This window comes from Xiphophorus maculatus, chromosome 20 (assembly GCF_002775205.1).
Source record: "Xiphophorus maculatus strain JP 163 A chromosome 20, X_maculatus-5.0-male, whole genome shotgun sequence".
Classification (NCBI taxonomy): Eukaryota; Metazoa; Chordata; class Actinopteri; order Cyprinodontiformes; family Poeciliidae; genus Xiphophorus; species Xiphophorus maculatus.
Window position 1 is genome coordinate 11,154,870 of NC_036462.1, and position 72,089 is coordinate 11,226,958.

At 36.8% G+C, this 72,089-nt stretch overlaps 3 protein-coding genes across 10 annotated transcripts; 2 read left to right on the forward strand and 1 right to left on the reverse strand.

Annotated features, from left to right (window-relative positions):
* The first annotated feature begins 5,575 nt into the window (after positions 1–5,575).
* On the forward strand, positions 5,576–28,071 carry rtfdc1 (replication termination factor 2 domain containing 1). Of its 2 annotated transcripts, XM_023324568.1 has the most exons (10): positions 5,576–5,755; positions 6,017–6,111; positions 6,264–6,357; positions 6,460–6,599; positions 7,863–7,941; positions 21,384–21,494; positions 22,009–22,063; positions 23,792–23,794; positions 25,837–25,911; positions 26,368–28,071. In XM_023324568.1, the coding sequence occupies exons 1-10, from the start codon at positions 5,687–5,689 to the stop codon at positions 26,562–26,564; spliced, it is 918 nt and encodes a 305-aa protein (XP_023180336.1). In that variant the 5' UTR covers positions 5,576–5,686; the 3' UTR covers positions 26,565–28,071. The 2 variants fall into 2 exon arrangements, with proteins under 2 accessions (XP_023180336.1, XP_023180337.1); XM_023324569.1 differs by lacking the exon at positions 23,792–23,794.
* Positions 9,889–30,610, reverse strand: LOC102223538 (beta-1,3-galactosyl-O-glycosyl-glycoprotein beta-1,6-N-acetylglucosaminyltransferase 7-like). 2 transcript variants are annotated; one of them, XM_023324567.1, is made up of 6 exons: positions 30,588–30,610; positions 14,471–14,697; positions 14,185–14,223; positions 13,348–14,089; positions 11,811–11,906; positions 9,889–11,700 (listed from the first exon to the last, which is right to left on the reverse strand). In XM_023324567.1, the coding sequence occupies exons 2-6, from the start codon at positions 14,648–14,650 to the stop codon at positions 11,483–11,485; spliced, it is 1,275 nt and encodes a 424-aa protein (XP_023180335.1). In that variant the 5' UTR covers positions 14,651–14,697; positions 30,588–30,610; the 3' UTR covers positions 9,889–11,482. The 2 variants fall into 2 exon arrangements, with proteins under 2 accessions (XP_023180335.1, XP_023180333.1); XM_023324565.1 differs by lacking the exon at positions 30,588–30,610 and adding an exon at positions 17,717–18,931.
* A 2,591-nt stretch (positions 30,611–33,201) lies between these two features.
* On the forward strand, positions 33,202–48,675 carry LOC102234024 (transcription factor AP-2 gamma-like). 6 transcript variants are annotated; one of them, XM_023325406.1, is made up of 9 exons: positions 35,208–35,688; positions 36,096–36,174; positions 36,270–36,719; positions 37,054–37,105; positions 38,211–38,282; positions 38,820–39,042; positions 40,106–40,224; positions 42,567–42,708; positions 42,941–48,675. In XM_023325406.1, exons 2-9 carry the CDS (start codon positions 36,124–36,126, stop codon positions 43,233–43,235), a joined length of 1,404 nt encoding a protein of 467 aa, XP_023181174.1. In that variant the 5' UTR covers positions 35,208–35,688; positions 36,096–36,123; the 3' UTR covers positions 43,236–48,675. The 6 variants fall into 6 exon arrangements, with proteins under 6 accessions (XP_023181176.1, XP_005805304.1, XP_023181174.1 ...); XM_023325408.1 differs by lacking the exons at positions 35,208–35,688; positions 36,096–36,174 and adding an exon at positions 33,202–33,258; XM_023325409.1 differs by lacking the exon at positions 38,211–38,282 and having other exon boundaries at positions 35,209–35,688.
* The last annotated feature ends 23,414 nt before the right edge of the window (positions 48,676–72,089 follow it).

Here is a 72,089-nt window from a genome sequence, read left to right on the forward strand (position 1 = left end):
ATAAACCTCAAGTCTTAGAGCTTTTTCTAACTTCTATGCCATTTACTTTGGTTCAAATTAGTTGGTGTTATGTTAGGATTATTATTCAGAGCTTGTTTTATATGACACAGAGCATTTTGAATGTAGCCAAGAGCTTTATTTTTAGTTTTCTTCTGACCAGAAGATTTTCCATATGCTTGCTTTGCTCACTACTTGATTTTTAAACAGATTTGTGAAATGTACCAGTGAAAGTTATTCTGTTGATAGATCCTCCCATCTGAGCTGTGGCTCTTTGTAGCTCTTTCCAAGTTGGACATCCATCTAACTTTGATGTCTTTGCTGATTCTCAGATAAATGGTTTCCTTGCCTGGAGTGTCAGTTTAGGTTGAAAAAAAATGTTTGAAAATGCTGTACCATTTTGTCTCCATTTCACATTTTTAAACCAAAGCCAATTTGTTTAAAATTGGCTTTTGTTTTAAACGCCAATTTTAAAACAAAACGGAAATTGTGATTGTGATTATAATGTCACAAAATGTGCTACATTTTAGATAGATAGATAGCATTTATTGTCATTGAACAGAATTCAACGAAATTTCCATTGCAGCTCCCGTGCAAAAGGTCAAATATATACAGTATAAATAAGCAAACACACAATAATAATAATAACAATATATACAACTAAATTAACTAAAGGCACTCAACCACACCAAAGAAGTAGCAGCAGGTCCAATTATGGCAAAGTACAGATAATGTGACAGTGCAAAGTGCAGAACAATATGGCTGTGTGGGGGTGGGGGATATGTATGTGTGACTGCGAGGTTATGATATGTGTGGGAGGGGGGGGCGGCAGGGAGTAATGGCTCTGACGGCTGTGGGGAAGAAACTGTTTCTCAGTCTATTTGTTGTAGTCCGTATATTCCTGTACCGCTTGCCTGATGGCAGCGGCACAAACAGTCTGTGGCCCGGGTGGCTGGAATCCATGGCTATGGATCCAGCTCTCTTCTTGACCCGGTCTGTGTAAATGGAGTCCAGGTCTGGGAGGGGGCATCCCACAATGCCTTGTGCTGTTCTCACCACCCGTGTCAGTTGTTTCCTCTCCAATGCTGTGCAGCTACCATACCACACAGTCATGTTGAGGCAAAGGATGCTCTCGATCATCGCCCTGTAAAAGTTCACGAGCAGCCGTGAGGAAAGTCCAGCCCGTCTGAGTTTCCTGAGGAAGAAGAGCCTTTGTTGTGCTTTCTTCACCAGGTGGGAGGTGTTTGTGTTCCAGGAGAGGTCAGAAGTGATGTGGAGGCCCAGGAACTTGATGTCGTCCACACGTTCCACCACTTCTCCATCTATGAGAAGGGGAGTGTGAGCCGTCCTCCTGGACCTTCTGTAATCCACAATGACCTCCTTGGTCTTCCCTGTGTTCAGCACCAAGTTGTTGGCTGAACACCACTGAGTGAGCTGCAGAATCTCCTCTCTGTAGTGGGTCTCGTTGTTGTCTGAAATGAGACCCACTACTGTTGTGTCGTCCGCGAACTTCACGACTGTGTTGGTGGGGTGGATGGCCACGCAGTCGTGTGTAAACAGGGTGAAGAGAGCTGGGCTGAGCACACAGCCCTGCAGCGTGCCTGTGTTGAGGACCAGTGGGGACGATGTTGAGCCACTTATTCTCACCACCTGAGGCCTGTTGGTGAGGAAGTCTCTGATCCAGTGGCACAGTGAAGCGGGCAACCCCACCTCGAGTAGCTTCAGCACCAGCTTGTCTGGGATGACGGTGTTAAATGCTGAGCTGAAGTCTACAAATAGCATCCTGACGTAGGTGTTGGGATGCTGCAGATGGGTCAGGGCTGTGTGCAGAGTGATGGAGACAGCATCCTCTGTTGACCGGTTCGCTCTGTAGGCGAACTGAAGGCTGTCCAGGTTTGCGGGGATGAAGTCTCTGATGTACCTCAGAAGAATCCTCTCAAAGCACTTCATGATCACCGGGGTCAGAGCGACGGGCCGGTAATCGTTCAGGCTGGTGATGGACCTCTTCTTCGGTACAGGGATGATGGTGGAAGACTTGAGACACTCAGGAACCGTGGCGAGCTGCAGGGACAGATTGAAAATGTCCAGAAACACTCCTGCCAGCTGGTCGGCGCAGGTTTTCAGCGTCTGGCCTGACACCTTGTCCGGTCCTGGAGCTTTGTGGGTGTTGATCCTCCTCAGGGTGGACGTCACCTGATGCTTATGTAAGACGAGGGGCTGGTGCTGCTCTTCCAGTTGGGGTAGATGTACGGCTTCTCTGCTGCCCGCCGTGTCAAAGCGGGCAAAGACACTGTTTAAGGTGTCAGGCAGGGTGGGGTCGCGGCTGGTCAGCTGAGTGTATTTGTACGTTTGAGAGATATTCCTCTAAGTATTCTGTTGTAGTTATATTTTTACTCTGCTTGTTTTAGAGTTGCCACCTTAATCAGCTGCAAATTGGAATTCAACTCAGAAATTTTGGAGAACAGGAGTGATAGCGGTGCTGCTCATCAGAGTCATCTCTCATTATGGAAAGATGATGGTCTTCAGTCAATGGCAGAAATAAAGAAATACAATAGATGCCATCAGCAACAGTGTTCACCAGAAAACCGTAACTGACTGCAAAGTACGGTAGCTTGCAAGCTGTTCCTTTTTCCAAGTGGTTGGAGTCCAGGGTTGAACAATTTTATTAATATCACAGTAATCAACATATTTTAATCTCAGTATTTTTGACCCAATTAACAGTGACACACACACATGCATGCCTACACGCATACACACACACACATACATATATATATATGTATATATATATACTATAGAAAAATAAAATATTGCAATAATAATAATAATAATAAACTTCCCTTTCTGTCTGCTTTGTTTACAAAGTTTACCTCAAGAAAGCTTCAAGAAAGAAAGGTTCAGAGAGCTTGTGCTCAGTTAGCTACAGGGCGAGAGGATCTAGCTCTATTAACTTGTGCCAATGTAAACACAGCAATTCCTTCCCAATTAGAAACGCTAAATGCATTAGACTCGGTGCAATACCAAGGCCTTTTCATGCAATTAATGTGGCCTTAGTCTCCAGTTGCTGCTTGGAATGGCTGAGATGGTTAAGATGGATACAGTTTCAGTTGAAGGCCAGTCACTGGAAGTCTGATTGGGCTGGCTGGAGTCATCATGGAAGTATAAACATGAGGTCGGATGGGCGTTTGGTGGTTGGGGTTTTCTTTGGGTCAGCCATGGAACAAATCGTCCTATCGACTGACCTAACTTACTTACTGGGGAGCACTGGAATTTCTAAGAGAAGGGGGTAGCTCTGAGGAAACGGAAGCAGCATTTCAGCTGTGTAAATTAGATACAAAGGGGATATAATGAGGATAAGTCAATTCAACTTTGAACTGCAGTCACTATAAATCTGAAATGACACACCTATTTTGCAGTTAAACACTGAATTACATCAAATGTTGCCTTATTGCAAGATGTGTAAATATTCTAATGAATTACAACAAAATTTTAAATTGGGAAATGTTTTGTAACAGAATTTTAAGGCAAATATTTATTATATTGTGGAATTTTAATCATAATGGTATTTAAAGGCGCAACATTGGGGAACATATTCAAGGGGATAACAAGATGGCAGCCACTAATCCTTTTGAGATGGCACATTAAAACCAAAAACCATAACAGAATTTTAATTTGTGTCATATACAGGGAGGAAGGGTGAATTAGTGGTCGAGTGATTAGTGCACAGTGACATTAAATTATTATTCAATAATTAGGTAAATAATGAGTGCAGGATGGTGTAAAGGTAAAACAAATGCAAATAAATAACAGATTAATTGATCAAATGAATATATGTAACAAAAAATAGGCTTGGAGGATTAAGTTAGGTTAGGTAATGCTTTATTAATCCACAGCAAATTATAATATTTGTGGGGCCTCGATGCTGTCTTATTTGCACCACTGACCGGATATGTATCAATTGGGCTCCTATTTAATTGTAAAATCTTTTTTAACATTAATATAAAGTAAGTGTAGATGACATTATGCATATTTTGGCACTAACATGTAAAATAAAATGTTCAAAATGCCCATTTTAGCTTAAAGAAAAACTGCAACATAACAGTTGCAGGTGAAATAAATATCTATTTATATCTATTTATTTCACCAAGGTGAATGTCATGTCCAAATTATGACACAAGTGTGACCTTCTTCAGGAAAAGACAGCAAGAGAAAACTGGGATTAACTGGTAACAACACAAAGGAAACAGAATACCATTGTTCCAAGCCTCCTTTGTCCAGCAGGCATTGTTCAGTGTGTGTTCCTGGTGTTGTTGATTTGCACATCAGCCTGGGGTGCTGTACTCTCTCAAAGATAGTTTGCTAACAGAGCTTTCACTCCATTGCCTCTAATGAAAATCCATACTAAACATTTAGCTCTGTGTGAGAAAGGGGGGAAATTCAATAAGACACATAACATAATTTATAAATTACAGGAAGAAGCAATCGAACCGACAGGCAAAATGCAGAGATGTTTCTTTGATTCTGCTTGCTAATTTTGGCACATTTTGAGGACAGAATCTAAACGCCCGAGTGAGAAGTGTGTGTGCGTGTGTGTGAGATGAGACCAAAACCTCATTTTCCCTTACAAAATGAAATCCAGCTTTGTTTTTCATTCAGTCTGTTCTTCCACACAAATTATTAGTCATGCCGCCAGCAATGTCTCCACTGAGGTATTCCCCAAACTAATGGTCGCTCTTGGACAGCACCGTCGATAGTAAACTAATCTGCAGCCTGCGAGGCACAGGAAACAGATCTCATTAGCACTCATTGAACTATCTTCTAAGGAAACTTTCATCTTTAGACCACTCTGACAACAGGCCTGAAAGCCAGACTAATGTCACTTACTAGTTCTGAGTTTAATGGGTGCCTGAAAACGTCTCATAGATGGATGAGCAGTAAATGAGTGTAGTAACCTGAGTTATTTTTTTTCCTTATGCATTCTTGCAGCAGTCAACACAGCTTAAGCAATAGTTTGAAGTGCTGTATATGGCTATATATAAAGTTTTCTTACTGTTTTAACTTATACAACATTTTAAGCACCTGAAATCAATTCTTTATGCATTTTGATTTTGTGCATGCCATACTTTATTCAAACACATTTTCTTTTCAGTGTAAAACGCAAAATAAATATGTCTATAATATTCATTAATACCCTCAATAATAGCCGTAGTATATGTACACTTATTTCGCACTTTGGAAATATAAAGCATCTGAAAATACATAAAGACCGCTCCATTATAATAGCTTTTTAAATGAACTCATAGTTGAAAAAAGAGCGCCGCACTGTGGCCAAAGAACAAACAAGCATCTGTAGAACTTAAAATTAGATGCCCACTTCATAGCGTCGTGTTCTCCACAGTGAACAGCTACAATGCCATTTTTGTGTCCATTTTTAGTGGGTGGGTGCTGTGTCTTTTGTATGCAAGCCAGTTCTTTCGTACAATTTGCAACAAAGACAAAAAATCCGGGTAGATTGTGACGATTTATGCATTTAGTACCGCTAAGGGGCGATATTAAATAAATCTCACCTATCGCGAGATTTGAAGTTCTCTCCTCGTTTGTTTACAACCCGAGAACTTCCTGTTAGCTTTACTTCAGCTTTGTCCGTGTTTGCTAACAGCTTCAGTTTAGCTAAACGTCCGTTTTAAAGATGGGATGTGATGGTGGGACGATTCCAAAAAGACATGAGTTGGTGAAAGGACCAAAAAAAGTTGAAAAGGTTTGTGAGTGTTTCTTTATATTTCGTTTAAAATAGGGTGGCAGTCAGTGGCTCGCTAATGCTAACGGCTAAACTTGTTATACGCATGTAGTTATTTGTTGTTTTACCTAATTTAGAGACATTTTTTCTTATAGACATATTTATACTTGCAGAGTTAGTAGAAATTATATAAAGCTTACCTCTGGTGACACGTATTTGTGTTATTAACGAACTAAAGACAAGACTAGTTACTTAACGTAGTAGCCTTTCTGATAACCCCAGGTTGACAAGAATGCTGAACTCGCTGCCAAGTGGAAGTACTGCGCCTTGAGCCAAGAAAAACTCAGGCGACCCATCGTTTCATGTGAACTGGGCAGGTAAGATGTTTTAATCAACACAAAATAATAATAATGATAAATTATATGTTATCGTAATGATACCCATGAGATTGGGCTCATTCAGTTTTACTTTGCATTCTTAAATTAATCTATTTAAATGACCTGAAATATTTGACGATGTTGTTTTCCAGACTTTATAACAAAGATGCTATCATTGAATACCTCCTGGATAAATCTGCTGAAAGACCAAACGCCGAGGCTGTTACGCACATCCGTGGGATTAAGGTATATTTATTGTAAAGTGGAAAAAATGCATTTTGATGTTTAAGCTCAAGTGACTTCGTCTGTTTATTTTATAACCTTTTGGGAATCATTCTGTCCTTGCAGGATATAAAGGAGCTCAACTTGACTGATAACCCTGAATGGGAGGGAGAGAGGAGAAATGCAAAAGGAGACAGATATGAGGACATCCACTGTGGCATGTTCATCTGTCCTGTTGTTGGCCTAGAGATGAATGGAAAGCACAGGTAATAAATAGTATTTTCTTTCCTTATACCTAAAATTGCATAATAAAGACCTGAAAAAAATGCCACACAATGTTTTCATGTAGGTTCAAAGTATATAATCTGGGGCAGGGCTGCATAATTTTATTGATTCTACCATACTCATCAATATTTTGTTTCCTCAGAAAGTAAAGATTTTTAATCCTCGAGTATTGACACATTAAATCCTACTTTGAGTTTTATGTCAAATCCACATATATTAAATGACATCTATCACACATGGCATTTTTTTACCCAGTTGCTCATGTACGTTAAAAATGACATGTAATGTAACAACCAGTTCCAATTATTTAAATAATGAAGTAGATAAATTACATTATCTAATACAATTGAATAAGACAAAAAAATGTTCCATTTTTGCATAATCAAATACACAAAGCCACAGAATTAATATTTAAACAAAGTAAATGTATAACAAAAACAGCATTTTTTTACACCAGTATTACATCATCAGTTCAATTAAGTCAATCCAAGTCTGTGGAACAGTCACAAAATGTCATTAAAATCACTCTGTCCCTCTAAAATTTTTCAGAAAATCTTAAAAATGTATTGAATCTTATCAAGTCATATTGTTTGCTGAATATCATGATATATATTGTTTTGTGAGCAGAATATCACATATCGTATTGTATCGTGAGATTAGTGTAATCTAATCTCACGGACAAAGTCATCTAATCGCTAGATTAGATTACGATATCTAATCTATCACATATAGATTAGATATCGTATCACATATCGTATTGTATCGTGAGATTAGTGTATCGCTACATCCCTAATCTCGGGTATGTTCCTGTTGCAGATGGTATGCTAAAGATTTGTGTCCTTTAGAAATTCTGTTGCAACTCTTTGTTTTATATGTACTCATTATTCTTCCCAGACAGGTGCTGTTTTCTGGTATCTTAGGAATTCTGACATGTCGTGTAATTTTCAGTACTCCCATTACCGCATTTTTAAAAATACTGGCAAAGCTGTAAAGTTTTTAAAGTTAAAAAAAACTGTACAATTATAACTTTACCATCACTAAAGTGAGGAATAATTTTAATATGTTGAAAGTCAATTACAATTGTATCCTTGATTATTAAAATGTTTTTTATCTGCTATGAGATGCAGTGATTGGTCAACAAAAACAAAATACAAGTTTACTTTGTTCATGAAAAAATCCTTAGATACTTGAGAAACTAGGAAAAAACTGAGAAAGCACTTATGCTCTATTTGTTTTCCTTTTAGGTTCTGCTACTTGCAGACATGTGGTTGTGTGTTTTCAGACAGGGCCCTTAAGGAGATAAAGACTGAGATCTGCCATAAGGTAAGCATTTTAATATATATATATATATATATATATATATATATATATATATATTTACTATTCTTATTCTCCCTTTTTTGCTACTTACAAGTATTTTTCATGTCTTTGTGTGATTTCACATAACTGTTTAGTCAGTGAAATGTCAATGGCCCTTGGCTCACTGTTGATCGTATGTGGCTCATTATCTGGTGCCATCCTGGGTTCGACATAGCCTGGGTAGTTGATGGGAAGAGCACTGGTAATGACTTTTTGAAAAACTCAGACCTTAATCTGACAAAAAAAAAATTGTCTGTCCTCCTTTTTATTTTCTCTTCTCGTTTGTACTATGCAATGCACAAATTAAACACAGCACAAACACCCAATACCAACTACCAGGCATAGTGTTGGAGGGGGGATGATTTGGGCTTCCTTTACATGACCTATGTATGTGGAAGTCATTGGTGACAGTAAACCTATCTGTTTACAAAAGTACTCTACAGTAGAGAGAGAGACTATTAATGTGACATGTAACAGTTATGGGCTAAGCAGCTAACTGCAGCTACATAAGCAGCATCAGAAGAGTGGCCTTTAAGGAGCCTGAGGTGTGAAAAAAACAGGAGGCAGTGCTTTTTAGTTTTGGTGAATATATATTAAGTGATTTGAATAAAAAAAACATACAACTTAGCCACAATCAGCACTAACAGAATCCCGGTGACTGTCCAGGTAAACAATGCCAGTGATTCCAGCAATCAAATCAATAGGTTCAAAGATTTTTGGAGGAATTCTTGAGGAAGATGCCAACAGCAAGCCACAATCAGTGGAACAGGTGAGGATCTTTTACTGTGCACTGGAGGCGGGGCTTTAAATAAGTTAGCAGAGTTTGGGCAACACAGGAAGTGGGCCCGCAAAAATAAAAGTCCTTTACTAATTGTGGGTTACAGACAGCATGATATGGGCTCTTTGCACCTCAGCTTCCTCGTTCGGGGAAAAGTGGCTCAATCTTTTCCGATCTATTGCAAAAGGCTCTTTACACTCGGTATTTGCAGGGCTTGTCCAAGGTAACAATTAATGATATACATCGATCCGAAGCCCTGACAAGTAAGCTGGAGAAAGGTTTTAAGATGTACGCCTCATTATACACAGATACGAAGGTGAGTTTTACTTTCTTTAAACTTTGTGGCTAACATTAGCTTTAGCTTATTCTACACATTTTTCTTGTAAAAATGTGCTATTTAAGTATCTAAACATTTTTCATCATTCATTAACGGACAATGTTTTTACCTTGTTTTCAAGTATATTACGTGCGTTTATTGTCGTTAGTGTCAGAGACCAAGTAATGGGGGATTTTACGGTTCAGGCTTTTTGCTTCTGAAGCCTGAGGAACAACAAGCCCATAGCTTAACAGTAGAGCAGCTCTGGTGTCAGAGTTCTAGTTCAGCTGACTGTTCAGGTTCAGAGTTGTTGCTTTTAGAAAAATATGACCGTGTTCCTTAAGGTCTCTGTGTTATTTCGTTTTATTAGTTTTGCATGTTTCGTGTGAAGCAGGACGGTGTTTACAGCGGTGTTTACAGTGGTGTGTACAGACGGATCAGTTGCTCGACTGTCTGGCTCTGGTCTGCTCTCTCGTTCCCATAAACGCTCTTTCAGGCTGAATACAGAAGTGATTTCATGGAAATAACACAGGAGGCTCCTTTACCTTCTTCTTTAGGCTGAAGAAGCTCATCCGGAGTGAAGTAAAGGCTGTAAACTTTGCTGTGCGGCGTTAGCTTTAACTGGTAGCGACGAATATTTACAAACCATCGTCTTCTTAATTCAGGACCGCTTGGAAATCCATGAAACCTTAAAAGCCCATTATATTAGGAAGACAGCAATGTTCATAGTATTGTTTTATTTGCATCTGAAATAAGACTTTGTCTTTTCTAGCATGTTCTGTCTTTGTCTTTTCAAAGCGGAAAAAAGAGAGCCGCATTTGCGCATGCAGTTGTGACGTCAGCGCGGCAGGTGCAAAGAGCCCATTGGCTGAAACAGGTTCATCAGCAGATAAATGACCTGAAACAACAGCAAATCCACGACAGAATTACTGAAAATAACATAAATCAAGGTGTTATAATGGTCGAGTCAAAGACCAGACTTCTTGTAGTATGATCTGCAGATAGGTTTTCTTAAAAAGATTAAACCACATCTGATGTTGTGTAGAAAATGACAATTGTTGCTTTTGCTGGTAAAAGTGGCCCAATGAGCCAGCAAATAATTGGAGATGTACCAGCTGTTTCCCATGGTTGTAGTCGTTTCGTAGTTGCATTGTTCACATTTCCGCTTGACTTTTCTGACCCAATTGTAGCCACATGGGAATCTCTCAGCAATGGAATTAGAAGTTATTTTAGTTATTGACCTTTTAGTTTGACATAACTTCAAGGTTGTGGTTACAATTTCTCTAGGTTAGGCTACTTTTAGAAATAAGGCAGTAGATAAAAGCTGACCTCTTTTGGTGCCTCTGTTGAAGTAAAAGTATGTTGAAGACAGTCATGGTCTAGCTGTTTTGAGTTAGTCAAAAATAAGGCTAAGCTACCAAAAATAACTGTCTTTCTCATGAGAAACTGACCCTGATACAAGCTGGGACTTCAGCTCGTATGGGCTTGTGACACATTATCTTTTGGGGCTATCATGCTGGCTGACTGTAAAGGGTTTATTTTCAGATGTGCTTTTGCGTTCCATGGAGGAACATACTGTAGGAACATGTTAAAATGCTTGCTGGGAAATTTGGAGAATGGGAGAAAATGTTGAATGGTTAGCTAAAAATGTTTGACACGCATTTCTGTTCATTTTCAGTTTGTAGTTGTGTTGAAGAGTTTTTCTATTTGGACTTTAGGAGTAGAATATTAGAATTTTAGGCCTGAACATATAAGAAAAATAGCCCCGTTTCTCAGATTTATGTCCGATTTTTAGTTATTTCATACAATTTAATGACTAATAACTGTAGATCTTGCTTGGTATCTCAGTATTTGTATCTTGGAGCAGGACCACACCTAAACAATTCTTTGTGATATGAAGGTAGAATTGACCTCAGTACATTTCTACAGCTGTGTTTGATCTTTTAATTTCATGGTAAGACTTTCAGAGCTTTCACTTTTTAATAATAATCTAGCGCTTACCTTACATCACAGAAACAAATGTAGCGATAGTCAATGAACAGAATTAACAGAAAAAAACAATTTGTTCTAGAAGTTGAACGTTTCTTTTCACATTGTCTTTATTTTTTTTACATATATTTAATATTAAAACAATAAATTACTTTATAAAAAATTTCCCTTTTAAGCTGTACATAATGTGAAATTATGGTTTTAAATAAATAACTAACTGTTTTTCAAACACTTTGTGTGACAAATATGTCAAAACAGTGTAGACAATGAATAATCGCAGGAAAATAAGAGTTTAATAAATAGTGCAGTTATGCTGCTCTCACAACTTAGGGCACTGGATTCACGTTTTGACATAGACAGGTAGGGAGACTCCATAGATTTATCAGCAAAATGATGTCAGCAGCGATTTCAACACTTCGGTTTCAGAAGTTAATTGAGTTATTGTGGGAGCATAGCAGCCATGATGGATTTATAGGAACAGTTGCCTGGTTCAGGACTTTGTTTCTGTGCCATTGCTCCAAACAGTCTAGTGCCTCTGGAAATGTATTAATCTCAAACTTATTGGCGAACATGCCCTTCTTCTCGATGATCCATGGAATGTCTTCTATCCCATAGACACAGATGTCCCGTGCATAATGCCCTGGAAAAAAAAGAAGAAAAAAAAACATTTAAAGAAAAATCTGAACTGCACATATTTTTCTAAGTTTCACACCCAGTACTGTAAACCAGCATAATTTTACAGTCTTATACCTTTGCAACCATCATGTGTCTTTCCTTCTTGGTCCCTCCACTTGATTGCCCGGATAGCTCCTTCCCAACCTCCATCAATACGACTGCCTGGAGCTTCTGCATGCAACATGACAATGTGAACATGAACAGCTGTACCAAAATTACAGAAGTGTTTTTTACAAACATGAGAAAAACATGAACCTTTACGTTAAAGCTTTAATTTATATTCATACATCATCTCAGAAAAAATGTCACATTCTATTCCACAGAAAAACTTAAAGAAAAATGTAGCATATTTGTTATCACTCTTAAGAAAGTAAGGAAATTTAAATATAATTTACTTTTAAGTAAGATCAAAGCAATCTGTAATTTTGTATCCAAATACGTTTTTAATCTAACTCAAAATGAATTGTAGTGTAATAAATTATTGATCATTAACTGACAATTTTTAGATTTAAAAGTTTTATCTGACAGTAGAAAATATTTTTTTCATTTGTAAGTTTAAAAACTAAAACATTTATAATACTATTTAACCAAAAAAAAAAGATTTCAATAAGACATCCTATGAGGATTTGATTTGTTTTTTTCACTGCTTATGTCATGCAGTCACAGTTCTGATTGCACAAGTATTTCCAAAACATTTGAATTTCTCTGCACTCTTAGAGACTTGTGGATGAGTCCACTTATGTAGTACTCAGTGATGTGATGCATGTATGACTAAAGGGAAGTCTGATTTCTCAAAGATATTCCTTTTCCTGACAAGTAATGGAATGAATTAACTGTTTTCTGTCAACAGCAACAGTCACAGCATCACAATGTCCAGCATAAACCTTTTTTAAAGTCCCTCCCAAAGTCTTTTGTGCAGAAATTGTGTCATACATCCTGGTAAAAATATTGAAAAGCAAGCGCACACCCTAGTTTTATGAGTTCTCTGTTTGTGTAGCCTGTTGGAACAGCAGCTTATCTACAGCAGAGAGGAAATGGATGAGCTCGTCAGGAAAGCCAGCTCTGTCCCCATGTGCCCCCTGGACCCAATGCAGGTGGCGGGAGACAAAAGGACTCTGGCTACAATTAAATAACATCACTGATGGCCAGTGACAGACTGTTGCATTCTAAGGCTGCATTCACACTGCAGCCTGAAGTGACCCTTTTGTAAAATCGAATGTTTTTGCCAGGTACGTTCACATTTTCACACATATGCGACCTGTATGTATTCTGCAGTCTGAACGGACAAACGACCTGAAAGTGTCCCGCATGCGCAGCAAAGGGCCCAATAGCTTCAGCGTTCTCAGTGCCAGGGTGAAATATTCTTTTGCTTGTCTCATCAGTTACTTGGTTGATGTGACATTCCAAATTTTACAAAGTGCTAACAATAAATGATGTAATGCTGTCTCACATTATGTGAACAAAAGCTGTTTGATCCTGTTGAAATGTTTGGCACTTCTTGAGTTTCCTGTGTGGGTCATCCCTCTCAGCATTTTAAACTCATGTCAGTTAAACTCCTTAGATTTGTCCAATTGGATTAGATTGTGTGTGTCTGTTTGCACAAGCAGATTACCTTTTATGTGGTTGAGTGTCACAAAGTAGTGCTCATCTGGACTAAATGTGTCTTTGGACCACTCCAGGAAGTCATGGGCTATTTGGTTTTTCAGAACAAAGTCCACAAAATCTCTTGTGAGAGCATAGTATGCTGTTCCAAAATAAATTTTCAAATTGTGAGGAGGAGGAGGTTTTGTGTGTCTTGGCAGCCTTGGGACAACATGTGACCCTACAATCTCATGATGCTGGAATCGTGTTCTGTGCTTCATGGTGGCTGGCTGTTTGACTCCAGGTGTCATGTTTTTGTCCCTCCATTCATTGCTTTGCATATACTGCACCAGTTCCAGGTTGCTCATGGTTGGGAAATCTTGCCCACATAAATTTATTACTTTCCTCCAAGCTATCGGAGAGGCAGAGAGATCCTTCATGCAGTTCAAGTCAGCTTGCAAGCGTGAAAATCCTGCATATGTCACTTTTTCACTACGACTGGAGAGGAACACGTTATCAAAGCAACTGACGAGCTTTTGTACGGTTTCCTGGTACTCATTTGGAGCCTTGGCATCCACATGTATGCAGTAAACATTTTGTGGCATGTAGATAGCTCGAAGCATGCGAACAAAAATATCCAGCTCTTTGTGAATAGTGACAATGAAAGCCAGAGGATAGTTCTCTTCTTCATGACTCAGAGTTGCGTTGATAAAGTGTAGTTCCTTAGTCAAATTTGAACATTGTAGGTTGGTACTGTGTATATAACTTCCCACCTGTGGAAAGAAGACATACATATTCAGTTTCTTTACAGAGTTGGCATTGTATTTAATTGTTTTTAACAGTTCAGTTATTTAGAATGTACACTCACATTTTTGGGAAGTGCCAACCTGTTGTTCTGTTTCTCGTTCTGTGGATCAGGATTTATTATTTTACTTGTGTTCATTGTATTGCCCATTTTTTAATCATTTCTTTCTTTTATCGCCCTTATCAGACATGCTATTGTTGTATATACTGGTGCCAAGACGGGGCAAATCAATAAGCAAAGTACTGCTGAAATGTTATCAGTTGTCTGTAAATTTTTAACTGCTACCTTGACAAAATTAAGTTGAATGTAAAAGCTGTTGTGAACTTTATCAGTTAAAGAAAATACATACCTGACAGAAATTTTCTCTTTTCTCAATGCCAGCCAGGGTGGGCTTACTTTCAGTGAGGAAAGGTCTGCTGCTTGTAGGTGTTCCCACTAGTTTAGTTCTACTCAGCCAATAAATGATTGAACACGCCACAACCCCCAGGCAGAACAGGAAGCTACATTTTCTGCCTCCAAGCTGGTGCATAATAGCCTTGTTTCACTCTTGTATTTCAGCACCACCACAGCTTATTCCTACGAAGAAACCCAGATTGGTTAGTTTCAGACAAATCTCTCTTTTGGGAATATCAAATAAGGTTAAACATGTAGGTCACATCTTATTGATGAAGCCACTTTTTAGTAGTCAAGTGTACAAAGTCTAGGGGCTAAAAGTGGATATCTGACATGCAACATATAAACTTTTTATTGGCCTTTTTCAGTTCCTTTTTCAGACTGTGAAAGAGTCTGGTCAACAGTACAGTATTATACATTTTGTATCCCATAATGTTAATTAAACTAATAACTACACAAACAAATAAATATTGTAAGTTGTGCTTAACTGTGAAACAGAAGCAAAAAATAATGAAGCAGCTACTTTTCTGTTATAAAACACATTTTTATGTGTCCACACTTTCTTTTGTAAGTCTGGGCCACAAAAATGTCTTCCTGTATTGCAAGGCTTAACATTGATTCCTTAAACCTTGAAAAACATTAATTTTAATGGAGAAGAACTACTTTCTTAAATAAAGTCTCTGGTCAGATGATGGGTGCATTCCCTTAAATAATAATACATTGTAAATAACTAATTTAATAATTTATATAGGACTTTTCTAATCATATCAACCATGGAAAGCATTTTTACCCTATATCAACATTTACACAGCAGCACTAACAAGCACACACAATCATGTACCTACATACAGATCAGTAGACAACTTTGGGTTTAGTACCATGCCCAGCAGCACATCAATATGTGGCATGGGAAGTTAGAATCAAACCTAAAATATTCTTGTTACAGAACTCTTCACCCAGAGCCACAGTTGCATCTGTGGCTTACTTACAACTAAGCCATTGTCAGAGGGGGATTATATGGTTTGGAAATATGTAGATTTTAACACTCATGTCTGTAGTTTTGGTATGCTCAACTGTTGGTAACACATGAATTGGTAGTTTTATTACATCATACAGCTAGCTTTTATTTCTTTTTCTAATTGCATGTGAATGCATAGTGGCTATGATATATACTTTTGTACGCTTAAATGATAAACATTTCATTACTTTCAATATTTGAGCAAACTCTAAATGACTATTACTTCCGTGCCCTTACTTTTTTGTGGATCTGTCAGAGTTTTTTTTAGTTATTGTGGAAAAACGGTATGAATTTAAATGAAAACTTTACTTCTGTGTACACTTCAATGTTTTTGCATTGGTTATCTTGTAATCATTAGAAATGTATATAGAAGCTGTTGTCAGTCATTGTGAAATATTGTGCTATCCTTAAGGTTGGAGCTATGAGGGTCCAGTAGTGCAAATAATTCTTCGCACTGATCATTCAAAGAAAGAGCAAAAAAAGTTCCACAAATGTATTTTATGCAACTATTATTCAGTAAGCTGTTGTGACATATATTGGAAAATGTTCTATCTTTCTTGTCTCTTTTACAGACTTGCCTAAATAAAGCTTAGAGGAAAAAAACTTCACATAAATGGGCAATGGGTAAACATGGATGCTCCAGCTGATTGACAGAGTTGTTTTTACATATCTCATGTTCAAAGTGGCATAAAACCTCTGCCTGAACAAGCAAAGAGATTTTTTCACTCTTCTAAAATCATTCATGATGTACTAGAAAAAAAATAAAAATAAAAATGGCATGCTTTGTTGACTCCCATGCAGCACAAAAAAGGCACAATTCCCAGAGGGAAGTGATATGCTGAGGAAATATGTAGATTTATAGTGTTCTGTTGAAATACTTTTCCCCAGTGGCCGTGTTGGTCTGTGGATTTGATAAGAGAAACAGCAGCTACTTGTATAGGAAATGCCTTACAGCTTTTCTTCCCGCCCTCAGATTGGGTGCTTTGAAAAAAAAAATGTTTGCCTCACTGTTTTTTTGTTTTTGCTTTGTCACAGTTAAAAAAGTTTCAAGTCATGTAAAAAGACAAAAAAACATCCAAGCCAAGCAACGCTAATGTAAAAATGTAATTGCCTTCCTCAATCATGAACATCTGAGCCCTAATGTGCCTCAGAGGAAATCAGCGGTCATGTTTCAAAAATAAAAATATAACTGGACTAAAATGGCTTTAATGGGAAAAAATAAGACTGAAAAAAAAAGAAAACACTGCTGATCAAAAAGAAGAAAAAGTCCCTTGTCCCGTTTCCCTAAATAAACATGTTCTAATCGCTACAATCGTAAGCAGATATTTTGTGGACTGAGACAAAAGGGACATTTTTCGGGAAGGTATGTGGTGACGTTTGAGAAAAAGAGCATCACACTGAAGGTCAAACACAGGGCTGAAATTGTGGTCGGGGTCTGCTTTGATGCTTCAGGAAAGCAGAGGAATTGCTGTAAATGAAAGCACGGTGAGTTCTGGTGAGTTCTGTTCACTACCAGAAAACCCTGAGGGACACTATCCAGTCCTCAGTTCATGACTTTAAGCTCATGCGTACTTGAGTCATATAGCAGTACAGTGATCCACCATTTTCACTTCTGAAGTCCTTAAGAATAAACAAACAATTTTGAAGTTTATAGAGTGGCCCAGTCAAAGTCCAGGCTTAAATCCAATTAAGATTCTGTGCCATTACTCTATTTTATTATCAAAACCATTCCAATTTGTGTGCAATGAAACAATTCTGCAAAGAAGAGTGGGACAAAAATAAAACACTATTTGACACATATTCAAAACACTTGAGGACAGCTGTCACTACAAGCAGTTAATAGGTTGAGGGTTTCTTCTCTTCTTTTTTTTCTATGCTATGTCGGGTTTTAATAGCTTTTTATTCTTGGCGAATTTAAAAATTTGAAATCCACGTTTTGTATTTACATAGGTTGTCCTTGTCTTGGTGTAAAATTTGTTTGATATTCTTAAATATCAGAAACATCAACATGAAACAGCAGAAAACATTAAGGGACAAATACATCTGAACAGTGTAGTCTTTAGTTGTACAAGACAACTGTTCCACTTCCCTCACACTTTTATCTCAATTATTTCTATTCTGTGTACATCAAACTCTTAAATCATCATTTGTGTCAAAAACAAATTCAAAAACATGCTAATTTACCTCCAGTCGGCAGTTCAGTCTGTTGTCTCTATGAAGAAATAACGCTTTAAATCTTCAATCCTCTCAGGCTTCAATGCTCTTCAGAGCTGTCAGACTACAACCCGCACAGAGAAGTCCTCTCCACTAGCTCCATCAAGAAGAACAGCAGCAGAAATATGTACACTACTTCAGAGCTATATTTGGTTGTAAAGATTGCTTTGTTGTGCTCTGGTGCGGGGCTGAGTCCTCTGAGCTCCAGTGTCCAGTATGTTATGCTCGAGTTGTACTCATTGCTGATTAGGTGGCTCCTCCTCATATCCCTGTGAGAAAAGGTTCATCCTTCCCTGGTTACCAGCAGTAACACAAAATTACACACGTGACATACAGGAACAGACTCACTCATTGCACTCTAAGGTTTTTTTCCACTCTCCTCCCACATATGGCTTCCTACTTGCTTGTACTTGTGTTTCTCTTCCTCCTTTCATTTTCCTCTGTTTTACCTCAACCCGTTTTGTCTGTCTCTTTGCTCTTTGCCCCTCCATGTGTAATTAGGTCGTATGTAATGAATCATCCACACAGCTCTTCCTGGTAAATACCAACCCTCTTGTTCGCCTTCCTGCAGATGATCAACTCTAACAAGTTCCTACTTGCCCTATTTGTTGATCTGATTTTAAAGTGCTTCGCTTTCCAGCGGTCTGCCTTCTGTGGTAATGGCAGCATGAGAGTTAATGACTTCAGAGCAACACGCACAGAGGTTGTTTGCTGCTTGGTCAGCTTCTGCGTTTATCCCTCTTCTGTTGGATAGAGCACATGGCCAGAGTCCACACCCACAGTGGGGTATGATCGCACAATAGATCTCTTGCTGGTTGTTCCCCCTTTTAATATTTGTGGGTGTAATTTCCTTTTTATTACAAGGAAGTCATTTTTCTTGTTCTGTTCTTGTGGTACAGACATGTACACATGAAGGATTTTTGATCTCTGAAAATACTTTTGAGTGTAGCATGTTTTGTTTGTCATGTGAAAATGGGTACAAATTTGTTGCCAAAAAGGGTCTAAGCAGAAATTACATTTGCTAGCCATTGTAATGGCAGCAAAGCTTGAGAACTATGTAACTAAAGCTTCATTATTGTTGTGCCACTAGATTATGCAAAGCGTGTACAGTATTGTTTATAGTGTTTTTTTTAATATTTTATGGTAACACTTTATTGAAGGGGTGTGCATAAGACTGACATTTCAGTGTCATAAATATGACTTAACATCTGTCATGAACATGAGTAAGTCCTCATGAATGTTTGACTTTTGTCATGAAGTGTCGTTCTGTAAATAATGACACTTTTAATGCAAAGTTGACACTTTTAATGGACTTTTAATGCAAATTTTAGTAGAACTTTGCATTAAAATTCTATTAAAACTTTAATGCAAATTAAAACTGCATCATTCGGTCATTATTGACCGAATGATGCAAAGTTTACACTATTTTAATGGAATTTTAATGACTTTTAGTGCAACTTTCCATTAAAAGTGGCATTATTTACCAAGTGACATTTCATGACAACAGTTGTAAACATTCATGGACTCATTCATGTTCATGACAGGTGTTGTGTCATGTTTATGACAGTGTCATGTCAGTCTAATGCACACCCCTTCAAATAAAGTGTTACAGATGTTATTACATGTGTGGACAACTACGGTAATTGAATTTTCCTACATTCATTTCATTGTCTCATTACGTAAACTGAATACATCCTGAAAACATGTAAAAAGCTTCCCATATTTTGCTATTTGCCTCTTTTGTCTATCTAATCAGTGCCACATACCCCTCACACATTTTGTTGTAGATTTCCATTAATCATCCTAAACAAACAATTCATTTGCAAGACAAAGCAGGACCACATCTACTTGTTGGATGTGCTTCTCGAACTCATTTAACCCTTGCAGACCTACCTATTGGACCAGTATATGAATCAAACGTGCCCGTGTGAATTTTGTGAAAAATATTAAAATATTAAGACACTCGTAGTTTTTTGCTAAAGCAAATGCAGGTTATTCAATAGACAAACTTATTTTTTGGTTTCTGTTAAATTCAGCATAATTGCTCTTTGATGAAATCACATGTATTTTCAGTTGCATTCTTATAGAAAATTAAATACAGTCACTTAAACGCAAGTACGGTTCAGCCTAAAATTATTCTGCCCCTTGATAGATTTAGGTTTTTTGATGGAGATTTAGGTTTTGCTGATTGAAAGTAATATTAGTTTTATTTTAAGGTCGCTCAGCCACCTAGCTTGTGGCTAATTAATAATTAGCCACAAGCATGACTTCAGTCTGACAGCAAGTTTATGAAAGTAGCTAAAGATTAGGGTGGAAACAAGGAGGAGGCCTTCGTGACTCAAATGCTTTAAAAAGCTCATTACCAAAGAGAAATCATCAAAATACCATTGCAAAAGCCTGCAATAATCATAAAATTGGATTGTTTGATGCATACTGTTATGCCAATTACTTTTTTTTGTGCTGTCATTACGATATTTTTTCAGATCAATCACACTCCGATAAGTAATGTAGTATCCCAGTACTCAATGGAAAATAAGGGAAACATACTCCAGTACAAAATGGATACAAGTAGTAACAAACTTGTTCAGGAGACAACTGACAAATGAGATATATTTTATTTTCTAGCTACTGGGTGCCCCACCCCTTTTTTACTCCACCCTGGGCAACTGCCCATATCAAAAACCACCACTATACTGTATGAATGTTTTCAAAAAATGTTTAAGAAATTAGTTTATTATTTAAGAATTTTAAAATAAGTATTTATCAATATTCTTTATGTATATATATAAAATAAAATTCCCTTCTCACCCACTGCGGGTGGTTCTTATCCTCTGAGCTCGGGTCCTCTACCAGAGGCCTGGGAGCTTGAGGGTTCTGCGCAGTATCTTGGCTGTGCCAAGGACTGCACATTTCTGGACTGAGATGTCTGATGTTGTTCCTGGGATCTGTTGTAGCCATTGGTCCAGTTTGGGGGTGACTGCCCCGAGGTCCCCGATGACCACAGGCACCACTGTGGTCTTCACCTTCCAGGCCCCCTCCAGTTCCTCCCTGAGGCCCTGGTATTTCTCTAGTTTCTTGTGCTCCTTTTTCCTGATGTTGCAGTCGCTTGGTATTGCTACATCTACCACAACGGCTTTCCTCTGTTGTTTATCCACTACGACAATGTCTGGTTGGTTCGCCATTACCATTTTGTCTGTCTGGATCTGGAAGTCCCACAGGATCTTAGCTCTGGCGTTCTCCGCCACCTTTGGGGGTGTTTCCCACTTTGATCTCGGGGTTTCCAGTCCATATTCTGCCATATTAAATCCGTTTTCCATATTCATATATATATATATATATATATATATATATATATATATATATATATATACTGACGTATAATTGTTTCAGTTCCTTTTAATAGAAAAAGTTTTTGTTGAATGATAATCACTTAAAATTTTAGCGGTATGAATAATTTTGAGCTCACCTGCTCATTACAACAGTTTTAGGTTCTTGATTGGGACTATTTTAATCCTTTATATTAGTCAAAGATTTCAGTATTTTATCCAATTAGATTATCCATCTTTTGATTTTCTGTTGTCTTTTTTTTTCTTTGTATGTTAATTGTGTTACTTTAAATTGTTTTTTTGCATTTCAGTGTGGGGATCCTTTTAAAGATGAAGACATAGTTGTGCTTAATGGCACAAAGGAGGAGGTCCAGAAGCTGAAGGAGAAGATGGAGGAGAAACGTGTCAAAGCAAAAACCAAGGTGAATTCTATTATAAAAATTTATGAAGATGCATTGGAGTTTTTCTGACCATATTGGTAGGCTTGCCATGATAACACATTTTACTGTATTATAAATTGTTCCATAAAGTATTGAGATAAATTACACCATTGTTGTTTTGAGACCATTTTCTACTAACATAATGATAACTACATAATAATGCAACTATACACCTAGGCCTGTCACAGTAATAGATATTATTGGACGATACATTTTCCAAGAAATTATTGCGATATACAATAATATTGTTTTGAGATCGTTTTCAAGTGATATGTTAGTAATGGCATAATAATTCAAGTTTGCCTTCTCAAAGACTAATAAAATAGATAAAACACAACGAAGGCCATTAATTAAATGGTTAATATGATGTCTCAAAATGGAAATTATGGAGCTAATTTTAATTTATTATGTGATTGATTGATTATTGCAACAGGCTTATAGAGTATAGGGATAATTAATTTATTTTGTAATCATAATCTTCTTATCTTCTTTACAGAAATCAAAGAAGAGCAAGGCAGTTGAAACTGTCTCTGCACCACCAGAATCCAAAGGTCTGTTTAAAGCCCAATGGAGGAATTATGTTATTCAAAAATTGATTTGCTTAAACAAAATTATACAGCTTATAAAAGCTGTTCCCCATGATTTGGATATCACTTTGAATGGTGCAACCTGTCTATCACCAAGTTGTCTTTGAGCCTAATGACATTTATAGCTTATCGTGACCCCACAACTTGACTGAATATAACACAATTTGTTTATTCTAGAATGTTCTATCCTGGTCCTCAGCAGCCCTGAGTCTGAAGAATTACTTAATGAGCCATAAAGACTCACCATTAGGCCTACAAAACCTGTTCATCGCCTGTTTATTTAAATCAGGTGTGTTAGAGCAGGGGCATATGTAAAACTCTGACTGTATGTTCCAATAGTCAGGATTAGAAAACTCTGGTTTACTCCATGCAATAGATTCATTACTGTTCAATCCAAATTCACATCCAAAATACTTTATTGATTCTAAATAACTTCCTGTTACTTGAAGTAGACCTATCAAGTAATAGGTCTACTTGAAATTAAGTGTCAAGTAGACCTATTAATATTTCCAGTACTAAAAATTCTTTTGGGTTACTTTTTTTTCAGCTAAGAACTTGATATATCATTACTGCATTGCAACATACTTTATGTATTAATTTAGCCTTAATACATAACGTAGGATTAGAATGAATAAATGCAAAAATAATAATAATGCTATTTTTAGTATAAAGAAACATTTATCATTTCTATACTAGAACGCCTCTCAGTAGTTGGTGGCTTCCTGTTTACAAAACACAATAGTTACTCAATGAGGATGCTTGTGTAACAAGGTATGCTTTAGAGGAGAGCCAACTACAGTGCCTTACAAAAGTATTCACCTCCCTTTGTCATTTTACTACCTCACAATCTGGAATTAAAATTGATTATTTCAGGGTTTGCATCATTTCGTTTGCAGAACAAGCACAATTAGAAACTCTGCTGACTTTTCTGTATACTACTACATCTGCTTTACTCATGGATCTGCACAGCTGTAGTGGTTAAGGTTTGTAATAGGGCTGGAGAATAAAAAAAAAAAGAAAGGTCACACCATCAGTATGGCAGTATGTCAGATAACAAAAAGACTAATGAATAGTTATTGATATCGACTGATATGAAACACTAAAATTGTGATAGGATTATTGTCCAGCCCTAGTTTCTAATCAGACCTTATTCTGTACTCCACACACTTGGGTTTTGCAGTTTCTAAGGGACACAGTCAATGTTGTCATTTCCTAAAGATGCTTTATTGATTCTCTTGTCCCTTATTTGGATGACAGTACCAATTATTTTCTCGATAATCAGCCTTGTACTGTACAACTAACCTGGATCAGATTTTTTGATTTTTTTATTTATTTATTTGATTTTCAAAACATACATTATATTTTAATTTTATTCATTTAATTCCATCTGTTCCTCTGAAAATAAATGATAATCTTAAGAGACTCATTGGTTAAATAATAACCTGTCTGTCTTTTAATTAATGACATTGTTTGGGAGTCATCTAATACAGTTCTTCCTATGGTAGTGAAGGGAGTATCTTAAGAATTATCTTAAATTATTCTCAAAAAATTATCTTAATTTTTTTCTTTTTGATGTTGTTGACTGCATGTAGTTTAGACTCTATTTACATTTTGTTCTTTTTTTTTCTTTAAACCTTATCTCCCTCTTTAATGCTACATTTTTGATTGGAAAAACACTAACTGATCCAACAGAAGGTAACCCTCTGTCTTACTTTGATCGAGTTGCATTATTTTACATTTAAAATATGTTTTCAGCTTATTTTTCTGTGGTTTGTCTTTGTAGTTACATTATCTGCTTGTGCTTGTGAAATAGCAGTTTTTTCAACAACTTAACCACATTGGGAAAATAAACTGTTCAGCCAATTCAGTTAGGAATTCTTTTTTTGTTTTACAAACAGTGTTACCTAGCAGACTGATTCAGACATGTTGTTTATCTGTCTCCCCTTCTCTCTATGTCTCTGTTTCTTTCTGTACTCCTGGAGGTACAACACTGCAAGCTTTAATTTAATAAGAAGTCATTTGCTGTGCAGTGAAGCTCAGAAATTACATTGGTTGAACCTCAGAACTCTGCGTCCATGATAAAGAGATAGAGGAAAACACAGAATTATTTATTTCCAACATCACATATGATGAATCATATTTTAAAAACAGTAGTTATAATTAAGGCTTAAACTAATAATTAGTTTAGTAATTAATTAATCTATTGATTATTTTGATGATCAACCAGATAAAAATTGACCCATTCTGCAGATTTTTCATTTGACCACTTCAGCTTCTTTTTTATACAATATTGGAAGTACATTAAAAGATGCAAATGAACAAACTATTAAGTCTATTTTTTTAAATAAGAAAATAAACATTTATTGTGTAAAATGAAATAAAAACATTCCTTTAGCGTATGCCTGATTATTTGGAGCTAAGGAGGCATTTACAGCTAAAAAGTACTTCTAACATCAATATGTGAAAAGCTCTGCCTTTTCTGCCTTTTTGTTGATTATTACTTGACTGACCGATTAATAATTGGAGTCTCTATACTGTTTTGAGTCTCTGTACTCCAGTTAACGATTAATCAGTTACTAAATTAGTTGACAATTATTTCATTTTATTAATCTTTTCAGTCCTAGTTTAAATAAAATTAAGGAGTCTCAGAAACACCTGGAAGTAGCAAATAGTTTTGGGGTTTTTTGCATCAAAACAGTGGGTAATACACTTAACCACAAAAGCCTTTGTGCACACTTTATGTGCAAGACTCAACTGCTGAAGAAAAACCAAGTTGATGTGTATTTAAAGATTACTGCCAAAGATTTAGACAAACTACTGAAATACTGGGAATACATGTTGACATTCTGATCATTGTCAAACTGGATATTTTTGGACCATACTTTCTAAAACTGTGAGATTGTTGTCCATGAAAACAATTGCAGTTCAACAGTTTGTGAAATATTCAAATCAGCCTGTCTGGTGATGTTAAAAGCCACTTTTTCCTCCATGCTGATGCTTGGTTTGAACTTTCACAGATGAATGACAGCTGAATGTCAAAATGCATTGACCTGTTGGTATATAATTGGCTACAGTAGACAAAAAAATTGATGTACCCAGTAAAGTAACCAAGGAGAACAAGTCTAACTACATGTATGGCTATTTTATTTTCTTCTTTTAGCTGGTACAGCTTAAATTTTCTGCACAGTTATGTATTTGGGAAAAAAAGCTTTGGACTTTTCTGTCCAAACAATTTACATTCAAAATTATTTTGAGTGTGATTTTCTTGATTATGAAAGAAATGTTAAACGGCCCAAATAAAGGAGGAACTTCTCATGAGTCAGGTCATACTCTGCATTCTGAATCTTGGTGTGGTTTCCTGTTGATCTCTTATCTGACTAGAGAACAAGTAGCTAGCTGCAAAACAACAATTGCAGCCAGCAATTGTGTCTTAATTAACTTCTCCATCAACTTAAAAATCTAGGTCTTTGTTCTGCATGTATGAAAGTTATTGATCATTACAGCACAAGGAGTACACAGTTTTCAGTCTTTGTTCATTATAAATCAGATTGCAGCTCTTCTCTTTTTATGGATTTATTTGGTTTTCCCAGAGGTCTTCTATCTTCCTCCACTTATCAGAATCCCTATCTCCCTTTAAAACATGTGTTAAACAACACTAGTGTCTGAATACAACAGTGCTTTTATGATATTGGACACAATGTGTTTCTGTGTCTTAATTATTTTTTTCCCACCCACAGAGGATGCCCAGTCTCCACCAGTAGATGTAGCTGGGAGGAAATCACAACAAAATGGAAACGAGAGCAGCCAATCAGGTGGATAAACGCAATTAGCTGAAGGGCTTGGAGACAGAGCTTATGTTTAGACTGAATCAATGCTTACAAATGAAGTATTCTTTCAGTATTACTGCAAAAATCTCCCTACCTTGAAATGACAGGTAGACAAAACAAAACAAGTGGTTTTGTCTGATTATACTTCTTCTGGTATCAGAAGTTTAAAGTCTTCATGATGACTTTAAAATTTTACTAAAATTTGTTTGTGTAGAAAACCTAACAAAACTTTATTTTTCAGATTTTCTTTTTTATAAATTTGTACTTTTGAGATATGAGTAAATGGAATTTTAGACTTATTTTGTAATAAATATTGCTGTTTAGATTATGCTAAATTTTCATGAGTCCCATCCTTTTTGAATATCATTTTGTCTACAACTGTACGTATATCTCTTTTATTTGCCATGCCTCACCCTGCTGCTGTGTCTTTCTCCCTCCCAGCTGTGGCCGGACCTTCTGGTGCCTCCAGCTCCACAAAATGCTCCAAATCTTTGGCAGCTTCTGCCACCAAGAGGTCTATCCAAGACATGGAGGAAAAGTCTGAGGCTTTCAAATCCCTCTTCACCACCCACAGCTCTGCTAAACGCTCTAAAGACCAGACATCCAACTGGGTCACTCACACACCTTATCACTTTTAACAGCTATTTCTCAGTGCAGAAAACATGTTATTTTGTTGTTTCTTTTCTTTTTTTTTCCCTTTTTTTGTAAATTCATTAATTCAAATCCCTCATTATGTAAACACCACACACGCATCATTCAGCTGACCTTTAATAAAGTCACCAGTGTGCAAACTCATTCCCCATTTACCTGTTCAGTTCCCAGTAGCACCTTGTTTACATGCTGTGAACATTTTGCGAACCCCTCCCTAAGCACTTTGACGTTGTTTTGTAACCTGATGTCCTAATGCAATTCCCTCATGTATTCCTCCATACCTCTGTATTTTCAGGCTGCTAGTTTGTCTCTGTCACCTCTTATCTCCTTTGTTTGTGCTCCGTACTACTGTGCCCTCATATCTAGGGTTTATCTCTTTAAATCCATATCTATATGGCTAAAGATTTAAAATCCTGATAGAAAACAATGTTGCGTTCAACTTCACTCTAACCGGAAAATAGTCTTTCATGTGACTTTGGAAAGTGGCTCATGCTGCCTTATGCTTTACTGCAAAAACTGACTTTATTGAAATACATTAGACTGCGCTGTTTGTCTTCAAAAGATTTGTAATTTGTAATTGCTCTTCAATTTGTTTAATTGTTCATTAAAAATAAGTTAAGAACATTATGGTACTTCAAAAATGATTTAAGCATATTAAAACATCTGATGCATAAATGTACAGAAATTGAGAGCTGTGACATGATATGATAACTGGAAATTTATTTTGTCTAAGTCCTGATTTTTACTTTCAGGCATCAACAGGTTTAGCAATTAGTTTCTTCTTCAAATGACAACCTTCTTTATGTTCAGCCTTTGGACAGGAACTTTGCTCTGAAAAGTGAAAATCTGTTACATCTTTAACCCTCATCTCTGGGCAGTCTTTTCTTTTTTCCCTAATTTTCTTCTACCTTTTTGCAAATTAGCTATTTTATTGCATGAAGGCAACAGATGTCTCACTAATTATTTTTGTTTAATCAGATTCTGTTTTTTTTCTGCAATGATTTCCCTGTGCTCTGTGCTGTGCAGATTGGGAAATAAAATGCTTAATTTGTGTTTATTACATATGTTGCATGTTTGGATTAAGGTTGTTTGCACCAGGCTAAAGCAACACCAAATTATAGTCTTGCACTTGAGAAAAAGTAGATAAAGCTTCTGTTCAATGACTTGCAAATTATATACTTTGGTTTATAGAAGTTTATAGAAAATACATTATTTTTCTAAACATTTATTTACCAAGTATTTTTTTCTATGTGGCAGATGATTTCACAAAGTCAGAACAGAAAGACTGTGTGTTCTGGAAAATTGTCTTGAATTTACCATTCATAAAATATGAGGCAAGTTTCACAACGTAAGCTTCCATACCTACGGGTACAAAGACATCTCTAATAGGGAGAGTGATTCTGGTCAAAGAGTCAAGAAGTTTATACAGTTAAAACAAAATGTCTTTGGTCTTTGGTGCATCAAATAAAAAGACTCCTTTTCTTCTGTGTCTCAAGTTAAATCAGAAAAAATTCTCTTTTTTAGCTCATTTGCTAAATGCTGCAATGAAATAGTAAGAAACTGTCAGATTTATATAGACAATCAGAAGTTGACATGCAGATTGATTACTATCTTGGTAAGCAAAGAGAGGAATCCCAAATAATTGTGTCATGGCTTTTGAAACCTCTGATAGGTTAAGTGATACCTTTGAGTTAACTGGATGCACACCTGAAGCACACTGCTTCTTTGACACAATGAGAAAGTCAAGAGAAATCAGCCAAGATATCAGGGAGAGAATTATGGAGCTTCACAAGTTTGGGTCATCCTTGGGACCAATTTCCAAAATCTTGAAGGTGCTGTATTCATTTGTTATACACAAGTGATGGGGAAATCCAACCATTATACTGATCAAGACAGGCTTTGTGTCTCAACGATGAACATGTTTTGCTCTGAAATGTGCAAATCAACCCGAGAACAAAAGCCAAAGACCTTGTGAAGATGTTGGTTAAAGCTAGTATAAGACTGTCACTTTCCACACTAAAATGTGTCCATGGGCTGAAAGAACACTGAATGAAGAGGAAGTCTTTACTGGGGAAATATATCTATGTATGTACAATTTTGATTCTTGAAGACATGAATAAGTAACTATTTGACATTTGTTTTCTTTCTCATTGTGACATTTTCACATATTCAACAAGTTTGTACAATTGACTCATTCTCTTACTTGCTCTTTATTATTTCCACTGTTTCATCCGTCTGCCAGCCTTTATGTCTGGGGTGCCCTCTACACCCTGTTTCCAAAATAAAGCAGAATTTATGCTCTCGTGGTTGGATATTAATAATGCCACAAAAACATGGCATTATAAATCAGTTTATTTTTAATACGGATTTGAAATAATTACACCTGGGTAAATTAATCAATTTTTAATATAAAGTAGCCTGAATGTCAACAGTAACAAAGCTTAGGCTATTTGTTATATAGATTATTATAGTTCTTGCTTATATTAAATGACTTCCAAGTATTCTATACTGAGACACACAAAGACAGAATACACTAAAAAGAAAGTAAAACCATGGGGCTAAGGAATCGTCAACTACAATATGCAGCCTGTCCCATCCGGACTTTTAAAAATTATTGTTAATCTTTTTTTACAAATATTTTGCAGCACCTGTATGGAAATAATAGCTTAAAATAAAAGAAGGGTTTAACTTACATTAGAACTTTAAGCTTTCACGGATGAACAGGAACTAAACAATGAAAACTTTAAAAAATGTAAAGTCAAAATGACGTAGATAATTTGTGTAATCTACTTTAATTTTATTAAAATGTTATCTGACCTAAGAAATATGTCTTATTACTGATATTTTCCTGTGATTACACAAGACAAATTATTAATCGCCTCGTTTTGTCTTTTACTGCCTATGTGGGGAGGGGGTGTTTAACTGATTTGAAATGATAAATGTTGGAATTATACTGCAAAAAATATATATAGATGTATATAATTTAAATGTTCTGTCTTTTCTATCTAAATATCCATGTGACTGTATAATTCATAAATTCGTAACCAATTAATACTTGCAGTTCATATCAAACACCCCTAAATTGGACCATACCATTAGTGAAGTAAACTGTTACAGTAGGAGGTGTCACATGACCGCTTTCCTGTAGCTGCCAAGAATTACAGTTGTTCACTAAACTCAAGTGTAAGATGACGGATTACATGAATTTACTGACATGATTTTTTTATGAACTTTTTTGATAACAAACATTGACAAATGACTCCAGAGGCAAGCCCCTCTGTTGTTTCCTTTACGTCTGCTGCGACTATTTCTTACCAATCTTGTCATTCCGCACCCCGCAGCCTTCCGACTATATTTTATAAGAAATGAAAAGCTAAGTTCTTTTCAAGGTGGGTGTCTGCCCTCCCCCCTCCCTCACTGGGTTTTCTCACTCTGAGCGCTGGAGCAAAGCGCGCTCTGCAGGAAGTGAGAAAATCTGTTGCTTAACCTGCCTCCGTTTCTGAGACACATGTTCACTCAGATCAAACTCAGAAGAATTGGCTCTTCCGCACGCCACGAAAACGAGCTATTTCTTGAAGAATAACGGAGCGTACAGTCGTGTTTCCATTTAAGTTGGCTTATATAGCTATTTATGGTGGTTTTGTGCAGTCCTAAAACACAATACAAAGAAATTGTGTAAAAAGATATAAATGCCCAGCTTACATTTGCAGTTATTAACCCACTAAGCAAAAAGGAAAAAAATAAATAAATAAAATACTTTAACTTTAAGAGTGGAAGAGTACACAGACCTACAAACATTAATTAGTTGAGTTAATTTACAACTTGTGAGCTGCCCCTGTGACTCAAAAATTGGCCAATTAACAGGAAACAAATGTTTAGAACAGATTATTTGCCATTGTATTCATTAATCTGCAATGCTAATGATAAACACATGGTAGTATAGCCTAAATATTTCCTCACACCTATAAAAAAACAAGAAGAGCACGAGATACAATCTAGGAACTACTTACATTGGTCATGAACGCGCATCTCAAAACTAGTCTGAAGCAGCCATACTGTCAACACCTTGGTATTTGCATTCTTTTTTCACCAAAAGGTGGCGCCTCAGAACCATGTGACACTACGGAAATGGAACCTGGGTATTCCTACAGTCTTAAATCAAATGCCGATAAACTTAATATCACATATATACTTTACAGTAATATGTGAACAAACAGCATTGTGGAGTCAAAAAATCACGCAAGATAAAATGGAGGAAAAATTTACAGCAAAGTTCAGTTGAAAAATAACATTTAAACACATCATCCAAGAAAGTGTAAATATCATCAAACCTACCAAGACGTAGCTGTCTACCTAAACTAACAGGACATTCAATGAAAGGAGAGAAGAATGTTGCATGTTATTTTGGACAGGTTATACTAAGATGTGAATTTCCCTCTGGAATCAATAAAGTATATTCATTCATTAATCAGAGAAACAGCCAAGAGACCAATGATAATACTGGAGGATTACAAAGATCCACGAATCTGGTGACTTGGCAGTTATCACAACTTGTGACTAAATTTTGTGACTCAGATTTGTCACAAGCCATTGGACATATTTGAACTTTCTGCCCTCCTTCACAAGATGTTACATGTATTGGAAAACTAACCCAGTGGGCCATGGTGAAGGCAGAGTCATGCTGTGGTAGAGCCTTTTCTCAGAAGGGATGGGGAAGCTGTTAAGAGGTCATGGGGATATGGATGGAGAATAGAAAAATAATACTGATAGAAAGTCTGATGGAAGCTGTAAAAAGGCAGTTGGTCCTAACATTTAGCCAGAGCTGCTATGGTATGCATATATGTATGTATGTATACCTCTAAACCATATATCTATGCAAACATATATGGTTTAAAAGATGGAAGCATATCCATATGTTGTCCCAGTCAAACCTGAAATCTGAGGGAATCTATGGCATGACTTGGACATTGACGTTCACAAAGGTTTCCTAACAAACTCTGCAACAAAAGGTGATTCCACAATGTTATGTGGCACACATTTCAGATTTTAGATGTGTTTGTTTCCTGTCTCCTCACAGCAATACATGATTTATATTGGTCAGTAAAAACGTACGAGTTAAATACATACTAGTCTACATTGTAGTCTACAGTAGGATACATTGAACAAACCCTCAATATTGTAATGAGAAGATTGAACCACAAGATGGCAGCAGATGCATAGTCATGGCGCACAGTGGCGCTTGTGATTTAAGTCGGGCAACGTATGTATTAAAATCACGTTATTCGTGAATTTTTATAATTCATTTGTATACAAAGAGGTTTCGGTTTCTAAGCACAAAGTTGCACTATAAATGTTCTCCTTTTTATTTGCCTTTATTGAGATTTATTATATGCCTAAGTGGTACAAGTGCTGATCTAATGCCAGTTTAAGAATCATCACGGCTGAAAAAATAATGGGAAAAATAAAACACTTGATTTATTATACAAGATTTGTTTTATTTCAAACCATTTTGGCCTACTGTGGTCTTTCAAATGTCGAAGAAGCTTTGACTGGCGGGTTTGCCTTTCTAAAAAATAAATAAAAAAATACAAAATTCAACCAAAAATTGTGCTATATTTTTCAGTTTGTAGAGCCCGGATGTTTTTATTCATAAAGGTAGCACAACTATATTTGAATGGAAAAACAACATCCAATTAAAAAAAAAAAAAAAAGCAAATTGGTTAATCCATCTTAGTTCCAATAAATACTTGAGTTATAATTAATCTTTTCAATCTAATAAAGTAGGTACTTTATTGCAAGCAGTTTTCATCCTACCTGCTTTCTGTGTGATCTGTATGGTGCTGATTACATGTTGAGACCTTTTCTTTGTTGGTTTTGTAATTGTCTGCATGGTGCCTTTATAAAGAGACGCTCTCTAAATGAACCCAAATGAAATTTCAGTGAAAGTCAGATTTGTTGATGAGGCCGCAGCGTCATGGCAGGTCAGAACGCGGATCAGAGAGGTGCGCTCTTCTTCTCCTTTAACCAGATTTATCAATCACATTTTGAGCAACATTTTGAGAAACTTTGATGTATTCACTGGTTTTACTTGGAAAAAAAAAAACAAAAAACAAACAAAACATTTAGGTGGAGATCAGATAACAGCAGCCATTCTTGCCCTTTAAAAAGCTTCAGTTGCCTTTGAAAGGAGATTCTTCTGGTCAGCCCGGGGCGATGTCATTTACGGGGGGAGGAATTACCTCATCCCAAAATTCCTCTCTTTTTCTCTCGTTTTCTTTTAATCCTCAACCTGTAAAACTTTGTTTTTACCTTTTTTTTAATATGTTGAGACTGGTTTAAAAATCCGCTTTACATTTTTATAATCCCATTAGATCCGCACATTATACTTTAGCATGTATCTTCAAAATTATCATTTTATTTTAGTCTTAGACTTCGTTTCCCACTTTCAAAAAATATTTTATTCCATAAGCCAAGAAAAAAAAAAAAAAAACACCTGCAGATTCCGTGGATGAGTGACATTTGATTTGTCCCACTCAGGTGTATCGGTTACACCGGCGCATGCGCACTGCACGATAATCAGGTGAAGTAAAACTCCATGGTTTCAGTCAGTCGCTGGGTCTCAGAGGGATTGCCGCAACTGAAGCCTTGCAGATGTCTGTGCTGGAGAGGATAGACTGGAGGGTGAGTTGATTCCTCCCCCTGTGTGCTTGTGTTTAGTTGGGTTTCTCTTACGACCGATTCCATTAAAAACAAAACTTGTTTTATGTTTATTGCCCTTTATCTGTTCAGACTGGATTCCTATTATTTTGTATTTTCCCCTTAATCACTGATTTGTAATCTTGTAGCGCTGTATGAGTTTCGGAAACACTTGTGGTTTAATAATAGTCAGAATCATGCAGAATCTGATTCGCTTGTATTAAAATGTTGATTTTAAAGCCTATCCGTTTTCAGCTACTACGTTTTCAAAATGTGTTTTTCATTTTGTTGCTAAGAGTTAAATTAAACCAATCACCTGACAGGACAGGCTCACTGGCATGTGTGGTATTTTTTTAATGTACCCGGGAACAGATCCAGTTCATCTTTACACCTGACATCAAATGAGTCAGATATCACTGTCATCATTATGCCAAGCTGCACTTTTCAGATTGTTCAAAGCATTATACAGTCCAGCCAAGCGTGACTAACTTCCCTCAGCAGGCCTGCTAAAGAGGATGATATTTAATCAACGTGCATTTTGTTTCTGCTTGGCATCACAACAAGCCAAGAAGCAACACGCTGGAAAAAAAAAAGAATAAAAGAAGAGGATAATCCTCTGTCGCTCACGTCCTGTGGTTCCCATACTCACTGGAGAATCACAGCTTGGGTGGATAGACGCCACAGACTTTTTCACTACAGGACAAAAGGCTGTCCATTGTAGGCTTAGACGTCAAATTGTAGTAATTTCAGTAATAAATCGCTCCCGACTAAAGGACAGTGACGGGACCTAATGTCAAACTGTCAAAAATAAAACTCAAGTCAATCATGCAAATTACTGTTAAATTTAAAAATGAGGTTTCCTCTAAGATGTAAATGAATCTGTGAAAGAGTTGTTAGTTGAGATTCTTTGAGTTTCGAAAGCTTTTCGTTCTTTTTTTTTTTTTTTTTGGTTAAACATAAATAATCTGCTAAACTTTGGGGTTTGTTGTGGTTTGAAACGAGCACTTAACGACCACTGAGAAAAACCATAACATTAAAACCTCATTGACCTGTTTATAGAGTCGCCAGGCGTTCAAGCTGCTTTAGAGCTGACTTAGAAAAAAATCAAATAAAACAGCATTTTCTGCGAGACAATAATAATAATAAAAAGGATATATTGGATTTTTCTCGGAATATAGTATTATAGTAGTATAGTATAGTAGTAAGTTGTTAATAATTATCAAAATGATCTACATAACAGTAATAATAATAATTTTGGAAGACTATACGAAATCAAATAATTCAAAAATATTGTTGGAAATAATATATCTCATATAACGCGGGGAATTTTTGGCTTGAAAATAGCAATTTTAACGGGAGAGGGGGGGGGGGGAAACTAACTCCCAAAAACCAAACAGAGCGGCGTTTTTTAATTCCCATTTTGTCGGTTCCGGCCAGTAATCACCCTAGACATTAAACTAAATACGCCATTTTTAAGTTTTATCGATAGGAAACATGTTCAGCTACGGGTAAAATAAGCTGTTTTCTTTTAATGATAAGGGGATTTATTTCACAACGATTTACACCGGACCCAGTTGGTTTACAAGGACTGTAATCCAGAACATCTGGTTGTCTTTTCAAAAACACAAGACCTTCGGTTCAGGAACCCATTGCGTTTGAAGAGAAAACCAAAATCACAGGAAACCTAATTAGTTTTGTGGTAAGAAGCTGTATCCATCGCTGCACACAAAAAGTGATTTAGAAGTTTGGAGGGAGGGTTTCAATTTTTGACACCGACACAAGACGGCTGCACAGACGGACATGCTTCTGATTGGGCCATCTTCCCGCCAATCAGAGGTTGTTTTGTTCCACCCTGTCATCGGCATCCCTGTACAGGGTAACGCCCTCCCACAGTCGCTGTGCAGATATATCACAGAGTTAATTTTTTTCCCCGGCCCAATAGGATTGAACGTCTCTGTTTCGTCCAAAAGAGGGAGTCAAGTTTCTTATGCAGCAGTTTTGCCCACTTTCACAACACAACTCCAGAGCGCACTGACCGGAGAGAGAAAGGGGGGTGAGAAATATTGTTTGACGACTGTTTTCTCTCACAGTGGGTACGGAGACTCATAGGCTCATAGCCTGTCTGCTGTGGGAGCGTCAGTCCGTGGGTCAGTTTGCCCTTGAGCCCTCACCTCACAACTTTGCTGTCTGTTTGCTGCAGCAGAAGAGCAATCGGGTTCATGATCTCAAGGGAGCTCTCATTTTTTCCACACCTGGATTAACCCAAGGCGACGTTTTCTTTTCCTTCCTCTTCTTCTTGTTTTCTCGTTTTTTTTTTAATTTATTTATTTTTTATTTTTTTTTTTGCAACGGAGAAACTCGGACAGAATGTTGTGGAAACTAGCTGACAACGTAAAATATGAAGAAGACTGTGAGGTGAGTTTAGATAATATACCGTCGTTCAAAACGAACTCGGAGTGAAGAAAAGGAAAAGTTGGGTTTTCAACAGCACGAATTGTTGCGCGGGTTGATGTTTATTTCTATGTGCGAATAAAAAAAAAAGAGGAAAGCATGAAAAGGTCTGTAACATTAACAAAGCAGGACGCATGTTTGGACAGGAATGCTGGGCAAAACGTATCGAAAGAATTTACAACTTTGAAACTTTGTTGCAGTTATTGAAAATAAAATGTAATAAAGCTTTAAGAATATAATAATAATAATAATAATAATAATAATAATAATAATAATAATAATAATAATAATAATAATAATAATATGAAATAAAATATTTTGTTTTATAGTTATTATGGCAAGTGATTTAAAATACACCTTTATTTAAATAGGTAAAGAAAAATCCTATTACCAGTCCTAATGCGCACCCAACTGGTAATTATTTTTATTGGAAATCTTTCAAGAGATAAGGTATATGACACCTATAATTTCCTTAAGACATATATATCACCGTTTGCCCTGCAGTTGCCATCTCGCTCAGCTGTCTTGTCTCTTCCCTCTCAAAGGAAAGGCATGACGGCAACAGCAATGGGAACTCCCGGCTGCCTCACCTGCCAGCGGTCAGTCAGCACCTCTATAGCCCGTCTCCTTCCCTCTCACACTCGGCTGGTTCAGACTTCCAGCCCCCGTACTTTCCACCTCCGTACCAGCCCATCTCCTACCCCCAGTCCACCGACCCATACTCTCATCTCAGCGACCCGTTCAACATTAACTCCATACACCAGTCGCCTTCGTCGAACCAGCAGCAGCCGTCCTGGCCCGGCCGGCAAGGCCAGGACGGACTCGGGAGGAGCGGACTGGCGAGCCAAATCTTGGGCCTCGAGGGAGGCTCGTCCGGGGTGAGAAGAGAGGGGTTCCGGCGGCCGGAGCTGCTGCCCCCGCACAGCCTGGACTCTTCTGTTATTGGTGATAATATGGGAATTCATGACATGGGCCCTGGACTGGAAGACGTTCAGGTAAGAGAATTGCAACATGTAGCTACTTGACGGTATATTTTGGAGTTACTGAACATGAGCGAAGCAGGTTCTTAAGCCCATTTGCATTTTTAAAAACCTTGTGGATTATTCTAAGAAATTAAAAAGTCACTGATTGATCATTTCTAAAATTTCAATTTTAGGTAATTTTCCATACTTTCTAAATTTACAATAATCCAGATTAAATATCATCTTCTTCACATTTTTCACTCAAATTTTGACTATAACGTTAAACCCTGTAAAATGAATTAAGTTTACTCATTTATGTTGCATCAACAAAATATCCTTATCTATTTCTTTCTGTGTTTTTAATCAGCATGTAGATGACCACAGTATTATTATGCCAGATCAGACAGTCATCAAAAAAGGTAAGTTTTCCCAAGTTCTTTAAAGTTAGAATAACGAAAAGAGAGAAAGAATGAAAGTGAAAAAGAAAAAGAGTGCTCTTGTTTGAATTTCCTGCCTGGGGTACATTTGCCTTTGTAGTCTTTGTGCAGCCAATGCAGTAATTACTAACAGGAATGGGAAATTATACAACAAGAACTGTGTTTTTTCACTCTATATTCCAAAAAAATACCATGCTTCTGATGGCATGTCAGGGCACTCAGTGCACAGGAGGCAGCTTTTTGTCTTTTATTTGTACTACTGCTCTGCACGATGATAATCCGCATGTAGCCACGAGATGCACTCATCTAAGCTTGACATGATCCTCCACCTATTCTGTTAGTGAAGGTGCTTGAATGGATTCATCAGTGGGAAAGGAGCTGATCCCTGCTTTCAAATTCGGAAGGCTGTAGCTGACATGATGGGAAAATTGAGCAATCTGGCAGCTGGGCAGTGTTGAGTAAGGAGCAGAGGAGGAAGGCGTTGAATCATCTTTCAAGCTCTTTATAGCAAATCTTTTCTGATCACGTTTTCAGGAATTTAGGAGTTGGTCTTGAATCTTGAATTGTGTTTGGCTGTTTGAAGGACCAGCTTCTGGTTGGGTGTGGTGTTTGGGTTGCACAGGAAGGGCAGTTTGGTAATCCATTGGGGCACGAATCATGTTTTGAAACTTTTGCTGCTTTGACAACAGGGTCCAATAAAACTTCAGACAGACAGACAGACAGACAGACAGACAGACAGACAGACAGACAGACAGACAGACAGACAGACAGACAGACAGACAGACAGACAGACAGACAGACAGACAGACAGACAGACAGACAGACAGACAGACAGACAGACAGACAGACAGACAGATAGATAGATACCACGATTACAAGCAGAAAGCTATTTATGCAGCAGAATAAAGCAGCCCATCTCCATGATGTTATGGAAATCAGTGATGGGTCATTATGTTGTTCCCATGCTGAAGGCCACGCTATAGGCAATCTAGGTTTTCCCACTTGTAAACAATGGCATGTCATTCCCAGGCATGTGCCCCAGAGGAAGAAGTGAAACACCCATGTGACTCTGTGATTTCTGTCTCAGTATTAGGACTACGAGGTGGCAGGAACCTTGATCGCATACAGAGGACTTATTATCAGGGGGGCTTTCTTGCTGGTGAGGATGAAGATAGCTGTATTTTGTATTGTAGTGTGCTGTACTGTTTTTTGTTTGTCTGCAGACTGTCAGTCCTTTTGTGTTTGATTAAAATAAATCTTTATTGAATGTGATCAAAAACAAAGTTGTAAATATGTTTAGAAGAGAGCAGGTCTTTTACAAAGTAAGGGTTTAAATGAGGTTCAGCTTGTTTGTGGATACCTGTTTGTGGATGGTGTTTAAAATGAGGGCTAACCTTCAGGCATCCAGTGTTTCATGAACCATACAATATTTCGAAAGGTTCAAAAAAAATGTTTCTTGTAAACACTCATTCACCAAAGACTGGTTTCCTCGGAGCTGCTTAATCATACATACAGTACATACACACAGTCACACACGCACAGCTTCTTGTGATTACATGCAAAAAAACAGACATTCAAGGAAGGATTTAGAGCTTATGTACGTACACTGGAAAAGGGCATATGCAAACAATCACTGTTGCCCAACCACAATTCTCTTTTTTGTGTTCATAATGTAGGTTTTTCCCTTTCTCTCCAGGCCCTGTCACATTACCGAAAGGCAACACGCTGGGCCTTCCCTTCCAGAAAGAGTCACTGCTGGGCATGGTATCAAACCCCACAGAGGTGTTCTGCTCCGTACCGGGTCGCCTTTCCTTGTTGAGCTCCACATCCAAGTACAAGGTTACTGTGGCTGAAGTCCAGAGGCGTTTGTCACCCCCGGAGTGCCTGAACGCATCACTCCTGGGAGGAGTTTTACGCAGGTCGAGGCTTAAATTCATTTATCATGACAGCTTGACTGGATTGAATATACATTTTTTTTTCCCTTCTTGACCTGATTTTACTTTCAACCTTAAATGTTATATGTCTTCTATCTGTAAGTCATTATAAAAACCTTAGATATAAATCATAATAGCACAATAGAATATTAGCCATAGCTCAAAGCTCAGTGGCTCATGGAAAATACTTTGTTTTTTAAAGTTCAGCTTGGCTTGTGCTCTTTTTATGTATTTTACAAGGCATTCCGTGTTCTAACAGTCTGAAAAGTGTGTGATTGTGTTTGCTGATGTTTGCATGATGTATAGTTTTATCTGCGCTATAGCAGTTGCTCTTTTGTCACAGATGTTACAGTGACAGTCTGTTGAAGAGGTGGGGTGGGGGTTACCATTTGTGCTTAACACCCCTGATCGGAGCAATTATTTTTGTCAAAGTGCATGTTTGCCACTTCCCATGTGCCTTTGTTAATGTTGACATACACAGCGCTTTTTATGTAGGTCAAATACTTAAGGGAGGGGGCTTGTAAGTACAGAAACCGGGCTGGAGGGGAGTGCGTTGAGATGATGGGGGGGTCGGGAGGATTTAGTCACACATGCCTCTCTAAAGATCTCTCACCCACAATATAGAGGGAGAGATGTCGGCCTGACCATGCAGAAAACTGACTCTGCCATGACAAGTTAAGAGTATGAGAGCCTCTACAAATGCATGTTTGAGTGATGGATCTGTTTCATTTTTGAATCATTCGAATTTTTTTTTGTTTTTCTTTTAGATTAGGAGAAGCACTTTATATTTTAGAATATTAAACCTGGAGTGAGACCTTCTTTTCCATAATATTCCTGCACTACTAAAATTTCACACACTAATTATTTTTCTTTTAATGCACATGTTCAATTTTCTTAAATAATTATCACCAAAACTCATAAAATAATAGAAAATACTATCAAATAGTATTGGTGAGATTTTTTGTTCTTAAAATGAAATAATGTCCATCTAAAATCTATTGCTGCTTTCAAGGATTTGGACTCAATTTGTTTTTATGTCGTCCTGCAGAGCCAAGTCAAAAAATGGAGGTCGTTCTCTGCGAGAGAAGCTGGATAAAATTGGGCTTAATTTGCCTGCTGGAAGAAGGAAGGCGGCCAATGTCACTCTACTTACCTCACTTGTAGAAGGTATGACGCATCACTCGGTAGCATATCGTACCTTTCTGACTTTTACTGCATCTTACACCGGCTGGAATGCTGCTCAGATAGCGTGGGAATGTACGAGTGTCATTCTCCTCAGCATAGTGTGTTTTTATTAGAGCGCAATCATAAAACAATTCAAGCCGCCTGTCAATCAGCTTTGTTCTTGAGAGAGGTGTTTAAGTAGCTAGCAGTATGTATGAATTAGGTGATCTTTTGCATGGATGAGTAGCCTCTCCAGTTGGTCAAAATAAGAATAGAAGAAACGATTTGCCAATGGCAATTTTTTACTTTTGTCTTGAGCTGATAAAAACATGTCCATGAGGCATTCAGGCTTTATTCTCTAAGCTGTTCTTCTGTAAACAGCTATCTGAATCCACCAAAAAGAAATGGACTGACAGACAACTTCTAACTAGCAAACTTCTCTCAGAAATAAGTCCTTCTCTGTTTAGTGTTGGAAGAGTAAAATCTATTTTTATATTTTGTTGTTACTGCTTAGTAAAAAATACTTATTTTGTTTTCAAAATCCCAAACAAGACAACACCAGTTTTTAATTACATATTCTGATTATTATTATTATTTTGTATTTTTTTAATGCAAACCAGCCAAGATCCCCTCATACCAAGTTTTATTGGTGTAGTACTCTTTATGGCATGAGCTATAGGCAAGATAAAAATTTGTCACCTTGTATAAGGCAGATGCATCTTGATAGGGTTAGACTTTCATATGATCACAGTATCACTTTCAAACCGCCTACCTGCCGCTGGCTGAAGCCGGATATTTTTTTTTCCCTCTCTAGATTCCCATTCATTTTTATAAATAGGCTAATGATTCTATGCAGGAGAATGACTGGAGGCCTGTTTTATTTCAAGACCTTCAAAGCTGAATTAAGCCTTGTTATGTTGTGTTCAGCTCCCCAGGAGGGCCAGCTGACCTTAAAGCTTGTGCTTCTGAACATCTGCCTGAATCCTGTTAGTTATGTGCAAGACTATCAAAAAAGCATAGCTTGAGGTGCTTTATGCCCTCAGTATTACCATTTATCCACATAAGCCCATTATGACAGTGCAAATCAAAGCAACCTCAAGATGGAAATAAACTTCTTCCACTGGCTTTGTTTTCCACAGGCAAGAGGTCTTAACACTAGTAATCATCCTCCAGGTTAACAGATTCTGTTTAGATGGCTTTCTTCCCAACAGGTTGAAATGTAGGGTTGGCAATACTATTGCGTGAATAGATAAATTATAGATCTTGATACATTTACAAGTCACATTTGAAAATTTGATATTATCATATTGTGTGAGATAGTAAAATAAGAACAACACCAATTTAGTCGTAAAGAAATCATCAAAAATCCACATTTAGATGTCATGGCCATTGGACAACAGAATCGGAAACCAGTCATGAAAGAATGAAAGTGCTTATTTGATTTTTATTTCACATTTGAAGTCTAGTTTCATTTATTTTTCAAGAAGTAAATAAAAGCAGACAAATGATAATGTCAAAAATAAGCACTGCTCTAACATTTGGATTAGTTTGGGCAAAGTGTTTAAGGAAAAAATATTTTTTACAAATTATTTTTCATTCTTAGTTCAGTGTGGAAAACACTCATCTTTACAATATGTTTGTAAACATATTACAGGGTGGCACATATTCACTGTTCACTGGGACAGGGGGTACAAATATGAAATAAACATATTTCCATGTCTCTTTGCCAGTAATTGTATGTTTGTTATTTAAAATAAGGAAAATAAAAACAAAAGTCTGTTTAAACTGTTTAAACATTTAAACTGTTGCTCATACATTTTGATCAAAGATGAGAAAATTTAATTAAATTTAATATTTCACATCTTCATTACTTGTGTCTTAAGAGTAAAGCCTTTCAACTTAGCATTCACAGACTAAGGAAAAGGTGCAATTCAGAACCATTGGAGGTAATATTTGGAAGTCTGCCGTTTTTGCTTATAGACTCTGTCCTCGTTGAGCATAGCTTCTAAAGGAACTTAAATAGGTGTAAGAAAACATGACTCATGCCACCAAAGTGCATGTTAATCATGTTGAGCTCAGACCAGAAGAGCCACTGTTGTCACTTCTACCCGGTTTAGAATTCGACACCCTAATTACTGCAGTTGTTTTGGAAGGAATGAGAGTAGCAGTCAGAGGGAATTGTTTTCTTTTCATCCAACTCTTTAAACAACGGTATGAACTTTTCCCTTCGTGCGCAAGAATATGGTGTGATTTTAGAGTAGGTTTTGGGGAGTTGTCTGGAAGAAGAAATGTCTTGTGTCTGGTTTGAGCTAACAACAACTGATTTTTGATTTTTGTTTCCACAGGTGAAGCTGTTCATTTAGCAAGAGACTTTGGTTATGTATGCGAGACTGAGTTTCCTGCAAAGGCAATAGCTGAATACTTGGGCAGGCCCCATGTGGAGCGCAACGAGGTCAACTCTCGCAAGAACATGCTCCTCGCTGCTAAGTCAGTATTTCTAATTTGTGGTTTGCATCTTATTTGCACGCATTTATTCACTTGTAACAGAGTCAAGTTGCAACTTGCCTTTTTTTTTTTAGTTTTTCAAAGCCTGTTTTTGCTCTGTTATTTTGGCAGTAGAGCAGCTACCTTATTGAAACACCCACTGTGTTATCTATTGGGTTGGCTTTCAGGCCAAGTATATTATTGCATCTATCCTGACTGGTTTCTCTACCCTCAGGCAAATCTGCAAAGAATTTACTGACCTGCTCACACAGGACCGGTCACCGTTAGGAAACTCAAGGCCGGCGCCCATCTTGGAGCCTGGAATCCAGGGCTGCCTGACTCATTTCAGCCTCATCACTCATGGATTTGGTTCTCCAGCCATATGCGCTGCAATGACCTCCCTCCAGAACTACCTAAATGAGGCGCTCAAACAAGTGGACAAGATGTACTTGAGTTCTGGCAGTGAAACCCAGGGATCCTCAGAGAGTGGGAGCAAGTCCACTGACAAGATGGACAAGCACAGGAAATGAGAGCTCAAAAGGAGAAAACCTGAATTTCCCAATCACAGAATACACTCATTCTTGCTGCCCTCTCCCTGTTTTGGACTTTTTGAAACTTATCTTTAGTATTACCATTTTGAGAGCTTATTTTGTATGTGGGTGTGTATGTGTGCTTCCAATGTAAATGTATATTTCTACAAAACTTTGGATTTGTCACAGATGGCTACACGTCGGTAAGTGCTGACTCCAAATAGGGAATTCTGTGGACTCGGCTTTTTGGGAGCTGCTTCTGTGATGGTTAAACATACCATCAAACAATAGCGATCCAGTTCCATAAAATTCCAACTCAACTACAGTTTTTTTAAAGGGGGATGGGAACAAGTGCATTCAGTTTTTTTTTTGTAGTGGACATCATCTTAAGATGAGTTGCAATGGCTGTGAATTCCACTCAGCACCCCTCTCCTTACCCTCCCCCTTCAGTCTGGAGGCAAATCCAGACTGATTTGCATTGTGTCTCAATGGACCTGCAAAGGACAATTTTTAAGTGTGTGTGTGTGTGTGTGTGTGTGTGTTTATGTGTGAGAGAGAGACAGAAAGGAAGAGACATAGCGAAAGAGTGAGATGCAAAAATACACTCTGCTGTCTTTGTTTTTGTATTATTATTATTATTTTGTACACCCCATTCTGACTCCAGTGTTATCATGCTTTGCTTAATGGGAGACATTTGAGTCTGGCAATAATTTTTCAGTCAGTGCTCATTCACAAATCAGAGACTTTAAAGATGCTACAAAAGACGCCTTGTAAGTGTTTGTGTGGATGACAGGCATTCACACAATTCTGTTCTCCAACATTAGTGTTTGAAAGCATGAGGTAACATCAGCCAAATATCAATCTTACTATGAATGCGTGTCGTAAGAATGTGTGTACTTGTACATATTTCTTTCTTTTAAAATGTTTTTAACTAGACATTAAATTCAAAATGTCAAAACGTAGAATTTTATTCAATTTGTTGTCCTGGAATATAAATATATATTTTTTAATTTATGTTGTAATTTAATGGGTTTGTGTAAATAATAGCATCATTGAGGTATATGGTCTAACTTTTTACAGGATGTGTTAGAAACTTTTTTAAATGGGTTAGATTTTTTTCTCAAGTAGAGTTTAGGAAATGGGCATGATTTGCCTTTTTTGTTAAAGATGTAAAAAAAAAACATGTTTCAAAGTTCCAGGATCAAATACAAATAAAAAATGAAAGCCTGAAGCCAGATCCGGTGTGCAAGTGATGTTGCCCAGATCACAGAAACACACATTTCCTTTTTTATGGCCTAGTTTCTCAGCAATAGTTCACAGAAAATGGTTAAGTCATGTGTTGGAAGATTTCCCTGTAGATAAACAGCCAAAGAAAATTCCCCCTACCAAACTAATGCGAACAGTAGTCATCATTATTTGCTCTTCACAAATAGGCTGTGTAGCTCATTGAAGGCGTAGACCTCAACAGCGCATCATGTGAGGGACAAAGATGTGTTGTGGAGAGCAGTCAAACGACTTGTTTATTTTTGAACTAAGAAAATGGTTGATGGTGATTTTATCTAAAATTTTCTTGGCTTCTTGTTGCTCAGGTAGTTCGGCTCCCATGTTAATCTGGATTTCAAAAGTTACTTTTAAAGAAAGGCCCTCATTCTTAACAACTTTAATTTATCTCAGTAAATTAAAGTATATTGGCATGAATTTTTATAAATTGTGTTATATAAGACAAAAGGCATAGACAATGATGTACAGGTTCATCTCAATACATTAGAATGTCGTTGACAAGTTTTTTTTTATTATTTCAGTAATTCAGGTCAAAAACAGAATTTAGTATATTCTGTAGATTCAATACACATAGACTAAACTGAATAAACCGAAACTGAAAACAGACTAAAATACTCAAAGTGTGTATTTTATGTTATTTTTTATAATTACAAAACACACCAAATGAAACCTCAAATTCTCCTTCTGAAAATTATTTTTTACACAGCATTCTGTTTAAAAACAGAATGCGAGTCTAGTGAAAAATATGTCCATGTAACGTGCCTGGTCAAGGCTCCTTCTCCAAGAGTCAAAGCAAATTTGTCTTTAGCAGTGCTTATGCCTATTGCTTGTCTACCTTTTTTTTCTCCTTTCACTAAACTACCTAAACTGCTACCTATGGATGCATAACATATTAATGGATTATGACATAATATTTGTGCAATAAAAATAATTATTTAATTGGTATTATTCAAAGGCAAATATTCAAATGTCTGAAACAAAAATTTGTGCCAAGTTGGAGGCCGCAATTATCCAAATTAACAGAATAGAAGGCTTGAAATAAAACTCACTCAACGCAATAAATCTTTATAACGTCCTTTAACTTTTTGAATTGAGTTACTGAAAAAAACAACTCATTGCGATGACATTCTAATTATTGAGACGCACAGTCTCTAAAATCACATCAGCTGCAACTTTACTGATTACATTGCATAAGTTCATTCTTTGTGTCAGAAAGTCATCTATGTTACACGTTGGTTTTTAAGCAAAAATTTAAACTAAAGCAACATAAAAATATTTGATACTTCAGCCACATGTTGCAAAAAGGTTTGCAATGTTGAAGGTTTTCCTGAGTTACAGTTCTAAGATACAGCAAACATGTATTGTCAAGCTAATGTGGCGCCTCTCCTTTTCTACTCTGTTGTTGTTTCAGTGTACTGCTACAAGTTTCCCCATACTGTTGAGAGCACCTTTGATGTCTGTGAGAGACTGATGAAAAACTGTTGACAAGCTAGCATAGGAAACAAGGTTGCTTAATCATCACTTGCCCAGCCAGTCCACATTGAATCATATTGTCTGTCTCTATGTGTATCAGGAGCAGTTTGATAAATGTCAGTGACAGACGCAAAGTGGACAAACTTCTAAAATTGACTTTAGTAGGTGCTGCACCAAAGAAAAGTTGAAAACTTAAGACAGAATGCATGTGATCTGTTAATGTATTTATTTCTACTCTATTAATGATACCAATGCAGTATTGACAGAAGAAAAGCATTTTGTACTTAACTTAGAGAGCTATTTTCAAATTATATTACTTTTATTTTTGCAATGTTATCATTTTTATTTACTTTTCTCAGAAGTACGGCCATGGAGGTCAGTAGGAGAAACCAATTTTTGACAAAAAAACAAAAAACATGTCACACAGTAAAGAAGCAGCAGCAGTTGCACTTAGCTGTAGATCCCTTGCAGTAAGACAAGTATCAGCCTCTCCCCTCAGAAACCAGTCTAACCAGACCTGTCAACCTGAACCCAGTGGCTCAAAGCCCTCACAGCAGTTGACCTTAACTGCCTTCAGTTATTCATGTTATGCCGTATGCATGGGCCTGAAAGAGTAGATAATTGCAGGGAGAGCAGATGATGGTGCAAGCTATAGGCGGAGGAAGAAAAAAGCAGGACTGTTTGAACACAAGTTGAGTTAACACTTCCCTAAGTCAAAATGTCTTTTTGAACAGACAGAACTTATTGTTCGCCTTCTTATTAGTTGTCTTTCAGGCTGTCACTCAGTCACATAAGAGAGGTTTTGTTTTGGAAGACACACAAATTCCATTCACTTTCATCGTCTATCGTCTGCAAAGACAATCTTCCATCGGCAAGTTTGAAGGGCTAAAGCTGGCTAGAGCTGCCAAAGGAGCAGCCAATGTATACAGTTAAAACCTGTGATCATTGCCACCAAGTGAAAAAAGTTTTAGCTGCACGCTGCAAGCTGCAAGTGCACCTGTTTTCCATGTGTCATCCTTTTTCGTGTGATTTCTAAAACTTTGGCAACATGAAAACTGGTCAAACACTCTAAACTGTGAGCAAGGGTGAGCAATTCCCATATGACACACCTAAGGTAGCTGGGAACTGGAGACAAGCGTGAGCTTGTTGATCTCATTCACCACTTCTAAGAACAAAGAGAAGGACTCAGAAACCTCCTTAATTGGAGATATAACTGACATGCTAATGTAATCTTTACATTTCATTATGAAGGCCTTGGGCCTTCTTGTCAACTCCAGCTTCACTGAACTGTAGCTGTAGTTCAAGTTAGCTCTGACTGCATGACCTTTTAATGTAGGTCGTGGCAAGTCACATGATGAAGCTCAAAGGACAAAGGAAAAATGTGCCAAAATGGGAATAACTTGATGTCATGTCTAATTTTTTTTTCAATTTTACCACATGATCTTGTGTTTCGTTAAACATTTTTCATTGTGATTTCAATCACCTCCAAACAAAACAATTCTGTGTCAATGCTTTTCCTCTTTCTTTTTGTAATAAATTTCAAAAGATTTACCCCAAATATTCCCAGATACTTTGCTGTTAACTTTTACCCTTCTCCGTTTAGTCAACCACTTCCTCTCAAGAAATGTGTTTGAAATCTGTTGTGCATTAAGGCTCGTTTGCAGTCAGACTAATCGCTCGCTTGCAGTTCCCAACCACCGAAACCACTTTATGAGTTAAACTATAGTCCTAACATCCCAAGTCATAAACGACAAGTCAGAAAGATGACGGTAGTAGATTCTTATCTGTAAATCACCATTGGCTTTAAGCTTGCTCCTGGTTCTGTGAAGATAGAAAGCGTTTGTATCTCTTTGTAGATCTATAAACAATAGATTTCTTTTACTTGCATCACAAAATATGATTAAAGAGGTCTTAACAAATTTACCAGTGTAGACAGGGTTTGGAATTTAATGCATTTTGGTCAGTAATGGAAAGAGTTGTAATTGCCAAGTTAAAAATATTTGAGCTGTTAAAAATAATAATTTATGTCCAAATTCAAATTTGTGCAATTAGGGGAAACATCATTATGTTTATAATTTATATAATGAACTTTAGGTAAAAACATCCATCTGTGCATCCTTCTATTGCCTATGCCTCCTTTTCTTTTTAGGGTCGCTGGATGGGTTGTGAGTCCATCAAGGGTCAGCACACACTCACTCATAGCTAAAAACAACATAGAAAAACCAATTGCCAGAAATGTTTTTGGATTGTAGGAGGAAGTCAGAGTATCTGGAGAGAACCCACACATGGAGAACATGCAAATACATAGAGGAAAACAGAATATTTTTGCTGCAAGGCAAAGATGTTACCAACTGTGTCAATGTTCAGGCAAAATGACATTTTTTCTGTTGTTAATTTAATTTAGCAGTTTTTTTAATCACAATTGAAAATTGTTGTTGATTTCTGTGGGAAGCTCTGGAATTGTAATTTGCCAGGTATGTTTTTTATGAAGTACAATAGACATTTTTCATGCTGGACTTGAGCCATTCATTGTTATAAAGCAGGTTGGAGAATTTGTGGTTTTGTACAGGAACTGAGTGTAAATAAACTTGGGTATGTGTTAAAAATAGGATATTCAGGAGTGTGTGTTATAAAGAGTAACAAAGTTTGCATTATGCTATCTGTGTGTGGTGGTGAAGAGAAATAAACAATATGACTTCCACCCAGTAGTCTGGCTCATGTGCCCCATGTGACAGCTTTCTTCTTCAAAGCAGTGCTTTTAGGATTATTTTTTAACAATGTTACAATTTAGGTCAGTTAAATTGAGGAAGTTGTGAAATGTGCAGTATAATTTAAACTTCACCTTAAGTCTTAAAAAAGGGTATTATTTAGATATCAAAACCCAGCATAAAGCAACAAAAATATACAATGCATTGTCTGGAAATTATAGTGCTGTTGTTTTATGCCTCTTTGCCAGTTTTGGTTTTATGCTTTTTCTGGTCTGAAAAAAGGCCCTTCTTTCTAAGGCAAATCGCTTGTCTCAGAAAAACAAGAGATTTTCCTTTTGAAAAGTTTTACACTGACCATGTGTCAATTCATTCCCATTTTGAGGATATTTTAAACCCGGTTGACAACCAAGTAAATAGTAATGACATTCTCAATTTTGAAAGTATTGCTGATATGTATTCACTGTGTATACTTTATTGATGCTGTTTTGACAAAGTTTTTCAAATGTTTCCTGCTGCTACTAAACAGCTGCAGGTAGAAGCTAGAGAACTAAAAAACATACCTTGCAGTGAAAATATTTTTCAAATCCGTCCATTATTATAACTTTTTTTAAATCAAATATGATAAACTCTTCAGTTAGTTAGCTTTAACTTAACTATCAATAGTTTCACACCCATAATTTCAGAACTAATATATTAAAGACCTGTGAACTTGTATTGTTTAAAGCGTATTTTTTTGATACTGGCGAAACAGCAAGCTTTGACATGTTTGCAAAGTTGTTGCATCACACTGTAAGCAGCATAAATATCACTGTGCATGCAAGCCAGAGTTACTAAAACAAATTAACTTTTCAAATATATTTAAATGTATTGAATGGGTCTGTAAATGCTTGCATTGTGATAATCCCTCCAAATGTCTTTGCTTTACTGTATTGGTTAACTTGTTGCTGTAAATAGGCTTGTTTGTATTTCTTTAGAGTGGTTTACTGACAATAAACCCCCTCTTCAGTTATAGTAAATAGTTGGTATTAACACAATGTGCGGTATCCCACAATATTTAAAGAATATGATCAGTTTTATTTGTGTCCCGATAATACTATTCTTTTTAGTAAGTTCATTCAAAAGTAATTGCTGCATCCAAGTTTTAGCACCCCTATTCATTGCCAAGCTAGTGGATCTAAAAACTTTTATAGTTAATAAAACTGAAGTAACTGTGGTCAAACAACTTAAACTTTCAATTGTCACATAACACACTACTTAGAATAATAATTATCCCCTTTCTAATTGGACTATGTTTTATTTAAACAGTAGAAGTTGAGTTAACTTTAATGTCAACAGCAAATCCCCATGGATGCCAAAAAAGACATTAGCAGTGGAGTGATTTATTGACTTTCCTCAACTAAACTTATTATTTTTGTTTTTTACATTTCTGGGGTGATTTGTATGAAAGTCAAGACTGGGTGGGGCTAGACATAAAGGGAATGTAGTCTAATTATGAGAGTATTAAGAAGCTGTAGCAGGGGGTGAGCTGTGCATGTTTATATGTGTGCCGTGCTTTGGGTAGAAGGGCAGGGGGTGGGGTTGAGAGGTACAGCCTAATCCCTGAGGAAAATGTGGAAGAAATTAATCTAAATTACAAGGATGAAGCTAGTCTGGAGTCTAGGTCTGGAAAGGATACAGAGGGAAAGGGAGGAGGGTGAGTGGGGTCGGGGTGAAGATCATTGCTCCTATTCTGCTCTGTATTCATGTTATTTTTTTCCTTTCTCTGGGAATGAGGTGGCCTGTTTTCTTTCCTTTCTGACTTGACACGCCTTCCTTCAACATCATATGTGTCGATTCTTTACCAATTACTCAGCACTGTAGTCACTATGAGTACCAAGAGGACTCCTTAGCAGAGACCTCCTCTCCTGGTGCTCTCTTCTCACAGACAACAGATGTCTTGGTTTCTCAGGGAACAATTGTACATTTGCTGGGCTCCTGCAAAAGACCCCCTTCCACCCTAAACCCACGCCTCAAAAAAAAAAAAAGTATTTTCTCATAAAATGGACCCTACCACCTTAGGCAAACTGTAGAAAGCATGGCAGTGAACGAGGCTCTAATTTCCAACTACCAAATCAAACATGACTAGAATCAAAACACTGTCTTCCTCTTCATTCACCCTGAAACAAAGGCAGAAAAATGGCAACATATTGTTGTTGATGCTCATCCTATCTAATGAAAGGCATCTGACTTCTCCAACTCTAAAACACCATACAAGCAGTTCTTGTTCACTTTGGTTTTCAGTGCAGTAATTAGAACAAGCTGTTTGGGAAACGAACAGGCCTGTAAACACAAAATATACTGTATTTTACTCTCGGTGATGTTTACTGGTTTACCAAGGGCTAAATCATGAGCATAAGGGTTGGATAAAAAGACCCTGTACATGTGGTCTTATTGGTCACTCTGAAGTTTGCCTCCCCAAAATGTTTCCGTGGATCAAAAGACAATAGACAAGTCATGAGGAGAAAACAGTTACGGTACTCCTCTTAGTTGTTTTTGCTGTAAATGGGATTATGGCTTAGTCGAGGTTATTGATCTGTCTTTGTGTCCAGAATTCCACAGTTGGGATTTAATCATCTGTGGTCTACATATGGCTGATTCCCAAGGACAGAAAATTGAGGCTGTGTATGTGTGGCCTAAAAAACAGATAGAGTGACAGGAGGAACTGAATCCAGTTGGTGGGTGGTGAAAGACAGAAACTTAGAAACCTGTGGCCATTATTGTGTAGTATCCTTCTTAAATAATGTGCATTGTGTGTACAGTGCTGCTGGTCTATACCTTAAAAGTCATTAGACCCTTTTGAAAAGTATGTATGTCATCAAAGTTCATATTTATCTGTATAAAAGAGAAGAGATTTCCTTTTGAAAAATTGCGTAATATCTGAACAAACCAAATGTGGTCTCTTTATTTGTTTAAATATCGGAGAATATTGTATCTTGTTTTAAATTTTAATATTAATATCAATATGGTTACTATTATATTCCTATATTGTCAAATAAATGTGGTGGGCGACGGTTTTTGATCCAAAGCAAATTATTTTGCATGTTACTTCTAAAACTTTCTGAATAAACGGTACTTATTAGGCAAAATCAATGAATTTTCAATATTTATCTACAAGATAATTTGTACATCTTCTACTAACCAGACCCTCCCCATCCACCTCTTCACCCCTCAAACTAATATTCAGATACACATTTTAGGTTCATTTTAATTCTACTTAGCTCTGTTTCACTCATTTCAATTTTACAAATAGACAGCATCATTCTGTTGGCTCATAATTAAATTATTATATTTCTTTATCCCTGTGAGAGATTACATATTTTTAATTCAGTATCCAAATTATTCTGTAATGTTACATAGAAACATTTTTTCTCTTCTATTTTGATCATCATTAGTTATTAAATGCAAAATTATATGATGATTTCCATTTAGGTTTGTCAAATTAGTATTAAAGCTCAATTCCAAAGGTTTCTTTTTTTTTTTTTGGTACCATAAATCATAAGATTAACTGGAGATTATAAACTGTGTTAAGTATTAGTGTGTGTTTGAAGAGTTGTTCATCTTGTGTGTCTCTATGTTGCTGTATGACGTACTGGAGACCTGCCAAGACGAGACCCGTCCTCTCACTTACTGACAGCTGCAGACGGGAACCTGCACCTGCACAACCCTGCACCCGATTAAACAGATATTAAAAATAAAGTAAATAAAAAACAGAAAACTGATCGCAGAACAAGAATGATCAAGGCTGAAAATATGGGAAAAAATTTAACTGTTCTAACACATATCTCATTTCCTTGATTTCACATTTGGCCATAACTGCATTTCACAAAGCATCTATTAAAATATAGTAGATAAGAATGGAGAATGTGACTTTTTAGGTGCTTTTGATATTAATATATACTAATAACAAAAAACATAATTATCTAACATAATTTAGTTGGATAATTGTTTTGTTAAAAGCAATTCACAATGCAAGTCCAAAACTGAATAACATCCACTGTTTAAACCTTTCCAAACTATGTTACAGTGGCCATAAAATCTGGGGTGCAGAAGTCTTTGCATAGCAGTTTTCTTGACAATAGAAAACTGCTATTAAAACCACAATCCTTTCCATCTAAAAAAGAAGACAAAATTAAAACATTCAGCTGGAGGTCTGTTAACGAGACATTTTTGGTTACCTACTAAATCAGGGGTGGGCACTCCTGGTCCTCGAGGGCCGGTGTCCTGCAACTTTTAGATGCATCTCTACTTCAACACACCTGAGTCAAATAATGAGGTCGTTAACAGGACTCTGGAGAACTTGACTGCACTTAGGAGGAGATTCAGCTGTTGGATTCAGGTGTGTTGGACCAGGGAGACATCTAAGAGTTGCAGGACACCGGCCCTCGAGGACCAGGAGTGCCCACCCCTGTACTAAATGAATGTTCACCAACTGCTTGCATTTCACAGTGAAAACATTTGTGGCCAGAATCAAGAATGGTGACAGCTTTTACAGAGTTGGTAAGTGCATATGTGAAAGATGTAATAGAAAAATAGTTTGATGTGAAAGATCCCTAAACAGTCACCAGTGGTGAGTAACTCTGGTGACCGGATTACTTGGATTACAAGTTTCTCAAACTTAATTTCATTAAATTTTAGTTAATACTAGTATTTCCATTTGGTACAGTTTTATTTTATAATAAGATATATATAAAAAGATTTAGATAGAGAACAACAACAAAACAAAAGCTGTTAACCTTTTTTTATTACAGATACTCTCTCATACACACCACATCTTTATGGTTCAGCTAAAGGTAAAACTCATTACTCTGGCCGACAGTCCCTAACCAGCTGTACTTAGTGGTTTAAGCTTTGGCCTCGGGCACTTCGACTTTTGACTAATAAAGATAGTGAAGCTTAAAAGGAGACATGAAGATATATGGGATCCTGGGGAAAGCAGAAAGGGGAGAGAATAGCAAAATAGACACAGTGTGAGAACAAGTCAAGACACAAAAATACAATTCAGGAAGCTGACATATTTTTCACAAGAAAAATATATATAATACACTAAAACTACCATACTACATGAATGTCATAACCACAGCGACTTAAGCATAGAAAACAGCCAACTGAAAAGATACATATCTACTGAAACAGGAGAAAATAGTAAACATGTGAAGCCAAGGCTGCACTGAATGGATTTCTTTGACAGCAAATGCTTCCAGTATGGAGTGAATCATTGTAAAACCGCATTCATTTCCTGCCTGTGTTTATCCGCAGAGGGATGAGATACAAAGCTGTCCAGACTTGTTTGCAGTGTGCAGGATAGGCTAAAGAGCGAGGAATATATGCTCTTCTCTGACAAAGAAAAGCCCACATTTAAGTAATGTCACACTTAACTGAAAAGAAGTTTGACAGGCCGCTTAATCCTACAAATTATAGCCAAAAATGAGTTGCAGTAGCAGTATCAACTGATAGTAAAAAGAAATCTTTAAACTGCTCTGTTTGTCTTGCAAAATTTGAAAGAATTACTCCTGAATGATTTAATCACAGAACAACAGTTTTCTACTTTACTCTTTCCTCCCTCGAAAGCAATTTATCTCGGCCGTGTTTGGCATATGGCAGCCACAAACTTGCATGCCTCAATTACGTTGGATGCTATTGTGTTAGAGAGAGGGGGAGAAAGGCAACGATGTTTACAGTACCTACCCATGGCATCCGGCCACAATGCAGTTGTTGCATAAAGAGGGAAGGGGGTGATGAAAGGTGTCAGTGTCCCTTGTCAGATCGGTGTACTTCTCCTTTAAACAACAGAAAGTGGGAAACAGTGGGAGGAGGAAAGTGACACAGCAAAGCTATTTTCTCCTCTGTTGTTAGACTTTTACAAGTGTTGGCGATTGAGCCAGAATTTAATGTAGCTTCTTGGATCTCTCAAATCATAACATTCAACTGACTAGTTTTAAATACCGGAAAAAGGGAAGAATGGTTAAAATTCTGTGAAGAATGCTGTAGTCCATACTCAGTGGCTTGTCTTTATACAGATACTTGTCCATGAGACAGAAAAAAAGAAAAAGTGAGCGAGCAGATGACGGAGGGGTGTTTGTATATACACATGCACCTGCCCAACTGGGAAACAAAAAAGAGGGGAAGCAAAAGCGGTTTGACTGCTGTGGACAACGGTTCTGCTGATGCAACCACTGCTGAAAAGAGAGATCCCAGATGTCAGATATATGAGGGCGATAAAGCTCATATCTCAGCATGTTTATACTCAGAGAACTGCTGCTGTATACTATCTGATTGTTTGGTGAGAAACAGAGGTGTCTCTTGTAGAAAATCTTCCTGTTAATGGACACAGTGCTCTTTATTCAAAAATAACTGAAAGGCTTCACCTACTGTATGGCGGTCATAGTTGATGAAATGCATGATATCAAACTGAAATGATGGCCTTTTAGTTGTTTTACATGGACAGATAAGAACTGTAACCCTTGAAATCAAAGAAAGAAAAACTAAACAAGATATACGATCTGAGAAGAATCACAATCGAAGCGTTTACCAGAGCACTTATGTTCAGTTCAGTGTATTTTTAAATGAGAGCACAACCACATTTCACGAGGCAAGACAAGAAAAAAAAAAAATCCCTGCCATTATTCCAGTAATACTCCCACACATTTGCCTTACAGCTTTAGGTATCTTACATTTCAGCATCAGTTTTCTAAGAATCTAATACTGCAGCACATGCAATGTGATCTCAAGCTAAGCCAAGCCTCAACTTATTATGAACACATTTTTGGACACAGCGCGATATCAATCGACATTGCTACTTGAAGAATAGTACAGTCTAAGACAAATTTAGAATTAGCATTATTATACTAGTAATTGTTATAATATTATTCATAATAATGTGTGTTTAAATAATTTAAACAATAAATAATAATTCTAATGTAGGTATGATTGTTTTATTAAGATATCTTTTTTCTTTCTTACATTAAATTAAAAACAATGTTTTTCTATTTTAGGTCAATTAGAATTATCAAAATTGTTTATTTTTATTAAATGGCAGAATACTAAGAGAAATCTTTTTTTTTTAGACTTTGTTTTTACTTTCTCCATATTGGGAAGTTCACATTATTTTGCTGAGAATATTTTCTTAAACATTTGGACATCATTACCTGAGCTGAAGTTGGAAGCCCTCCTTGTCTCAACCATAAGTTTTATCTCCCTTCACAGAAGACACTCTTTCAGATTGAACTTGGGTTGCTGACTGACACAGAATGTTAATATTAGATCCAGTCAAAAGAAACATGTTGGAAAAATAAAAAGACAATTACGTTAAATCTACATATTCCACTAGTATGAAGAATTTTAAGCTCCATGTACATGAAGCTGAGTATACTTTACACTCTTTATCACAATATACACAAGATGTCCAAAGTTTGAGCTTAACTTCTTAATATTTACATGACCAAACGAAAATATTTTGAATACTCCAACATGAAATAGATGAAACAGTGGGACAGCAATACAATAGAATAATATTAAATGTTTCATATTTTGACATCCAGCAAGATTTTCAAAATAGGAAATACTATATGGTCACAAAAAAAGGTAAAAGGAACTGATCAGCTATGCAATTCCCAAACTAGCCATTCAAGTTCACCTCCTCAAACTAATACTGACATTAATAATAAATTTGAAACAGAATATTAAATTGGGTGGAGGGCAAACAAAAAATGACAAATTTACACAGTATTTTAAAACTAACCAAAAACATTAATCTATTGTTTATATCCGCTTCTCCATGATTTTGGACTCTGGAAGGAAACAGGAGTACCAGGAGAGAATCCATACATGCACAGAGGAAGCATGCACAGTCCACGCATAAAGACCCCAGACCAGGATTCAATTCAAGGGCAGTTTGTAGCAACAGTGCTACTAACAGCGACAATGTGCAGATGCTAAAAGAGAGAATACATCAGAATGTTTTCAAAGATTGCCGTCTAAAGAAAAATGTATAGTTCAAACACAAATTTATTTTAAAATTAAGACAACACATCTTTTCTGAACCAAACAAGAAATAGAACTTGTCAAAGATCCTTAGCAGCAAATCCTTCTGCATATGTGTTTTTTATCTTTACATGCACGAATGAGTGTGAATAGGACCATGAGTGTTTGATTACAAAATGTTGTGTTGGTGTCGCTATGTATGTATGCATGCATGAGCTCATGTCGATGTGTTTGCTTGTGTGTGTTAGCTTAGTTCTCATTTAGGTCTTTGTCCAAACAGACAAGCGTTGGTATCTAGTAGAAGGAAAAAAAAGTGCAGCTTGGGAGTATCAGTCTTGTTCTGACACGTCTCTTCATTTTTCTGCTGCACACAAACATGGCTGCACTCTCAGCCTGACAGTAGCAGCACTTGTGCCACCAAATGATCAAATTCACTCTGTTGCTATCTAAGCAAAGAATCTATGATCAGAAATCTTTAAACTTTGTGCAGTGCTTAAACAACCCAGAAGTTCAACTCAGAAATCCCAACATCCTTAATCAGTTGGTAAAATCCCCAAATTATTTCTCCAACATAAATTAGAGAAAAACAAGACCAACATTAAGATTATATGTACGAACCTTCCCGAAATGAGTGTCCTCATGAATAAGCTCCACCTCCTAGCCTCATGCAGACAAAAATAAAGTCACCATCAAATTCCATCATGATGTTGTAATGATGTATAATATATTTTTTGGACCCATCCTTTATGTTGTCACTCATTGTTTTGATTGACTGTCAGATGCTCCATCAACCATGATGCCACCAGTTATGCCGTCTTGCGATTTTCTTGATATTTTTAACTGGAATAATTTACTCACGTGTCACTGGTCTTCGTATGATACTATCTTATGCGAGCATTAGCCTATTTCACCTTGGAGCGTAATTCATTTTTTCATGGAGTTTAAAATTATTCATGTATATTGAACTTTTTGTGTTAGCATTAAAATCATAAAGCTGTTTTATTTTATTTATGTATATTATATTTATGTATGTAATATATGTGAAAAGGTCAACAAAAGCAATGTACAGACCCATTCAATACATCAGAAAATCATTGAAAAGTTTAATTAAGTAACTCAACTTTCCAAGGGAAACACATTGAAATTACTTAAGCATTGACAGATATCTTAAAGACGGACTGATTATATATACTGTATACATATTTATATATAGACCCCTGCATATGTATATGTATATACAGTACATTGCTCCCCTTTACCACAATACACCATGCATAACTCCTTTCAGTAAATTAAAAGAAAGAGTTACAACATTATATGTCCGAAAGTTATTTTTCTTCAGGCAGTACTTTGAAAGAGAGGATGATCTAACCCTAAAACCCTTACTGTCCATATACATTTATAGTTAAATATAGTTCATCGGACCAATAAATTGTGAGCAGTTCTTAAATATTTGGACTGTTTTAACATACATTTAAAAACATCTTTGAGTCTGTAAAATGTTATATTCCGTCTCATTTTGGCGGCTACTCAGTGACACTGTTACACAGTCTGCTGCCTGTGGAGCCACATGTCCTTGCTGACTTGTGATCAGATCCGATCCCACCAGCGCTTTGAAAAGTCAAAAACGGTTGAAATATTCTCTTTTTTTCCCCCACTGGCTCATGACCGAATCTTGCCAACTCTTTTTCTTCCATGCAATTAGTGTTCTGAAGAGATGCCATGATAGAGACGTTGATTCTCTCCGGGCAGAGCAGCAAAGGCAGTTCAGATCATGAGGTTAGATTTCCTCAGGGCTTCCCCACAGATGAATTATACCAGAGTATGAATTACAGTTCCACAAAATGTTGTGGTAGTGACACTATAAAGACCAGTGTAGGATTTAATTTAAAGTTTAATGCTGAATCAGACTGTGAAAGTATGTAACTAGACTGCACTGCATTCAGATGTAACATCTCAGTAGGGTAATGGTACATGGACTGTACTTATATGGCGCTTTCCAGAGGTGAGGAGTTGGACCCAAATGTTCAGACTTGTGACTTGACTCTTACTTTTACACCTTTGGTCGGGTCTTGAATTGAACTTAAATCTATTTTCCTGAAAATACTTGACATTTTGCACAAAATCCAAATGTGCAAAATTTTCCAAATGTGCACACCACGTTAATATCTGAAACGTGGTGTGCACGTTTCAGATATTATTTGAAACGTGCACACCATTAATTTATTTTACTTATTTTAATGAATACCAATGGCCTTTCTCCACACTCTGTGTGTGCGAGTTGCAGTGCAGCAAGTTATTTTAGAATAATTTTTTTGGTACTTTGTACCTAGGTTGCATACTGTATATTTCAGCAATACAGATTAAAAAACATGATCTGTTATTTACATTTAACATATTATTGCAACATTGTTAAAAGAAAAAAAAGACTAGAAAGAACTTGAAATTCCAAGTTTAAGACTTGGGTTTTGACTCAACAGTTGCCTGTCTTGACTTGAGACTCATTAAATCTTGGATCAACTTAAAAGCTCTTAGATCAGTTATTCTCTCTCAATATATTCTAAGATTTTGGTGCATTCATCTTATTCCTATAACCTATGCTACTTTGCAGGAATTATGTTCGCAAGGTCTGGACCAACATTCCTATATGAACTCAAAGGGCCTCTAGCAGAGCATGATATTCAGTGATCAGTAATCACTAGTCATAACAAAAAAAAACAACAAAAAACTTATGTTACTTCTGAAACTGTCAAGTTAAACCAGCAAATCTGATGACTCTGACAGTTTACACTATCTCCACCCAACTTGTGTGCACTTTACACAGAATCAAACACGCCCATTCCTTTCTTTGCTCAATCTCAGCCAACAAATCTACAAATAAACCCTGTTCAGGTGATAAACTCTCTTCAGATACAAAGCTTCAGCTGAAAGCTTCCATCGAGGCACCACTGGTAAGAAATGGACAAAATTATTCAAAGTTTACATGACTGAAGCTAAAGCTTGATTCTCTTATGGAATATACGGTATTTGTCAAGTCTTTGGATACAGAATAATATGCACAGTTTACAATACAGCTAATTTAATTGTTTTGTTCAATGTAAAGTTAAAAGTAAAACATTAACAGCAAGATTTGGGTAAAAACTGCTTAGATACTTAAAGTTAAAAAAGAACTCATTGTAGTTTGTGATGTTTAATATACCTCATCTGTTTGCAGGTTAGCAGCCTACTCAAGTTGCCTATTTATAGCAGCTGCTCATCCTGCACTGCTGGTGGTATTCAGCTAATAAGAAAAGAAAAGAATATTAAAGAAATGTGACTGAGTTAAATGGTTCTGTGTCTCTTTGGAAGAAACTAGCCTTTTAAGTGTGAACAGAAGCTGAAAAGGCTTGAAAGAGTAAAACATTACCAGAAACTAAAGTTTTAATTAACAGACGCATTATAAATCCTTACAGAAGCGAGTCTTTTTTCTATCTTCCTGAGCTACTGGTGACCCTAACCCTAATCATGTTTCACTTTGGGTACATGCATTACTAAAATGAAAAGTTTAGATTTTTCTGATTTAAGGTGCAGTTGCAAAGAGCACAACAACAAATCATATTCGGTCATGTCAAAATGTGATTTAGAACTTGTTGGGAGGTGTATGATTACGCTCCCAAATGACACATGCAGAACAACGAAAATACAGTGTGTACAGACCTTTTTCTAAATAAACAAAGTTAAAATTGTGATTAGTTGAAAAAAAATTGTGTTTTATTCTGTACTAATTTTGGTTTAAAGACCATTTCTCACCTTAAGACTTGATTCGTTTACCATTTTTTAACTCTCTTTCAGAGTGAAGCTTTAACAGAAACTCTTGAGAGCTTATGAAATATTTCTCTAAGAATGTCAGACATTTGGGGAATCTATCCCCATTGTTAGTTATCTCGCAACAAAAATGCTGGTAAAGTGACTGTGGGGAATGTGTTCTGTCATTTCAGAAGGTTGTGTTTATCCCCCTTTTTTTGTAAAGATTGTCACAAGGCATAAGCGGGGCTCAATACAGTAACATAAGCAATTGTTCTTGCACATCAATAAACCACCTAAGAGTAAAATTTCTGTCAAGTTATGTAGCTAATAGTTATGTAATTGACTAAAGCATTTTTGCTATCTGTTCTTAAGAAATACACATGTACTCTGCAAAAAGATACGCTGTTTAAAACTGTGTTGTGTCATGCAGCTGAAAAAGCAATACAACTGCAACGCTATTCCTCATGATGTCAAGATAAGTTTGTGAAAAGATCCACAAGATAAAATAACTGCTGCTAAACAAGGTTCATTTAATTCATATTTTCTGTCACGCTCTTTATTTTTATTTTTTTTTCTGTTTTTATTTATTTATTTAAAAAAAGAAAGGTTAGGAATGTAACTAATCTCTTTTATCTCGAATAGAAACATAAGATACAAGAAGCACATTATTAAAATGGTTCCTACACATTTATCATACAGTTTTACAGAAATGCTAATATTTTATTCTTTCTCATTAATAACACTGGGAGTACCAGGGTTTCGACCTCTCCCCTGAAGTCCCGAAAGAGGGTCAAAAGACCTGAGTCCAAACTGACGATTCTGATGGCTCAAATTAGCATCCCTTCTTCAATTGTAAACGTGGCCATTGACCGTCAGGCCAGAAAGGAGGAGTGGAAAATCATGCAAAACTGCTTACAGGATGCTAGCTAAAATCCTTCAGGTCAGTCGGCCCATCTCTGGACTCCAAAGGTAGAAATACAAAATGGCCTTTCTCTGGTAATCCTAAAATTTACATTTTTGAGTTTACTGTATTTTCACAGCCAAATACAATCTTTTGAAGACATATAATTTATTTTATTTGGTTAACTTTTATACTCTATGTAACATGTTCAAGTTTTTTGTAAAACTGGGAGCTAAAAATAAATTTTTAACTAATTGATCATTTTACCAATGAAAGTGCTTGTAAGTGCATAAGATTATGCCCCGCACACTTGCCTGTCACTTGTTGCTGTAATTTCCTCACTGAGGAACAATAAAGGTTATTTTTACTCTATTTTATTACAAAACATGCAAATAAAACCAGAGTTTGATGTTTCAATGTAAATTAATGATGGATGATGGCAGGATTTTTATGCTTTAAGTATTTGAATGTCAGGTTTATCAAACAGCAACTTATAACACACGTTCCAGAAACTACACTGATCAATCCTAGATTATTTTTTTTTTTTACAACATTTTTTCCCACATTTTCTTTTATGCCTTAAGAAAATCAACATAAAGGACATAACGACATAAAGGATCATAATTCATGCGTGAAAGGGATAAAGTAATCCGGAAAACACAGCTGTCCCTGGTGCTCTGGACCAACACTTCCTTGTCTATGTCTTCCTGTGGCCAGCGACAGTTGAAACTGAAAAGCAGCTGTTGCCATTCATCACCTGCTGCATACACACACTCACAATTCCACACACACAGGTAAAGGTGAGTACAGCCAGCAACAAGCAAACATAGCTGGTAATTTCCCTCTGCTCAATCTGCTCTGTCACTCTACTCAAAGCAGAAGTGAAGCAGTGTGCTTTATAACACAAATACTTACATATACATGTCTGTGTCTTAATGTGTATGTGGGGGTGGGTGTGTGTGTGAGTATTTTGGGCTGGAGAGCTCCATGCACACGCATTTACATCCTCCGGGCATTGGGAGTCATCCTGGGAATATTTATCTTTGCTGGTAATGCAAAGAGGCAGCCAACCTCTAATCTGGCCCTCAGTTATTTTCTCTGAAATCTCTGAATGGGAGGGGGAAAAGGGATGATAGGAAAAAGGAAGAGGAAAGATAGTAAAGCCTGTGGGGAAGGATAAAATTCTCAGAAATTTTGGAAGATGGAAGAACAATCAATGGAAGAGACACTTCTCGTCTGGTTCAATGTCTGTTATGCCAATGTGGGATTTACAGGTGTTTCTGCACAGAACTTTTGAGATACACACATATAAGCAGGTCAAAAAGGAATGTCCATTGGCTAAGTGATGATATTTATTAAGGGGCCTTGTGTTTTATGAATCTGCAGGGCAAAATGAGTAGGGGTGATGTAGGTGTGTGTGCTCCCTGTTTCTGGATGTAAGTGTGGAGCAGTGGCAGTGCCCTGCAGGCTGAGCTGGATCTCTCAGTGTGCGGGCTGATTCGAAGTGAATGGCAGCGTGCCGTGTGGCTCCATCGCGGCCAAATAACTTCTGACACTCCTCGCCTTGTTCTTTGATGTCTGAAGAAACAAGGCGACAAAGACACATAATGCCATACGTGGGACACCAACATTAATTTTGTCAATAACAACACACATGAAAACGCTGTTTAAAACCCTAACATAAAGTACACAATTTGACAAGATGATTCAAATGGCAACCATAGTGCCTACTGGTGGTAAATTGAAAAAATATGATGCTCTGGTGTCTCACAAAGCAAGAGAATTAGAAATGGTCTATTCGCATCCTAATCTTAGCTAGTTAGCATTTTGAGAAAGAGACAATGATGGGAAAACACATCTGTAAAACAAACATGCCAGGATTACATGAAATGTGGGCTTCACTGTGTATCCATCGTTTAATTGGTAAATTACACATGCACAAACTATTTGTCTGGCTGTCAGTGCGAAATCATTTTGGGTTTGTTTGATACCATGCAGTGTCACACACAGTCTACTTAAAGTTGCACTTGTCATTACCTGAGATAGAACAAGGCAATGGTTTTTCAAGTCCAAAATCAGCGCAGCCACCTACCAGAAAACCTTCAAACTCCTCAAACTTTCCACAAGCTTTATGGAGATTGTAATTCCATTTCCCTGCAGGACCTGGAACATGCACATAAAGCACAACTACTTGCTTTAATGATGATAGCATCACTATGTTTCACTGGTCAGTAAATTCACTTGACATAATATGCTAAAGAAAAAGGCTGCTGCGTACCACCTCAGACAGTCCTCAAGATAATTTGTTACTGCTACATTTTATGACAAAGAAGCAACAACAGAGTTTTAAGGGCAGAAATTAAAGCTATAGAAACCATTTTCTGTCATAGAAATCCTTCTTAGTTTAATAAGCTTGAGTTGTGGTTTCAGACAACCAATGGTGCACAAACCAGAGTCAAACCTCTTTTGTGGTTTATAAAGTGAAGACACCTGGTCTGGGAATCTTGTTTAACCACTGTCAGACATTTAGAAATTAATAAATTCATTACTAATACTTATTGTAGCCTCTCATTTTTGTCCATTAGTAAGGTTCAGCTGATGGTACGAGTAAAACATCATAACTGCAAGTAAATCTTACTTTTAATAGTAAAAAACAGAATAAAGTAAACCGTTTTTAAAGAGTTTTTGTTTGTATTTTTCCCCCTGATTTAAAGATGGATAAATAAACAAAACTTGAAATTACAAAAAGTTTTTCCATGTAACTGAATCCCCGTACACAGAGCATAGAATTAAAAACAGTGTTGCGGCTGGTGGTTGATGGTTGATTTATGGTGTGGCAGCGTGTCAGTGATGAGAACTCCAAGGTCGGCAGTCTGATTATTGTGTCACATTCACAACCTAGAAGGGCGAAGAAGGTTTTTGTGAGGGATCCAAACAATAGTTTTGCTTTTTTGATGGGCAATTTGGTGGTTTTGGATTAAGTTCAGTCTCAAGTTTCTCACTCACTTTTATACAAACATATTGTGCAACAGGCTTTGAAGCTAAATATAGTCAAGCTGTATATGATGTAATCCTGCCTGCTTAAACAGCAGTTACAAACTTTTGTGGAGAAAATGCACATTAGATCTTTACTAGGACACTTCTGCACTTTTACGCAGACTCTCAGAAAGTCAGTGTTTACGAAGCAGCTGAATCCATACCTGTTGGTTGTTTTACCAGCACCGTGAAGGGGATTAGATGTGTGTGTATTCTCTTTCAGTCATCAAAATCTTTTAACTGTAATCACTGAACCTCTTCCCAAGCAGAAGATTTCACTGTCTTTCACTGCAGAAGATTTCACATGAAGTCTGTTCATGTGTGAAAGACAAACTTTGCTTATGGCAGTAACTCCCTGCTAAATTTAAACATACACTGGTTCAGTATCTGTGTGTGGGCCATGTATTTTGGTCCTATTGTGCCAGTGAATATGAAGTCATTTTTGATATTTTGAGTAGTAAACAGCAGCATGTTGTTTTAGAGAAATAGACATTCGCACACTTACTCACAAAGCATCAGTAATACTACTTGCAATCCTTGGAGATATGGTTGGCAGGAGCATTGCTCTCTAGTAAGGGCTCAAAAGTTAATGCTTTCCAAAACATGACTATTTTCCTTGTTCTGACAGCCAGTCCCTGACCAAAATGAAAAATGAGAATCCATGAACACTTTCCTCAGTCATAAAATCTCAGAACTGTTAGAGTACATGCACAAATAAATCTCTGGAATAGCAAGGGCGGAGAAAGTGAAAATGATTGTCAACTCATGTGAATTTACATTTGTGGAATCCATTTGAAATATGACATTGCTGTTGTTCCAGAAAAGAAGACTTTTGATGACGGTATTAATCTTCAATAATAAGTAATACATTTTTTTTTGGCCTTTTCTATTGATGATTAAAATTGATATTAAACATTATGGAAAACTTCAAATTAGTTCATACAGAAGTTATTATTCAATTATAAACATCTGACTTAAATATTTACATTTAAATCAGAGGTAGCAGTAGACTTTTTCTTTGCCTGCCATTTGGTCTGAAAAAAAAATCCAGTCACAATATATTTTTACTCGTCCAATTTTAAAATAATCAACTGCATCTAATTTCATTCAGTTTAATTATTATTCAGTCTAAACTAGTAGCCGGATAATCAACATTGTGCCATCACACATCAAGCAGATGAATACATATAACCTTTTCTCCGCAGACAAAAATCACTGACTGTGGCCCCATAAACAATAAAATGAAATAATAGAACTTAAATTATGAACAATTCACCTGCTTCACAATCTCACAACTTCCTCTTGATCCACATTGAACTAAATTGTGCACCTCTAAATTGTGCTCAATTAAATTTGTCAAGTGCTGCAAAGGTTATTGTCATGAGGTTTCAGACTTTTGCCCCGGACAGATGAGTCTCATGAGAGTTTTGATGTTGATCTGGAGGCTGAATCCATGCTCTGTTGCCACACGGGAGCCTGGAGTTACAAGTATCATTCAATCAATGTTTTGAAATCAGGGAAAATTTTTCCAATTGAAGTGATCTGATATCAGTAGGACTCTGAATGAGGGGTTTCCCAAAGGTCTGGTTTCAATGGGAAAAAATTTGTTTTTCTGCCTACTATTGCTTTTATGGAGAAACTAAAAGTAACCAACTAAGGTGATTTAAAAAGCACTCTTAAATTCTGTTTCCTTCTTCACTAACTTTTCTAAAACTCAATAATCCCACTTTTTTGCAGAAATCATCTTAAAGTAAAATAACCAAATCATATCGTGTGGAAACACACTGAAATATTTCAAACTCTTAATTTAACCCTGTGTAATCAACAAATTATGCAAGAATGATGTATGTGTTGTGGTGCAGCTAAGGGCAAATTACATTCTTGTCTCTTTTAGTGAGTATCACTAAGACAAATACTATACTTGACTGCCCTTCCCTCTGGCCCACTGTAACCCATCTCAGCAAAGCAGACAAAAGAGACAGAGTAGGACAGAATTGAGACAGAAGAAGGCCTAAGCAGAAACTGGAGAAGGGGGAAAAACTTTCCAAGCAAAAAATACTATTCAATACCCCACCATTCAAATATAAAATAATGATCATAAATTGTTTAAAAAAATGAAAATAAACCTGGAATGTCTTCTTAAGAACAAAGTGGTTACAACATAATGGGAGACATGTGTTACTTTGAGGGATCATTTCTATTCTCTTGATATCATTGTCAAACACGCTCTGTCCCCCCACACTCACATATCCCTCCAGCCTTCTGTCCTTACCTCTCTCCCTCCTCTTCTACACTAAAAGCCCTTGGCTACACAGACGAGCTCTGTGAGGATTAATTAACCAATTAGTAGTGGAGCCTTGGGAGATGTTTGGGGGTCCCTTTGTTGTCATTACACTCACATACACACATTGAGAGAAATGCTAGCTGCAGTTGGGCAGTGTTGTGAAAGCTTAGACTAGCTGGGAGATACATCACTAGCAGCAGCATCCATCCACTACCCCGAAGTGAATCAGTAGGTGAGTAACCTTTTAATTGAATTATCATTATGATCCTGATGTCCACTGTTTCTGTGCTGCTAACCCCTCCCCTCACTTTCTTTATTTTCCTTTAGGTGCTGCCTAATTAAATTATAGATGGAGCTCTATAATACAAATTAAAAGACTCACCCTCCACACTCAAGCATATAATTATTTTCCTTACAGAGATCAATGTTTATTACATCACTCCACATAACAGGCTTGACATTATATCTGAAGGTAATACTTAAAATAAACATCCCTCTAACAAGTAATTATAACTTTTAACTGTCTGTGATTTGGAAAAATATATATGGGTAGATTATAGGATAAAGAATAAAAAAATAACGAAGCAAGAATTTAAATTGCAAAGTAAAAGATACAGCCACACTGTGACACATTTCTTTCAGGTTTTAAAGGTTGATATTTTTCCCCTGTTTTTTTTTTTTCTTATTTTCCCCAAACCTTTTTGCAAAAGACTGACAGAAGCAGCAATACTTTGAGACTGAGAGCCATGCAATACTGCAGTGCAGTATGCTGTGTGTCAGTGCTGAGTGGCCCGATTAGGACAAAACAGCAGATGACCACAGACACAGCAGGGGAGGGAAGATGATGCTGAAGACAAGACAAGACAGCCTTCCCATCCCCCTTTCCCCTTCTTATCATTTCCTCATTGGTCTGCTCACTTGGCCAGCCATCAAAGCAGATCGCTATGCTAACACACAAAGGATGGTATGAGATATGTTCATTAAATGATTGTCTGACCTCTTGGTCAAGACATTTAACCTTTGTAGGACCTCGATGACAGACAAAGTCTCTGGTGCGTATCAACCCCCACAAAACACTTATGTACTTAACAGGAGCCCCAGGGTTAAGTTATGAAGCTCTATTATGCAGTTTTCAAAGATTATGTCCAGGCCAATGCACATCTTATGGTACTATCAGCACATTTAAAGCTGGTTTGTTTATGTCTTATACTAAATATACTTATTCTGTTATATGTTTTTTTATACCTTAAAGCAATTTGAGGTTGTCAACTTTGCATCTACTGAGCAGGATATTTGTTTACAAAGAATGATGGCTTCAGTACATAGGCCCATGTTTTAGTCTTAGCATGCATGGTGTGGGTCCTTTTCTGCATTTTTCAACTGTTTCTCTGGTCTTCTATATGTACTCATATTCAATAAGGATAAATAATGGAACAGAAAGTAACTATTACATGTTGATACAACATAGCAAATAATAGTTAGAATCTGTGTAATTAATCTCAAAATTCCCAATATATGTTTGTTGTTTTTTTTTCAAAAATTTTTTTTAAATACCAACCATGGTATAAGAGGAGTTTCATTGTACTTTTATTCAACCAGCTGAGCTTTTGCTGTGAGCAGCAGTGGCTGGGGTAAAAAAGTCAATTCAAGAGCTGTCTAGACCAAATCTAAATTAACTGGAAAAAGTGCTGTCTAAACACTGTATGCTGGATTTACTGGCTAGCCATAAAAATAGGTCAGTTAAAGCTACAGATGTTTCTCTCAGCATAATTGCACAACTGAAAACAAGTAATAACTAAAACCTGCAATACAGAAACAATAGGTTTACAAATCATTCAACAAATTTTGGAATATAAAAGAATATAAAGTACTTACTGGAAAACTTATTTTTAGATTTTCTTGGGTGTATTTGAAATTCCATGTTGTTATAAAATATGAAGTTTCTTTTGTAAATGGTAACTGGTCCGACTTTATCAAGTCCAGAGGACCCTGAACCCCTTTGCACTACATTCAGACATTCACTCATTCACACACACATTCATACTTTTATAAGTGGGTTATAAATAATTTTTGATTCATATGAAACTAGGTGTTCATCACCTACTCATACACATTCTGCTCAGAGAATATTTAATGGTTTTAAGTATGTAGGATCTTGTTCAGCTCATCAAGAACGGCACTGATAAATTGCAGTATTATTTTGTGATATCATCATTGTATTGGAGTTATGGGTGGAGCATGGTGACAGTGATGGCAACATACTGTATCCATGAACTGCAGACCATCGGCATGTAACGCTATCAATAATTAAAAGACTATTTTGGGTTAGGGCCAGGACTTTATTGTGTTCATTTTTAATATTTAATGACATAGATTTCAACGTATTGAACATTCACTTATCTTTTTTTTTTGGTTGTTTTATTTTTACATACAAAAATTACTGCCTGAATGTAAAAATATCTTTAAATGTCTGGTTTTGTATGAATAGTATCATATTCCACAGGCCATTTCAAAAATCCTTCAATTACTTTTTTTAGAATAAGAAAATTAAACAAAATGTAACAGATCCGTGCAATAAACACAGACAATAGCATAAGTAATTAATAAATGAAAATATTTAAAGATACATTTTTCAGTTCCTTTAGCAATATCTCCTGTCCATCTGGTTGTGATCTCCTACTGAGTGTGTAAATACGGGGAAGAAAAAAAGTGAATGAGAGTGAAGGAAAGTAGCCGTTTTACTGCATCCTGGTACATCCTGTCTTAATGAGACCCCACTTCTCTCTCTTCCCATCTGTCCACAGCAGGATTGGCTGCAGAAGGCCTTCTATGTCGTAATGAACGCACCTTTAGTTTGTCTCGACACAAAACAATCTTATGTCAACATTATCCTCAGTACAGAGAAGGCTTGTCCGTTTTTAATTTAGCATGTTGGATGTTTTTATCGCACCGTGTTTATTTGTTCATTTAGATACAAACAACATTTCCCTTCCATCCAATTTAATGCAACAGGAAGGAGACTGACTCATCCTTTCTTATCCACACCCCTTCTCTGATGACCCCTTTCCACGGTACAGTCTCATTAGTCTGAACTGGAGCGGCTTGTTAACCCCACTAATCAAAATGGGAACAAGCATAAAAGAGCTGGAGAATTTACTGCAAGGTCCAAAACTTCAAAGAGACTGAGAAAAGGGGGGCATCACCCAGTAGACTTAGAGTATGTCTGGGCATGTGTGATTTTTTTTTTTCAGAAATAATACTGATGAACTTGAATTAATTGGTTTTTGTAAAAGAATTATGCATTTTAGTTTGTCCATTGTTTCTGACAAGAATAACACTTTATTCCCTGGTTATTTTCTTTTACAGTTTTGTATAGATAAAAATTTGACACTCAATGTTGAAGTTTAACTCTCTCAAACTACAAAATGATTGAAAAGCAATAGGCTGCATAACTGCAGATACTGTGTCTAATTCCCACAGTTTTCAAAATATTATATGTGCAACAGAAGCATGCTGCAGCGCGCCCTGCTTGTATCATACAGAAAGGGGTGCCAGCGCGTAACTGATAGCTACCACCTCAACAAGTCCTACTGCTGCTTTTAGGAAGTATTTATTTATAATAATCCAAAAAAGAGATCCAGGATTAGAGCATTAGTGTGCGGTCAAAATGTTCCATTTCTCTTTCACTTTAATCACAGCAGAAAATGTAACTAAATTCTGAAAAGTTTAAAAACTCTTAATCTTTATGCCCGTGACCCTTTTTCTCCAAGATAAAAGGCAAAAAAGACATTCTTTAACATTATTTCCTTCTATATATTAAAAATCAACATAACAAAATATATTGCAAATCTGAAAACATTATTGTTTCTATTTGAAAACTTTGAATATCAGTCAGCACCCTCCTCCTACATCTCCTTCAAATCTATGCACGTAACGGGGCGTGGCAGTCAACACTTGGCAAACTGCAAAATCCCAGAGGTGCAGAAAGCTACTTTGTCAAGTGGAACATGTAATCCATTTATTCAGTTCTGCATGTTTGTCTTTTGGAGCAGTTGCCTAACATACACTGTGCTTGTTTGTTTTGTGTCATTTCAAATGTCAGCAAAAAACTTCTCTTTTTATATTATTCAAACAAAGTGAGATACCATGGTTTGGTTAAGTTGTCCCAGACTGGGATTTGGCCCATTCCAGTTCATGGTCCACCACAATAGGTGGTATGAAATCTGTTAATACCAGCCCAGTTGTTAGCGTCTAAACCCTTGAATGTTTGAGATAGAACCAGAGATAGACCAACAACTCTTCAAACACACTTAGAAGCTTCCCTAAAAAGTCCCGACTTATTTGTACAGGAGCTGATTGATAGAAATGTGAGTTCACATTAACACTAAGTTCATTTACAGTGCTGTGAAATAATAGATGCTCCTTCACAGATTCCTTCTGTAGCTTATTTGTGACATTTAAAGCTGCAGAATGTAACTTTGCACAACAATCTTTATTAAATGTTTATTAAAAGTTTCACATGTTGTGACAGTAATATCAGACAAGTAATCTGTGAAAAGATAAAGCTCCACCACTGCCTCCCAGTGCTACCAATGCCATTTGAAGAAATGCACAGCTCCCAGTCAGTCAGAGCCACGGGGACTGTCTTAGTGCTGTCAATTAACCCTGTGTACACAAAACTAAATGTGCTAATAGCAGAGAAACAACTTACGGAAATACATTTATCTGCCGTCATGGGATGTCATGCTAACAAGCCTGAGCATTGACGCTAGACTCCGTTGTGGTGAACCACCTGCAGCACAGCAGAAAGAAAGGGGGAGGGTATAAATGTTTATGACAACATTCATCTCTCTACTATTCAAATGTATCAGCATTACAACTTTTGCAACATTAATATGAATTAAAAATGCTCATGCAAGTTAACATTGTTATAAGACTTATGTCTTGTTATGGACAACTTTTCATCTAGGGTACATTGGATTAATTTGTTCCTAAAAATATGGTTTTGTGGCTAGCCTTATAGCCATTCAGGTTTTTTGTTGTGTGATTGTAAATATTGTTTTTCAAAGGGAAAGTGATAGATTGAAGTTTTAAGCTGAACAATTGTAAGTGATGCTGGCTTCTTGCAAAACTTCCCTTGGATTGGACTTTTCTGTTTGTAGTTTGCATATTCTCTCTTGCACGCTCAGATTCTGTAGCCTTACTCCAGCTTCACTCCATAATCCAAAAATCTGCACACTAGGTGAATCTGACACATTGCTGTGAGTGTGTGCATGCATGCTGGTGTGTCCAAAGTGACTCTGTATTGTCCTCAACTCTGAGAAAAACAGAGCTTGTTTTAAATTAATTAATAAAAACTTAGTTCC

Bases quoted from the DNA above. Each gene is read 5' to 3' on its own strand.
- rtfdc1 (XM_023324568.1), top strand. From the start codon at position 5,687: ATGGGATGTGATGGTGGGACGATTCCAAAAAGACATGAGTTGGTGAAA. The intron at 6,358-6,459 runs GTATATTTATTG...CTGTCCTTGCAG, and splicing joins CGCACATCCGTGGGATTAAG to GATATAAAGGAGCTCAACTT. The intron at 6,600-7,862 runs GTAATAAATAGT...TTTTCCTTTTAG, and splicing joins GAGATGAATGGAAAGCACAG to GTTCTGCTACTTGCAGACAT.
- LOC102223538 (XM_023324567.1), bottom strand. From the start codon at position 14,650: ATGCACCAGCTTGGAGGCAGAAAATGTAGCTTCCTGTTCTGCCTGGGG. The intron at 14,224-14,470 runs GTATGTATTTTC...CCTGATCCACAG, and splicing joins AAAGAGAAAATTTCTGTCAG to AACGAGAAACAGAACAACAG. The intron at 14,090-14,184 runs GTGAGTGTACAT...TTCTTTCCACAG, and splicing joins GGTTGGCACTTCCCAAAAAT to GTGGGAAGTTATATACACAG.
- LOC102234024 (XM_023325406.1), top strand. From the start codon at position 36,124: ATGCGCACCCAACTGGTAATTATTTTTATTGGAAATCTTTCAAGAGAT. The intron at 36,175-36,269 runs GTATATGACACC...TCCCTCTCAAAG, and splicing joins GAAATCTTTCAAGAGATAAG to GAAAGGCATGACGGCAACAG. The intron at 37,106-38,210 runs GTAAGTTTTCCC...TTTCTGTCTCAG, and splicing joins TCAGACAGTCATCAAAAAAG to TATTAGGACTACGAGGTGGC.